This window comes from Lissotriton vulgaris, chromosome 6, assembly GCF_964263255.1.
Source record: "Lissotriton vulgaris chromosome 6, aLisVul1.2, whole genome shotgun sequence".
NCBI lineage: Eukaryota > Metazoa > Chordata > Amphibia > Caudata > Salamandridae > Lissotriton > Lissotriton vulgaris.
The window spans coordinates 1,863,142,710-1,863,203,657 of record NC_141694.1 but is presented as its reverse complement, the minus strand read 5'-3'; the positions used below and the strand labels follow the sequence as shown (position 1 = coordinate 1,863,203,657).

General features: G+C 42.9%; 1 protein-coding gene across 1 annotated transcript; it reads left to right on the top strand.

The window, feature by feature from the left end:
* Positions 1-4,548: 4,548 nt before the first annotated feature.
* Positions 4,549-53,472, top strand: LOC147709681 (uncharacterized). Its single transcript, XM_086926068.1, has 5 exons — positions 4,549-4,674; positions 24,141-24,278; positions 35,371-35,529; positions 42,590-42,746; positions 53,370-53,472. Exons 1-5 carry the CDS (start codon positions 4,584-4,586, stop codon positions 53,470-53,472), a joined length of 648 nt encoding a protein of 215 aa, XP_086782194.1. The 5' UTR covers positions 4,549-4,583.
* The last annotated feature ends 7,476 nt before the right edge of the window (positions 53,473-60,948 follow it).

Genomic DNA, 60,948 nt, shown 5'->3' with positions numbered 1-60,948 from the left:
GTTAATACTAGTGTGAAGAAGAAGCCAACGACCATCATCATCTTTCTCCTCTTTTTCTATTGTAAGGGATAAGGATTTATTAAATAATATGACTACTCCATTTTTCCTATCTTTAGATGGAGAACTATAAATATGGCCCACACATTGTCTTTTCAGGGAGTTAACATCACTGGCATTAAGGTGAGTTTCTTGCAGCATTTCTATTTTACATAGGAGTTTAGAAAGATCTGTAAGAACCCGTTGTTTTTTTAACTGAGTTACGTAGTCCCTTTACATTCCAATAGACAATCCGAACACTTTCATTCATTGCAAGGCAAAGAAAAACATAAGTGCGGACAAATACATCATGTGATTCAACAAAAGTATAGAGTCACTGTAAAGGCATTCAAAAACAGTATAATTGATGCATGTAAAAGGAAAAAGATACAAAAGAGTGATTTTAAAGGGAGGACACAAAGTAAAAAGCAGTGAAGATACTTGCAAATGATCAGATATCGATAACACATGCAAGAAATATAGAGGGTAAGAAGAGGAGAATAAATTAAAAGAATGAAAAAAGAAAAAAAACACAGAAGAGAGAGGAAAGAATGAAAGGGTATGAGAAATAGAAGATAGTAAAGAACAGTTGACTAGAAGCCAAGAGACTTCGGTCAAGAAGAACTGAATAAATATCCAGAGTAAAGAAAATGGCATCTTGGGCGGGAAGCTGCAAGAGAAAACAGAAGGCAAAACCACTCTGGAAACCGAGATCAAATAAAACCATTAGATAGACAAAATAGTTAGAGAAGAAGAAATCTAATATGTAATAATAAATCGAGGGAGACCAACTACATAAAATTAAATTTAAATGGAACAAGCGAACAACAACGACCAAGCTAGCATTTATAGACTGAAGACTTATTAGACACATGAAGTAACAGTGGGTCGAGGGAACAGGATAAAAAGGCAGGAAGAAGGGATACATCTGGGGAATGGATCAGCGCGGGATAAATAACAGCTACAAGGAAAGAGAAAGGAAAAATCACAATATGTAATGGCCATGGAAAAAATTAATAGGCCCTTATACTCCAGAGAAAAGAATAACAACGAAACATAAATGACAACATCATAAAAGATAAATAATATCAGAATATTAGAAGAAAAACATTGAAATTGAAAAACAGATCACAAGAGACAATCGACAAGGCGACTCAAGACCCTCCTAAATGCAGCACGTCCCCTTTATGGCGAGAGATAAACTTTCTCAAGTCCTCAGGACGATCAAAGGAGTAGGACCTCTCTTTAGGTAACCTTGAAGAAGCAAGGATGAACTATACCATATCTGGCATTCGAGGATCGAAGACCCGGGCGAAGTGAAAGGAATTCCTTGCGACGAGCTGCAGTGGCACGGGCCAAAGCTTGAGAAAAGAAAACTTTTTGACCAGACAGCAACATTTGCTTTCTGGATTTTGCTACTGTAAGGACCATTAACAGTTCAGTGTTTTCCAAAAACAGGACAATTATCCCCCTCGGACAGCTTGTTGATGAAGAAGAAGATATAGGGCCGATGTGATGGGCACGCTGTAAATTAAGAGTTGTACCATCTTTAAGACAAACCGTTTTGGGAAGGAAGATTTACAGGAAGTCCAACATCTCGGACCCCTCCTCTTCCTCCCGAACACCATAAATATGATGGTTGTTGCGCCTGTTGTGTTTTTTTAAGTCTTCTGTTTGCGTCTTGAGGAGAGCGATTTCTTTAGACATAGCCGCAACTTGGGGTATCACATCTTGAGTATCACTGATACGTTGTTGCACGGCAGACATTCTTGAATCCAAGTTAGACCACTTCTCGTCAAGTCTGAAGCGTGGCATTAGTGTCCATGACGGAGGGCTTGAGTATCTTTATCTCCTCCATAAGGTCTTACAACGATAAGTGTAATGGTGACTTGGTAGGAGTATTAGGCTCCTTCGTATGGCGTTTAGGAGGAGCGGCCAGATTAGGATCTTTACGAGAGGAAGACATATTTGCGGAGATATTTTTCTGACCCAGAGAAGAAGAAGGCTCCATGTAGGTATATATGTTTTTTTTAAAAATGAAGGACCACTAAAACCGGCTATTTAGAGATCAGAGTATGTATCCTTCAGGAACCGTCAAAATTATGTTCCCTATTTCGAGACAATAAGAGTAGAATTATTGTCACCAGAATTTATCCCCCAGTCAATCAACTTGAAAAGCCTGACTGAGTCCATCTGCCTAGAAATAAGATACCAAGTGGAGGAAGGTGCGTGAGCCGCCCAATGAGGCTGATTAAGCGGATGTGGCCTGTTTTATATAATCGCCCAAGGTGCGTCACAATAAGGTGTCTCTCATAAAAAAGTAGATGAAAAACATAACTCAGAGGATTTAGCAATTCAGTTGAAGAAGCAAATGAAGACTGTGGTACGGCAGATAAATGGAGCAGTTTCAAGGTACATTCAAGAAAGAAAAGCACATCCTCATATACTTAGAGTTCAAATAAAAATGTATTTCAAGATATGGATATAACTGGCATAAGTGCACTGAGTCATAAAATTTCAGATGTGTTCATAACTTAGATGCAGTTTGGAAATAAGTATTGCAGGATGTTGCACAGCCATTTCATTTAGAAAGCAGACTTGTCCATAAGGAATTATGACATAGAGCAGCCGTAGTAGATGCCATTAACCAAAGAGCTCAGTACATCCAGGAAATAGTTTGCATAAAAGAGAAACCATATAAAATAAAGTTGCTTTGGTTTTATATTGTAAAAATGCTGAGCCTTTTTGGTCAGAGTAAATATTTTCAGACAAAATAGCAGAGAAGTAAGCCGTCACACAAGTTTGGGAGTTGCAGAGGACCCAAAATGGCGGTCGCGTTCTGTAAACGAAGCACGCTGCAAAACAAAGGGGAATTCCAAGTAAATAAGAGTGTATACTCTTAACAGTTAATTGGCCCCTGAAGTCCTCACAAAGACTGTTAGTGTTACAAGTGTTGTATGCAAAGAGGCATACCTTTGGAGTTTGAAAGCGCCGCGTCGAGTCAGAGTCTCGATAAGGACAAAATGGCGGCCGCAGTCCACTCAGGAAGCAGGCTCACTGTTGATTGAAAGAGGTGTCTTCCAAGTTCGCAGGCATTCTGCTGGTGAAGAATGTAGGGGAGAGCCGCCGCAAAGCGCTCTGTCAACCGCTGCTCATAGGCTGTCTCGGTCTCAGTCTGAAGCGAGATCAACCTGCAGCCATTCCCGCTGGTGCCCAAGCCACGCCCCAACGTATTCAAATACTTCTCAGGAGCCCCTCAGAACCGTCTGTAAAATCTACTGTTTCTTTCCCGGTTGGTAAAGCAAATGGTGATGTACCATTCCCAAGGAGTGACTCTCCTGACCTCTTTGGGTAAGGTCAGCTCCAGTGTGTGACTCTGGATGGTCAGACTATTCCCAGAGAGTCCACACTCAGCTCCCAGGGACCCCTGGAGCCTTGGATCATCTTCAGAAGAGGGGCTGAGAAATGCACCAAATGGAATAATTCTTTTAACAATATCCCCGGGGGGTGGGGGGTGGGGAGGGGGTCTACGACAGAGAGGCGACCCACCAGACTGTACTCGGAAATGCTGGGCTGTCTTTCCCTGCTCAGTGCCAGGCAGAATATGGTTCAAAGGGTAATGCACTGATGCATATTAATCCATACGTCTCTATAAAGGTCATTACAACGAGACAGTGTCCATATTCCATGGTAAAGATGTTTCTTCCTCATTTCCTGGGCTCTGTGCACCGCCACCTGCGAGCAGGTTCTTCATTCAAGACTTCCTGCCACAGCTGCAAGGAGTTCTCTCTAGGCGCTGCACGTGGTCCCTGTTCCCTTCCTTTGTGGCTTCCAGTGACTGTGTGTTGTATTGCCTTGCTGTCACTGGCCATGTTTTTGTGAACATTGCTTTGGGTTCACAAAATATAAGAGCTGGAGTCTCCCCAAGATTCCGTAAGGGTAGCCCATTAATCACGCCTTCAATTCCCACTTCCAAATAACACAAAAAATCTGGGGTTTTGTAAACTTTTGAGGTTTTCTTGCAGGCACTGGAGAGAGGACATTCGAGCCCTGGTAAGCTGCTAATCAGAAGGTGTGTGGGCACCCAAGGGGGCATTGCCCGGGCCCTAAAGAATGGGCTGGGTGCAGGTGCCCTCCTCGCCCGTGCCTGTGAACACCTCTGGTTGCAAGGTATACCTTTCTTCTTTGGGGACACCAGCCTGTTTTCGCAGACCTGCACCCAACTTTTGATTCATTAGTAAACATGCGTGAATGCTTTGATGATTGCGCAAGCACTGTCTTTGTTGTGTCATCCAAATCTCTTGAGGAATTTTAAAACAGGGATATCCGGTATTGCAAAACACCTGTTCCTGCTGCAGGAAAGTACAATAACCAACAGAAGAGATGCGTCGCCAGGAACATGCCTGGGGCTGTGACATGGACAGTTAGTACATCATGATTGGATGGCGCCTGTGCTCAGTAGCGTCACTTCCCCCTCCTCCCCCCTGTAATAGCGCATAAATCCCAGAAACCGGGTGCAGCAGGGATTCAGATATCACTGTCCAGCCATGATGAAGACTGCAGCCGCCATCTTGCTCTTTGTCCACGTTCTTTTGCTCTGCATGGCGCCCCTAGTGGAGGGACAGGAATCTCTCGCATGTGAGTGCACATTGTTGGGTCTTTATGCCTCCCATATTTCTTTGGAGATTCTCTTTCTTTGTTTAGATTCCCGGAAATAATTGTCTTTTGTTCAGGCTTGTATCTAAGGCGGGGTGTGGGGCCATTTGGAGCAGCCACTCACAAGGTACTCCGACACTCTCCCAAGGTCAGGTTACTATTGGAAAAACATCTTTTGTTTTTCTTTGTAATGAAAAGCATCAATATTTTTGGCTTTTTCCAGGGTCTTGGATAGGTGCGAAGTCAGTGGGGTTGGGGGCTGTTATAACGCACCTGCAGGGCTGCCTGTGACACTCATTTATAGCAAAAGAGACTGCAGGCTTCCGTCACACTCCATACAGTACACATATGTGTCTGATATATGTGTGTGTGTGTGCATTGTGTGTGTGTGGGCATATTCCATGAACAAAATAAAAGTGAAAAAAAAACATAGTTAGGAAACCTATATTTATTGTTTCAATAAAAACTCAATTTAAACAACACAAATATTAGAATGTACGAAGTTATAGTTATAACTAAAATGAATAACTAACGCAGCATATTCAAGGAACTATAAGTCGCAGGCCTCTGTGCACACGTTTAGTTATAACTTACATTTTACTTTACGCACTTCTTTCACATTACTATCAATTGTCAACTCACTCGCCATGCTAAATTAGCTAAAACTCGCGACTCCACCGCGCATTCTATTTTGATCAATCATTTCCTTCGAGATGCCATAAGTGTTGTTAAGAAAGCTATGATTTCATATGCTCTAAGTGATGTAATATGTGTCCGGAGAAGGCGCGAGTTATAGTTAATGTTCACGAGGTCGTACTGGCAGTACAAGTTATCCTCCCCGGTGTGTGTCAGTGAATATTACAACCCTTGTCCACATGTAGCTTCACCTAAGACCATGTTGAGGTAGCGCCAATGAACTCTTCTATTGACGTATCTTACAGTAAAACGCACTGTGTTACTGGGTGAAATTGAAGATGTAATTCATCAGTCAATAAACGTTTACACAGGAAGGACAGTCTAGCCGAAGATATGATTCACGGCTGAGCTAAACACACATCTCCACAATGCAATTCTCCATGTGACATTTTCCACGGGAGTGTATCCTTTTAAGATAAAGTTATCGCTGCCCAGCTTATCAGTGCAGAGAGGAAGTAGGGTCATTACCGGTGACCATCCCCAATACATAGTGTATGAATAAAGATGACCAAATAGTAGATTCGGAAGCACCATACCTGAAATATGTTTGCAAATGAAGGATGAATTTTAGAGATTGTTCTGAAAAGTTCGCATGGCATATTTCATGACTCAACATGAGAAGGGTTGCCATCTTTTCAGGGCTCTAGGGACTTTCCACAAGGTCACAGGGTCACCCTCGCAGAACTGTCAGACGCAGCCCTTCATCATGCACTGTCGCTGTTCTCAGGGCTCCCTGTCTTAATCTTTGAAGGGTGGCTTCTGGAAAAAAGAAGAAAGCGCATTCAAACTTGCAGATAAAGAGGGAGGAAGAAGAACAGGGACTGACAGATAAAGAAAAAGAAGAAAGAAGCAAACTCACAGAATAGATGGGAACATAGAAGGAAGGAAATGAAAACTGTGACAGAGTAAAGAGAGGCAAGAAAAGAGAGGCACAAAGAAGGGAGACAGGGAGTGGTTAAGACTAAAAGTGTGACATTGAAAGGTAGATGGGGATTAGCAGAGAAGCTGCTGTAAAAGATAGGTGAGAGGAAAGGAGACGAGAGTCAAATAGAAGGAAGAGAGTATAGAGAAAGGGAGCAACAAAGAAAACTAAGGACTTGAGACACAACACAAAGAGTAGAATAAAAGAAGAGTAAAAAAGAAGAGAGGCACAAAGAAAGGAACTAAAGAATGGAAAATAAAAGTAGACAAAACCAAAGGAAAGAAAAATAAGACGGATAAGGGCAGACATGAAAAGAAGATACCAGACAGGGAGGAGAGGGCAGGAGGCCTCAATGTGAAGAACAGGAGTAACTCTTGTGCCAAGACTTCATAGCACTATAAATGCATAAGTCCCCATTCCACTCTGCGCCAACTAGGATTAAATTCTGCGTCTTTCTGGTGTCACTCTCTCACTCACTCACACACACACATACACACACACACTATAACACGCACCCCCGCAATGCACTGCTGATTACATCATACATGACATGGCCAGTGACATCACTGATGACATCTCAAATTTATCACTGATGAAATCACAGATGACATCATCTATGTGATATTCTGATGCACCTTCTCATATCCTAATATAACATTTGATACACACACTCTACAATACATACTACCATTTTCAAATCCATAGACATACCAATACCAGTTACTACATACCCACTCATTGATTCCTAGGTCTACACAAACATCCACACATTCACCCATACAGTCACTCATATATGCAGTAACTCATAAATACAGCACTATCATATGCACGCATACACCTATACAGACACTCACACACCGCCACTTATCCATAGAGTTACTCACACACTTAGTCAGTCATGCAAAGAATCAGTCACACTCCTATTTACTCACCTATATAGTTATATACATACCACCACACTTATTTATACAGATACTAACACATACTTACTCTCTTATACAATCACTGATACAAGCACACACTCATCCATATAGCAACTCTCTCAATCACTCACTCCCACATATAGTCATTAATATACTCCAAAACTCACATATTCTGTCTTTCACATATGTAGTTACTCACACATGTACCACTGAGACATCTATTCACTCACCAATACACCTATACACACACTCACCCACCCATACAGCTCTTCACAGATGCACTCTTGAACCCATGCACCCAGTGAATTACCCACTCACACATCTATGCTCAGAGCCACACACCCCCACCCACACAGACACTCAGGCACCCATACAGATATGCAGACAATCAAGCAATAACACATAAAGACATGCATGTAGCTACTCATCAACCCATGCAGCCACTTACACACCGACTGACAGACTGATACAGACACTCACATAGTTTAGTCACTAAACTATGCATTCAGTAAGACTCATTTAATCACTCACTTATACAGTCAGTCACACACCTACTAAATCATCTATTCAGAAACTGATACACACTCATTATTCAATACACCTTGGCATACATATATATATATATATATACATTCACTGAAAAAAACATAGGTTTCACACATGTTATAGTTAGGAATTAGTATTTAAAAAACCTTACAAATTCACTGAAAAAACCATAGGTTTCACCCATTTTATAGTTAGCTGGACATTTCACTCATACAAAACCTTTGAAATTCCCCCGTTATAGTTAGTTCAGCTAACTATAACTCGCGCGACCGCAATGCACTGCTGATGATGTCACATATTACATGACGCATGACATGGTCAGTGACATCACTCACGTTCTTTACTAAAGTTTTTGAGTGACTTCTGCCTCGAGGGTGAGTGCACCATGAGCGCACCTCGCTATTCTTTTGAAGAAAAAAAAGTTGTTTTTGTCCTTCGGGGTCCTTCAGGGACCCCCTGAGAAGGCCTAGGGGGTCAGGGAGTCTCTAACAGGCACCATTTTCACGTTCTTCACTATGGTTTTTGAGCGACTTCTGCCTCGAGGGTGCGTAGCACCCTCAGGCACCCATACAGATACGCAGACAACCAAGCAATAACACATAAAGACACTCATGTAGCTACTCATCAACCCATGCAGCCACTTACACACCGACTGACAGACTGATACAGACACTCACATAGTTTAGTCACTAACCCATGCATTCTGTAAGACACATTTAATCACTCACTTATACAGTCAGTCGCCCACCTACTAAATCATCTATCCAGAAACTGATACACACACTCATTATTCAATACACCTTGGCATACATATATATATATATATATATTCACTGAAAAAAACATAGGTTTCACACACATTATAGTTAGTATTTAGCATTTAAAAAACCTTACAAATTCACTGAAAAAACCATAGCTTTCACCCATGGTATAGTTAGCTGGACATTTCACTCATACAAAACCTTTGAAATTCCCCCGTTATAGTTAGTTCAGCTAACTATAACTCGCGCGACCGCAATGCACTGCTGATGACGTCACATATTACATGACTCATGACATGGTCAGTGACATCACTCACGTTCTTTACTAATGTTTTTGAGTGACTTCTGCCTCGAGGGTGCGTGCACCATGCGCGCACCTTGCTATTTTTTTGAAAAAAATAATGTTTTTTTTCTCCTTCGGGGTCCTTCAGGGACCCCCTGAGAAGACCTAGGGGGTCAGGGAGTCTCTAACCTGCCCCATTTTCACGTTCTCCACTATTGTTTTTGAGTGACTTCTGCCTCGAGGGTGTGTGCACCGTGCGCGCACCTCGTGATTTAAAAAAAAAAAAGTTTTTTCGGCCTTCGGGGTCCTTTAGGGACCCCATGAGAAGGCCTAGGGGGTCAGAGAGTCTCTTCTCTTCCCCCTTTTCACGTTTTTAAGCCATTTTCAAAAATCTGGTAAAATGTAATTTCCGACACGTGCGAGCACCGCGCGTGCATGCGTGCGCGCACGTTTAACGCACGTCAAGACATGTGACTTGAAAACAAAGTCATGTGGCTTGAAATAACACTTTTTATTGGTTTTTAGTAGTTTCTGTTCTACAATCTTCAAAAATCCACCCACTTCCCTCACTATTTCTTTCTGTTTGCAGAGAGAAGGTTCTTTCCAGCTTTATCCCTATTTTCCAACTGACTCCTGAGAATATGGCAGAGCAGCAGCCACAAGATTCTTCATCTTCATCGGACACAGATGTGGGGGTGATACCAGAGCAGCCACGGGCCAAGAAGATTAAAGAATCATTTGTGTGGAAGTTCTTCACCTACCCACAAGGCCTAAAGAAAGTGAATGCTCCTAAAGTTACTTGTAAAATTTGTGGGGGTGTTCTCTCCAGGGGAAACCCCAATAAGAAGTAGTCTTTTAGCATTCATACAATGCTGCGCCACATGAAAAATGTGCACCCTCAATTATGCTCGAGCTTCAGCCAGAGCACTTGCTGCTGAAGGTCCAGCTGCTGCCCCCAGCACCTCGTCAGCACCACCAACAGCATCGCCGTGTACAGCTGACTTAGATCTCCGGCCACTTTTGGGCACTGTACACAATAGGTGTAATTCTTGCTATGAGATTCTTTGCTACGGGGAACAAAATCTCAATCTCATTGAGAACAAAATAAGGCAGCACCAATGTCCCCGAAATACATTTTTTTTGTATTTGTTTTTTGTTCCTGTTGAACAGTTTTCCTTTTTCTTATTCTCTTTTTTGTTTTAAAAAAAGTATATAAAACTGTTCAAAAAAGAAAAAATATATATAAAACACAAAGACAAAAAAATTATTTTTTAGAACTAACCTCACTTCTCAAAGAAGAGCTATATCTTTTATATACTGTATCATACTTTTTTTGAATGAATGTGTAGTGTATGAATGAATGACTGAAATGACTGAGTGAGAAGGAAGAAAGGACTGATGGAATGAGTGAGGAAAGGGTAGTATGGTGAGTGAGGAAAAGAGAGTCAAAGAGTGACTGAAACAAGGGAACTAAGGGTAGAGGAGTGAGGTAAGTGGAGAGCAAGAGTAAGGGAAGGACAGTAAGGAAAGAAAAGTGAGAGACGAGGAGTGAGAAAAGGGGAGCAAGGAACAGAGACAGAGAAGGGGAGTAAGAGATGGAAAGGGAGAAGTAGAGCAGAGTGAAGGGAGTGAAGGTAAGAGAAGTGGAGTGACGGTGAGAGAAGGGGTATGAGGCTGAGGGAAGGGAGTATTGGAAAGTGAGAGATGGGGAGTGAGACAAAGAAAAGTGGAGTAAGGGGATAGAGGAACTTAGAAAAGGGGAGTGAGAAAAGGGGAGTAAAGAATGGAGTGACAGAAGGAGAACGAGGTGGAGTGAGGAAAAGGGAACGGGAAAGTGAAAGGGTGAAAAATACAGATAGGAGGACGTACAGTGGGGAAGGGTAGTGACGGTGAGTGAACGACAGTCACACTTAGGGAAGGTGTATGAAGGTGAGGGGAGGGGAGGGGAATGAGAGCGAAGGAAGGAGATTAAGAGAGAAGAAAGGTGACTGAGGGATAAAGTAGGAGTGAAGGAAAAAGAAAGAGAGAGACAGAAAGGGTGAGTGAGAGCGAGTGACTGAGAGGGAGTAATGCGGTAACACTGAGTGAGTCAGAAGAGAGATGGAGAGAGAAATGGAGTGAAAGAGTGGGGGAGTAAAGGAACTTCATCATCTGAATCAGATGTAAAGTTTGTTGAAGAGCAGCCACGTGGTAAGAAGACAAAGGAGATAGATTGAAGTGCAGAGGGAGAAAGCAAGTGATGGTGAGTGAACAACAGTGACAGTTAGGGAAGTAGTATGAGGAAAAGGAAAGATGAGTGAGGGAGAAAAAAGAAAATTAAGACACGGAAAGTGAGTGAGGAATAGAAGAGGAGTGATAGAAATAGAGAGGATAGGAGTTTAAAGATGAGGGAGAGAGAAGGACAGAGTGAGAGAGAAGGAGAGGGAGAGCAAAGAACTGAGAAGGAGTGAGGCGGTTAGACTGAGTGACACAGAGGGAAACAGGGAGAGAAAAATGGATGAAAAAAAAGTGAGGGAAGGAATAGGTGAAGGGTAGCAAGTGAGATGGAGTGAGGCAGTGAGAAAAGGGAAGTAAGGGAAGGTGATTGAAGGAAAATTACTAAGGGTAAGTGAAAGGCAGTAACAGTGAGAAAAATGGTATGCGAGTAACGAAAGGGAATGAGAGAGAAGGAAGGAAATTAAGAGAGAGGAAAGGGGACTGAGCGATAAAGTAGAAGTGAAGGAAACAGAAAGAGAAAGACAGGAAGGGTGAGGTAGAGAAAGAGAGAGAGAGTGAGAGAGAAAGAGAGGGAGAGCAAGTGACTAAGAGGGAGTAAGGCAGTTAGACTGACTGAGATAGAGGGAGAGAGGGAGAGAGAAATGGAGTGAAGGGGAGTGTGGGACTAAAGGAATGGGAGTTAGCAAAAGTGAATGAGGAAAGAGGAGTAAGGGAAAGGGACTGACGTAAGGAGTGAGGGAAAGAGAGTGAGGGGGAGTGAGAGAAGTGGAGTGAGTGAAAGAATGAGTGATGATATAAAGGAAAAAGAGTAAGGGGGCAGTGAGAAGAGACTGACCGATACAGCAAAACAAAGGTAGTGATGAAGGAAGATAAGAAATACAAGTGAGGGATAGATAGGGGAAAGACGGAGTTGGACAAGATGAGTGAGGGTGAAGGAAGAGTACTGATGGTGAGAGAAGGAGTGTAAAGGTGAATGAAGGGGAGTAAGTAGAATGAGGGGGTGCAGGCAGAGGGAGAGGGTTGGTACAGACAGAAAATGAAATATTGCAGGCAGAGAGTAAACTGGTACAATCTGAGGATAGATGGTGCAGGGCTGCAGGCAGAGCGACAGATGGTGCAGTCAATGAATAGATGGTGCAGAGAGAGGGTGAAATGGTTGAGGCTGAGACACAGGTAGTGCAAGCAGACACAGACATGGTGCGAGACTACAGGCAGAGAAGGGAAAGATTTAACATGGTAGTGCTGTGTAATACACAACAGCAGAAATATCTTAATAAGCCTCTGCAGATGTACATGATAGGGTGCAGGCAGAAGATGCATCCAGAAAGAGAGGAATAGTGCAGACAAAAAAACATTTCCAATTTACAGCAGTATCTCTTTACCAGCATTTAATCAAAACATGAGACTAAGCATGGGCGGAAAATCAGTTACGCTCGCGGATTTTGCGGATTTTCGGTAAATTCGCAATCCGCGAAACGCACAAATTTACCGAAAATCCGCAAATTCGCACGCAGCGGATTTTTTTTTCTTGGTGATACAATTTTGCGGCTTGCGGTGTAAGTTCGCAATTGCGAACATGTAGGTGCGGCGGGCAGCAACAATCTTGCACTCGCGAAATTACAAAAATTGCAATTCTGCACAAGAAATCCACTAGCAAGCAGCATAGACCTTCTGAAAATGATGATTTTTATCAGAATAACTCCTCAGGTTGACATTTGCCTGCACTTTTTTGGATTTGAGGCCTTTTGATTTTCTTTGGATCACTTTTGGATTAGAAATCAACTTTCACAAGTAAGCTTGTTTGGGGCATTACAGTTGCTGTAATGCTGTTCTGCAGAAAAACGAGTTTTGCAAAAGTGAAAGCATTCAGCAGGTGCAAAAGTTCAAACTCATCATTATTAACCATTCCCTGTAGTGCTTCCTGACTGGGGCCCCTCCAGAGTTCAGTTGCTAGTTGCAACAATTGTATGACCCTGCTCTGACCCTCACAGCAGGCTCATAGAATAGCTACAAGTAGGCCACAAAGGTCCTGGAAAAAAAAATTGCACTGCAACAGAAAGCAAATTACAGATAAGGAAGCAGGTGCCAGACTGGAATTTTAAAACAGTGACACATTAATAAATCAACCCCAAATTAATTCATGTCAGTTGAAGCAGGGCAGGTGTGCTTGCTTTTTCCCCCCATAATCTACAGTGATGATGAACCAGAGGGTGGCATTGATGTACCAGAGTGTGGCATGGGTGAAACAGAGGGTTGCAGGGGTGAAACAGAGGATGCTGGGAACCTGTGATGATGAACCAGACGTAGAAACAACATAATCGCGACCGTTGCGAGCCGACTTGTAAGTTCACAATTGCGAACTGGTACAAAACCCTCGCGAACTGGCAAAAATCCTTGCGAACACAAAAAAAAATCCGCAAATTCGCGAGAATTCACGGATTTTGCGGATTGCGAGTTCGCAAATTCGCAAAACTCGCGAACGCCAGATTCGCAAAATTCGCCCATGCTTACATGAGACACAATATCAAAACTGACAGGGGAGCTTATAGAAAAAGGTGCAAATATAATTCTTTAATTTACACAGGCACTCAGTGTGATCCTAGACAAAAAGTTTAAAACCAAACATTTTACCAAAACACATTTACTACACGAAAAAGTTTAAAAGACAGAACACAGCCTATCTACTTCAACACTACAATACAGTGCAGAAACCTGAGTCATTTTCAAAATACATTTCCAATTTGCAGCATTACTTTTTTGCTAGCATTACATCCAAACATGAGACACAATATCAGAGGAAAGAAGACAGTATAAGCAGAGAGAGGTAGACTGTGAGGAAAGACAGGGGAGAATATAGAAAAAGGTGCAAATATAATCCTTTAATTTACACAGGCACTCAGTGTGATCCTGGACAAAAAGTTTAAAACCAAACATTTTACCAAAACACATTTACCACACGAAAAAGCTTAAAAGACAGAACACAGCCTATCTACTCCAGCACTACAATACAGTGCAGAAACCTGAGTCATTTTCAAAATACATTTCCAATTTGCAGCATTACTTTTTTGCCAGCATTACATCCAAACATGAGGCACAATATCAGAAGACAGAAGACAGTATAATCAGAGAGAGGTACACTATGAGGAGAGACAGAGGAGATTATAGAAAAAGGTGCAAATATAATTCTTTAATTTACACAGGCACTCAGTGTTTTTTTGTAATTTTTTTAATTTTATTTATTTAATTTATTGTTTAGTTAGTTAAAACCATAACTAATTTTCTTTACAGCGTTTGACCAATAAATTTAAAACAACCAGAAAATAAAAACAGTGCAAGCAATAAACATAAATTTCAATAAAATTCCATACAATAGATATCTTTCTTAAAACCTTGATTTAAAAGACTTCCTTCAGGCGTAGTCCACAGTGCAAATGAAGCATAATAAAGTGATTTTTTTATAGACGTGCTTGCTTTCAAGCATTTTTCAAAAGCCATCAAAAACTTTATCATCTTGCAGTTGATTTGGGGATCATTTGGTTGGATCCAGGCCAACAATGATCGCTGTCCTGCATGTACGAATTTTCTTGACCAAAAAGGCATTCTTCAAGAAAAACACTCGCTCCCTGTGCAGCTTGTTACAATGGCATATTATATGAATTAAGTCTTCCTTAGTATTTCTGCAAAGACGGTGATCAGTTAATTCAATGTGCTTCCAGGATGGTTCATCGGCAAGAGTTGGAAATTTGCAGAAGCGCTGTGCCATCAATCGTTTTTTAATGTAAATTGAATATGTTGTATCCAAGTAGGCCGCCGGTATTAGCGATTTATAGCTATTGATCACAGTCCAAGAATGGGAGCAATGAGAGAAAATGTCTTTATCTGTAAATAACAAATGAAATTTGGCGGCTCTATTTAATGCCTGCTTGAATGAAGTGAATGGCAAATTTTTATCCCATAGGTTGGAAGAGCATGTTAACTCCAGAGCACTAGTCAGGAATTTTTTTGGCCTCCGATTCTCTTTGCATTTCAAGTTCCTGCCATAGGAATTTATTAAGATTTTTTTCAATGGCATTTTGCTTAATTCGATACCACACCTTTATGCATGTGTAAAGCCTACCCAGTAATTTGTTCACGAGACCGAATTTCAACCGCATTTGCACTGGTGAGGCTGAACTGGGAAGTTGAAAGACCTTTTTATAAATTTTTGTTATTAAGTTGTTAAGAATTTCGGAATCCTTGCCATGCATTGCAACGCTTGCATATGCTAAGGTGGGTAGCGCTTTGCTAGCAATTACAGTTAATAGCGGCCTAAAAGATGGACCTTCCAATTTTTTTGCCAATGAGCTGAACGCAAATATTAAGGCCCCTGCTCATTGTGTCATATCATTTTTCTGCTCTTTTAAGGCAAGCTTATCGTCAATATAATATCCCAGATATGTATAGTACGATACCTGTTCCAATAGATTTTCTTCAAGCCGGATGTTATGATGAGGAGATCATCTGTTAGTAATTAACATACTTTTCGTTTTTGATGAATTAAGGGCCAGCATGTTTGTGAACAGGAAATCTGAAAGAACTATTAGCAGCCTCGACAGTCCGACTTTTGTTGAGCTCAGAAGGACAATATCATCTGAATATGCTAAATGTGAAAGTTGTAGTTTGCCTAGTTTCGGGGAATGAGCATTGATATTATCTAGTTTGCCAGAAAGATCTGATATGAACAGATTAAATAAGTGTGGAGCCAGAACACAACCCTGTTTTAAACTTATTGTAATATACACCTTTCTAGATAAGCGTGAACCATCCCCAAGTTTTACTTGTGTCCATGAGTTGGATAGAACAGTAACAAACCCCTCAGAATGCTCTCAGGTATTGCCCATGCTTTTACCTTTGCCCACAGCAGGTTCCGGTCCACGCTGTCTAAGGCAGTTTGCAGATCTATAAAACACAGGTGCAGATCCTGTTTAACGCTCTGGCATTTTTCGGCTACCATTATGACAGATAGAATGTTCGAAATTGTTCCAATCCCTACTCTAAATCCGGTTTGGTTGATAGGAATCAGTTCTCTTTCTCCGGACCAGTTTACCAGGTCTTTCAGAACTAATGCTGCGAAGTATTTGGCTTCAACGTCCTGCAATACAATCAATCGGTAGTTTAGTGGATTCGTTCTTTCTCCTCCTTTGTATATGGGCATAATTATGGAGCCTTGCCAGCTGTTGGGAACTAAGTTAATGGTCTGCACATCTGTAAAGAGTTTCTCAAGGTGTAAGCTCCAATACTCTGGTGCATGTTTGTAGGTCGCTTGCGGGATGCCATTCGGCCCCGGGGCCCCGTTATTTTTACCCTTTTTAATTATTCTTGCTATCTCCTCAGCAGAGTAGGTGCCATAAGTAACTACAGGCATTGATGTTTTGCATTGGTATTTTGTTAAGGACTGACAGTGACTTTCTTCATCATTGATCATCTTAATCGAATTTTTTAGAATGGGTTGTTTCACTAAGACATTTGTTGGGTTTTCTCTAAATTTTGACGAGAGAAAGGTAACCAATCCTTTTCATGCACATTCGATGTAAGACTGGACAGAATATTCTGTTACTCATCCATTACACCTCAATTATCCAAAACTACATATGTGAGCAAAACTCTATCCGATCACAATCCTTTTAAAATTCTTCTAGAATGGGAGAAAGTGTCCACCCTGGTCCCAACTTGGGGATTATGGCCCCAGATGTTGGAAGATGCGGTCTTCTGAGATAAATTAGACATGACTATTAATAATTATTTTAATGAAAATGCAAACTCAGCCTCTTCCCACCTAATAAAATGTGATGCATTTAAGTCAGTGATACGTGGTGCATCTATAGGATCAAACCAAGTGGCCTAGTTCCAACTGACAACTAGGGCTCCCAACCGCCGTACTGAGTGAAACAATATCAGCATTCAACAAATGTCATCAAAATTTCCCAAATGCAATTTAATACAATATGCATTGCTGTGACAAAAATGTACTTGATTCTTTTGTACTAAGAAACACATTACATTATAACAAAATCATGAACCATCAAGCTGATCTATGTAACATATTTCAGAACCCAATGCATTTTGGTACTAATGATGCATTATATGATCAATCTCATTTTTAATGCAAACAACCATATTAGTGGTTCACCCATATGACAAGTTGCCATAATTCAGGGTGTGTGTAAAAATCAGAACTCATTGTCTTCAAACAGATCGATGTTTCTGTTGCATGAAAAGCTACGTCAGAGAAACGATAAAAGCAAAGCAAAAAAACACTGCATACCTGCTCAGTGTTGTGCGAGGCATTCTATGAGATGGGTGAAACTATGAGGCGGGTAAAAAACGGCTGAAAGAAAATATCAACAACTCGACAATGGAAAAGGTCAATATTCTAAATATTATGACCATGTGTTTTAAAGAGTCTTAGCTCACCTCTTTACTCAGCCTGAAAATAGCGTAGAGACCAACAGACAGGAGTTACAAATGCTCACCCTGATTCTGTCAAAAAATAATCTGCTGTCAATAGATTATTGCCCAAATAATAAATGTTTAGAGTAACCAACTCTAAACGCCGATACGCCGTCATCTTTGGTGTAATAATCAACAACTAGGGGAATGCTCAACTCACCCAAGAATTGTCACTAGTTAATATTAGAGGAAGTCATAACTCACCTCTTTTATAAACTCAGCAATCACGTGAATAGACCAACATGGAGGTATTACAGATTCTCATGCTGGCTCTGCAATGGATAACATGCTGTCAGTAAAACGTTCCCCAAATGATGAACAATAGGAAACATCAGGTTTTAACAAAAAATACCTTTAACGCTGAAAAGTGCTTTCACAGTGATGCCGTGTGTGACTGATATCCTCACTCAAGTGCATCGACCTATAGAATCAACATGGGAAAACATCATCGCTTTGTTCAAAAAGTTGCGGAGCCAAAATGGCACACTATCTATAATGGCTGCTTATCGTAAAATTCTCTCGGTTTCTTGACGATATGTAAACCAGAATGCGCTAAGTCCCAGAAAGACCACTGTCGCCGAACGCTGGCGTTTACCCCTTATACACATAAAAACACTGTGACAGCACGTAGGAAGTGACGTCCTAACTCAGACCTTGACATAAACATAAAGAACAGGCTACCGGACCTCCAAGAGAGCGTCCAGACAAAAAGATGTGAACCCACACTCAATATAGTAAACCAAATGGTGTCCTGTAAATCCGTGAAGAATGAGGAGATTGCAAAAGAAAAGAAAGAGAAAATAATCGTGTTTAATTATAGTATTAAGTGGAGTTATTGGTGAACATATTGTTCTAAAAATGTGTTATGTTGACAATTTAGCAAAAAATGTAGTGGCATTTAAATCATGACAAGAATGATAATAAATGTTGTCCATAGCATGATAACCTCACTCTGTTAATACAGACGTTTCCAAATTACGTGTGAAAACATAACACCCTCTCCATATTATGTAGTCTGGAATAGTGGGGTGTGTGTAGACAAGTGTTTGGGTAGACTTGAAGTGCATGAAAGCATGTTTTACTGTTGTGTCCTACAAATAAAGATATTCCCTAAACCTGAATGGAATCCAGTGTTATCAGTTGCAATGCCCTACACTATAAAGATCTATAAAAGAAACTCTGTTTAACTCTTTCGATGCTCATGACAAGCTCAGCTCGTCATGATGCACAGTTGAGCTGTGCTGATGACGAGCTGAGCTCGTCATGAATGATGTACTAAAGCATTTTCCAGCACAGGGGGGGAAAACGCCTAGCAGCCAAGGTGTTAAAGAAATTTCTAGAGGAAACAGGCCATTTCTAATTTATCGTTGAGGCCATGTGGCATCATAGTCTGGAGGCGCTTGATCCAGAAGATTTCTCTCCATAAGAGCATTTTAGAGTTGTCTATCCTTACTCTCTTAGGTACTTGCTCTATAATTTGAAATTTTAATTGTGCAATGGTTTGGCATAGTTCTTCCCAATGTACTGCCAAACTTGAGGTGGAGCTTTTAGTGTGGATTTTAATTTTATGCTCTGTTAATCTTATTTTCATTTTTCGTCTCTGTTTTTCCCATGTTTAACAGTCCACATGGGCACTTAACCTCATAAGTGCTGCGTCGGGGCGTTGGCCGACGGCAGCACTACCTCCCCAGTGCTGCGCACGACCATTGGACGTCCATTCAGCACTAGTTCCAATGGACAGCGCAGCACTGGGGAGGGATATTTGCGCGCATCTAAGGTGTTAATGGTATAACCTAACTTTTCAGTAGTGCGGTTGGGAGCCCTAGTTACCAGTTGGAACTAGGCCACTTGATTTGTTGTATTCCCTATGCTCCGCAGGCATATTTCCCAACACAGCACACATACCAATTTAAGGTGTTTAAATTGAATAGGAGAGTGCGCTTCTCACCCACATTTGCATCTATAGGAGCGAAAGTAGGGCCCGTCAGGAAATCAATAAAAGTCTTCCGGCATTCGAAGACTCCCTGCAAGATTTGGAACGAGAAGCGAGTATCGATCGCTCCAATAAAAAATAATTACAAAAGGCGAGAAATCCTTGAGGACCTACACCTCATTGATTACTGAGCATACACTCAACATGCACACGCTGAAGCAGACAAATCAGGCACTTTATTGGCCCATCTTCTACGGGATGCACCCCCCTATATCAATACCAGAAGTGACATTACAGGATGGCACTATAGTGTAAAACCAGATAGAAATCAACACAGCATTTAGTAAATACTATGAGATTTTGTACAGCACCCCAATGAATGCACTTCTAGAACATATAGAAGAATTCTTGGCAGGCTTGACCTACCTAGAATTATCAAAAAACGCTCAGGAAGAGTTGGATGACCCTATCACAAGGGCCAAAATTAAATAGGCCATCAGGGAGCTCCTGCATAATGAGACCCCTGGACTAGATGGCTTACCAGCGGAATTTTACTCTACTTTTGCAGACAATTTAACTCTTCAACTTGCATGCCTATACAATTTGGCACAAGAGGCCCACTCTCTCCCATTAACTACCATGCAGGCACTAGTCATATCCCTTCCCAAGCTAAACAAATATCTGCAAGACATGGCAGGCTTTTGCCCTCTTTCCCTGTTTTCTACAGAGTATAAGAAACTTAGCAAAATTCTGGCCCGCCGGTTCCTACCCTATCTTCCTAAACTCATACATGTGAATCTGTGTGGCTTTGTTCAAGGTCTCAATACCTCCCTAAATATAAGGCGCCAGCGCTATTTTACAGATGCTGCCACCAAGATCTCCAGTAAGACTGGCTGTATCTCTCTTGACCTCCAGCAGGAGTTTGATACATTAAACTGGGACTACATGTTTGGAATTATGGAACGATTTGGAATACCTCCTGGCTATATCCATGGGTCAAACGTCTATACACTGCACCTACTGGCCCTGGGTCAGTACTGGAACCTACATATCTCGCCCCTACCTCGTGGCAAGAAGAACAAGACAAGTCTGTCCTCTGTCGACAACATTATTTGTACTGGCATTAGAACCTTTACTCATTAAACTTCGGCAGGATGCTGCAAAAATAGGGATCCCACTATGCATATGCTGATGACCTAATATTATATATTAAAGACCTAACTGCAGATTTCGAACCCATTCCTACTATATTCCATCAATTTGAATGCATCTCTGGATTGGCAATCAATGCTACAAAGTCACACGCCTTCTTTATGCAATATAGGGAAAACCCAGAACCTGTCTATGTTTGTCAAGTTGACCTGATAGTTGCACCACAAACCTTCACATATTTGGGCATACAAATATACAGATCACAGCAGGACCTTCTAGAAGGGAACCTAATGAAAGCAATTAGATCACAACAGGCCCAGGTCTCCTTCTGGACATCATTACCTCTCTCGTCATGGGTAGAATAGCCATCTCCAAGATGGTGCTACTCCCAAGATTATTATATTACTTTACTTACATACGGATTCTGATCTGTGCCCGTGTCTTCCGAACCCTAAACACCCTTCTCATTGAGCTGATATGGGGTAAAGGACGTAGGAGGATGAGCCTGGCACAATTACAACTGAAACCAGAAGAATGGGGACTAGGAGCTCCTGACTTCTGTTCGTACTGCATGGCTAGCCAACTACAATGGTTGTTGTATTGGCTGGCAGAACGCAACCTAAGCGAAAATGGATACACAACACAAAAATTAGATCAAGGAACACTACACACACTACTAATGCCTGACTCCAAAATACCAACTTAAACTCCCTCTTTCCTCCAAACACCCCTCCTGTATTGGAGACAGACAATGCAATGTACCAAACAAACTGCCCCATGTGCACAAGAGGGAGTAACAACGGTAAGAACATTATTTATAGATGGCATATTAGCTGACCACGACAATTTCATCCACACTCTATTCATGTTACACGCTACCATAGTACATTATGTTAAGAAACACTAGTCCCGAAACAGGAATGAAACCCCTGCACATGGACTGGTGTATGCAGTTTACTTGATGAGAGCGGGACGTCGTCTAATCAGCTGTTGGGGCCTCTCTGGCGCCATTACGGAAAACATGGGTGAGGGATCTCCATAGAGACATAACAGGCAAAGAATGGCCGTATGCTCTAGAGTTCCCCCAAAAAGTGTCCCGGAATGCTACATTTAAGCATATTCGAAACATGATCCTACATAGGGCATACCTTACCTCACACCGTCTCAACTGTATATACCCAGATGCACCAGTCTGCTGCCCTGGATGTAAGATGATGGATGCTGATACACTACACATGCTATGGGAATCCCCATGTTTGAGGGGATTCTGGTCAATGATTGGAGGCGTAATTCAGGAAACGACAGGCACCTCCATCTGGGACACAGCAGATAGCTGCCTACTAAGGCTACGCCCTTGCCCTTTGAAGCTCATGGCCATGATGCGCCACGTCACTAGCCATCCTTTCAGCTAGGCCTTTGTTTCTGACTCCTGGGAGTGTTCACACCTCCGTATCGGGGCGTCGGATTCCAGTCTTGGCGGCAGCGGATGTAGGCTGTTAGGTAGGGCAAAGGAAAGGCTGGGGCAACCATGTGGTCAACCTCTAAGGTAGCCTCTTGGCTACATGTCACATTAAATCCGACTTGTGGTACTAGTCAGCTTTGATAAGACAAGATGTTTGATACCAAACATGACATATTTCAATGGAGCCTTAATGGAGTTGGCAACGTCCATATGCCAAGGGGCCAGATCATCGTATTCTATGGCCCCTTGATCACTTATAGTAGCCTTTAATGGAAGGGTACTACTATAAGGACATATACGCTTGTACTTATATATCCAAACCTTTAAAATAATGCAAATTGCCTCCTGGGTTCACGGGGCCTACCTCAGGGGTGTCTGATGTATATTAAATAGATTTTTGGCTTTAGCACCCATGGTGAGGACAAAGTTGAGTTTGAACAGTTTGCACTGTTCCTGCTGTCTGCAATTGCTCTGTGCGCTTGCAGCCTAGTTCTCCTTGCTATTGCTGAACTATACTTCCATGTTGAAAGGTGGAATTCCAAGCTGCTGTCCATTATATGTGCTATTGCTATTGCAAAAATGATTGTATTATCTAAGTGTTTATTAGCCATACTTTACATGAATATTTCATTTTTGATTGCTCAATGTGTGTTTTCCTTGAGCTAATGAAAGCTGACAATCTTCTGTAAAGCAGGATAGGTTGACACTGTCATACAAGAAAGACAGTTTAGCAGTCCTTGTTCATGGATTATGGGCTTGATGCACAAGTGTGGGTGCACTTGAAAGGCCTCCTATTCACATGCTCAGGTATTTTGTGACTTATGTAGGAAAGGTATTTCTAACTTGGAATGTAACCTTGCGACTCACTCCCATTCCTCTTGCACTAACCTACGACAGAAAGGAAGTTCAGGCAACAACTTAAAACCTGGATCTTCAGTTTCTGCCCTGACATTTTTCTGTGCCTTCCAGCATGCCTTGGCTGTCAGCTGTGTGCATCATACATCTTATCTGATTGATTGATTGATTGATTCCAAAATTGCAAATAGGAAGGCTTTTCTACCTTAGACAATTAGGATTGATTTAGAGTGGTGGGAATCAGTATTTAGTGACCTCAATTCTGATTGCAAACCACTGATCAGTTATTGCTCCCTGACTTGGGGTTCTAGGAGACGATCTCATCTTCGAAAACTGCAGTATACGGTATCAACTGGAGCAGACAGTTCGCCTAGTGGTGCCCACTCATCTCTAACTTTTTGACAGAAATGTTCAACAAGTTATCATATGTCACAGTCAAGAGGAAAATGGCTAGCACTTGGTTGGACCTACTGGACGAAGTTATTGACACCCTCAATGCATACAGGAACTTTATAGCAATGGCCATGTTACTTGCAAAGATGTGAGTGTCAATGGGCTAGATACATGGCCCCCCTTCAGATAAGGATGGGTGGCTGCAGGGTATGGTCTATTACAATGGCAATTTAGGAGGATCTGTGTTTCAGCAATATCACTGTATGCCTGTACATATCTGGAACCTACTGCCAGTTAGTTGCTAGTGTTAGGTGTTCATGCCTATACAGCATGTCTACTACCTTGCAGACTGGTAAATATCACTCTTCCATATGTTTGGCTTGCCTTGCTACATGTTTGATTACAAAGTTTGTCATCTGGCTGACTTTGGCGTGTTGCATACCTTTTTCCATATGCTCATTGCAAACCACCCCATATGCTATGTAAGGTTGCTTGCTCTACATTACACTGAACTACCTAACCTCAAGGAATCATCTGTGTGTGTTGTCTCATTCATTACAAACACATACAATTTTTTATTTCTCACCTTGTCTGATGTGTGTCCTTTTCATTTTTAATGAAAGAAAAATTAGTTGTAACTAAATGAAAAATGAGCAAGGGATAGAGAGAAGAGAGCCAGAGAGGCAATACAGGTGGACAGAGTCAGAGAATCTAGTGACTTTTGTATGTATAAATTGGTTTGAGAAATGCTACATTTTATAATTAAGGTATAAGGTACTTTTGATATAAAGTAAATCTCTTTTCTTCTTGTTACAGCTCATACTGGTCTCTGCACAATGCCAACTCTTGCTGAATTGAAGTGCGCTGAGGTTGAAACGACCTGCCAGGGTGACTCACAGTGTCTCACTGATCAGAAGTGCTGCAAAAGCATGTGCAAAAGAAAATGTGTAACAGGTCTAATATGATCATTACATAATGTATCCAATCAAATGCTTAATTCTGCACACGCATGTGGAATTAGTCCATGAACAGCTTTATAGGGGCTAAGGAAGCAGTTCAGCCAATACAGCAGTAACTAGATGAACCTAGATGTACAACACATATCAGATTACAAGCCTATACAAGTGGAAAGCATGGCATGGCATTAGTGTTCCATGGGGTGAGGCAAAGATGGCTGTGGAGTGGGATGGACTAAAGCTTAGACGGGATCAGAATGGGATGAAGAGAGGCTGGCATGGAATCACGATGAGATGGGGTGAAGCTAGGTTTTATTGGAGTGGGATGAGTGCGGTTGACATGGGATCAGAATGTGATTAGGTGGAATTAGAGAGGGATAGAGTGAGGCTGATGCGGGATTGGAATATGATGGGGTAAAGTTAAGTGGGATGGGAGTAGGATGAAGTGAGGCTGAAATGGGATCAGATGATATTGGATACAACTAGATGTGATTAGAGTTGCTGCAGAAAGGGCATCACATATAGAGGCAACAACTTGAGGTGAGTGACTGAAGCCTGATGAGGACTATGAGCTGCATAAAGCCAGTTATGTTCTGCTTCTGATGCTTGTTTAGTCCTGCCGGGCACTGATATGGCCTTCTAGCACTTGCGGGCTGTCTGGCCATATGTTGTCCATTTACAGGAAAGCTTAGTAGGTGTGATGGTCAAGAAAGCTGGTGCACACAAGGTGGTGATTGAAGTAAAGAATTGTAAAGTGCTAGGGCTAGAGAGATGTGGGTTAGTAGCTTAAAGGGTGAGTATGATTAAAGGTAATTAAAACATATGCATGTGTCGATTACAGAGTTGGCGACTTGGGAGGGCCAAGGGGTAGAAAACACAGAGTCAAACACTGACTATCTCCCTTGCCATCCATTAGTTTTTCATAGGTGTAAAACCAGTAAGGCTATTCATCTGCCTCCAAACTAACTGCAGTCGTGAAAGCCTTTACCAGCACTGCTGCCTCAACAAGAGCACCACTAGGAGGAAGGCTAGGGAGTGGAATGATTACCCCTTAATAACTGGGTCATTGCTTCTTCACCCCAGTCCTAACTGACAGGAAGATGTACCCAACCTCATATATGAGGCAGACACTCAAACATAACAAAAAGTTTGTAATACCCAGTCTAAGGTTTCACCAAGGAATACCAAAATATAGGTTTCACAATTCAAAAGAGGCTAACACCTGAGCTCGAAAATAATCACCTATTTGCAACATGAGTGCCTTAAATATATGAGGAGAAGACCAACTTGTTGCCCAAAAATATCCTTGACTACAATCTCTAAATGTTTCCAAGAGGTACCTACACCCCAGGGAATCCTAACTTGATCAAGACCCAATGAGGCCCCCCAATTCGGAAGACTAGGCTAGGGACATTGTAAACCACAGCCAACCACTAAGCATCATTGAGGATTGTTTAAGACTCCATTTCTATGGGCCACATGTTAAAAATATGGTGCCAATTTTCGTGAAAGAGGCTATATGCTCTAAATAGAGTGACAGGACTCTGTGAACGTCCATTATATGAAGGGGGTTTGTCTTTCTCAGGTGGAAGGGCTAGGGGAAAACGTGATGATACTGATCCAAATCACTGTGAGAAACGGATAGAACTCAGATTAAAATGACAGACCTAGCCTGAGAACAAGTTTGTCCCCCCCAAAAAAAAGAACATGCAAAAAAGGAGAATTAGAGAGAAGAGTCTGAATTCTCGAATAAGTCTTTCTGAACAAATGGCTACTAGGAAAAATACCTTAGCATAATGGTATTTCAGATCAACAGATTTTTGACAGGAAAAACCCTTCCAATCAGTTTTGAATCCAACTCTGAAATTGATTTGACATCTGCACCGCGAAAGGCTTGAATTGCTTCCTATTGGCATTTTAGCGACAACACTTAGGAACTGATTTAAATCTCAGCAGATTAGATACTCCGTCATAATGGTGACGTACATTCCAACCGCTATAGGATATAATGGGATTTATATTTCGGTAGGGGGATATCACGGAGTAACTCATCCACCAAGATCTAAATCAGGACATTGTTATGACTCCATCATGAAATAAATTACAAAGTTTGAAAAGTTTGCCAGATTTGAACAATTTTCAATGAACATCGCCTTTAAATTTTCTCTAATGCTGTGATTACACCATAACGGAGTGAAGCGCCATGATAACTGTTTATTTGATACTACTTTTTACAGCCTCCTTGAGCCTTTATTCTTAGCCTAAAAAACTCCACACACCCAACTGAGAGCCTCTGCAGGGCTGTGGATAGAGAGATATGCGAAATACCCAATGAGGCTAGGATGACAGTTGAATGAGCAATAAGTAACAAGGATAGTGTGGCCAACAAGGGCCCAGCATTAGCAGCACCTTCGCATGATCGTCCTCCATTTTTGAAGTACTCTGTCTTTCAGGGGAATCGCCTAGAACAGTCACTGCAGCATTGCAGTAATAATTTTAGCTATACCCCATGCTGTTGTGGATTGGTTTAGGTAACAGAAATTGGGGTGGGTCAACTTCTCTGTTGCAGAAATTTTGGACACAGTCGCATGATGACTGTAGAGGGAAATGTTTTGCTTAAAAGATGTGCAAACACATTCTCCCTCCCATGCATTGTAATGGCTGTAAGAGACAAGAGATGTGTATTTGCCTAAACACCAATCTCCTGTGTTAGGACTGCTAATTGTGGGGATTGGGCACCCGCTAGGCGATTGATGTAAGCGATCATCAATTTGTTGTGAGTTAGACGACAAATTGGATCTTTATCTGTAAGAGGGACATAATCTCACAGGGTTTGAAGCAATGCTGGTCTAGCCTTCCAGTTGCAACATTTGGCTTTTTCTACATGAATCCACAAAACCTGACCGAAAAATCTCATAGCGTTGTTGCCTACCTTAATCGACTGAAACTTCCCACAGCATTGTTGCCTACCATAATACAACTTGCATCTCTTAGGATCAATGGAGGCTGACGGAGCATCTAGGAGAAAATAGATTGTGTTTGTTCGACCACCACTGAAGCTCTTGTTTATCTGTGGTGTTACTGGAATCATGCCTTTATAACCATCCTTGCTGGATGACTAGATGTTGAACCAATGGATGAATGTACAGACCGGCCCAAGGAACTCGTATCAAACTGACTGAAACATCTCAATGCATCCTTAACTAATCTTGAGTTGAAGCCTCAATTTTTTCAAGCGGGTAGTTTTTGTCGTCTTGACAGAGAAAGAAACACCTGACCATGGTCTGTTCAGAATGTTGCTCTAATATACTGTAACTGCTGAGTCAGATCCAGGTTGGTCTTCAGCGGGTTGGGAAGAAAAAGGCTTTACTGAAAAGTGGTGCATACTTCTTGAGCATTGTTGCATCAACTTGAAAAAGAAGAGAAGCAAATTAGCCACTGAGGTAGGCATAGATTTTAGTATGGATATACTTGGTTATGATTTTAAGAGTAGAATACTCGCCAATGGTACTAGACCATTGGTGAACATCCTTGGTGCAGACGTCATGCTAAGTGGAAGAACTTGAAACTAAATATATTCCCTCAGGACTTAAAAACATAGGCACAGCTTAGAGTTTGGGTAAATTACCACATGTGGCTATACATCCAATAGGTCCAGTGGTGTTAGAAAATGTATTATAGATTGGAGAGTATAAGAATTATAGACTAGAGTGCCTTGAAAGGAAGTGATTCTTTTTATACCTAGCACAAGTCAATAATCCGAAGGAAGTTACTGCACATGTAGTGGTTCTTGGAACTAAATTTGTGAAAAAAATAACTAAGGAACTGCAGCGCCCAGTTGTCTAGAACTATGGATACTGTACACTTCAAACAACAACAAAAAAAACTCAAGAGCCTAAGTTGCTTCCGTGTTTGCTTTCATAGCAAAATTTGTAGTGGAGTACAGCCACCTGTAACTTCCAATCCACAGAATCGGATTGCAATGAATCCTCTATAATATTAGTAGAAAGAAAGTTAGCTCACACAACTTCTTTCCAATCTCGAGCCAGAACATTATGTGCAGTGGGAGTAATTCTAGATCTTTTCTTCTGTAACACTGAATACACATCTTTTTCATCCTGGATTTGGAAAGGACAAATGCTAGTGCAAATTGTATAGTTCCTCTATTAAATTGGTTCTCTGGGAATAAAGTGTCCTATATATTAATCTTCCTCATGCTCCATGCTCCCCTCATGAAAGATTACCTTTTCTTCAATAGGGGCTGTGCACATTTCAGGGCTGTTGTTATCTTCAATACTACAGATAAGGAAGGAGCCTCCTTGCCTCATTGTTTTCAGTCAGATCCAAAACTTGATCTTAAGGGAAAGCTCATGATGGCACATGATGCCTGTTTCTGAAATATTTGTGAGGCTCCATATTCTTAAAACACTGAACACATCAAATCACTGGTCTGTGCACAGAAATAGAAATTTGCTTCTGAGCACTGCTTGGTTTTCAGTGAAATAGAGACATAAAAATTGATAGAATAACTTGAAGAGTAGAGAGAGGGAAACAGGTACTTGCCACCGCAGTGATCCAGACAACTGGATAAGCTAACTTCAGAAGTATATGTGATGGTCTTGGTGGAATATTTCATGGAGGTGTTTGACCTAATGGGCATCGAAGAAATTGGAGGAGGAGTGCACTTCACAGGTCATTAGGATGCATGCTACTGCAGTCCTTTTTATTAACAAACCTAAAAATAAGATTGACTTCAAGGCCTGAGGGAAAGATAAATGTGTCTGGGAATTTGATGTCAGTGGAGGGGAGGTGAATAATGGTGAAGTTAAGTGGATAAGCCTACAAAGGTTCAGAATGCACACATGCATGGGCTTACATGATTATAATACAGGATAATACATAAGAGTTTTATAAAGATAAATGGACATGACACAGAGAGAGGTCAATCATCTTTGTTTTTTGTGATTTTCTCTAATTGTTATTTCAAAACGTGCTGCCAACATGTTTCAGCTCCTGTTGGCCGGGGGCCAATGGCTTTTTGAAGGCTGAACATCATACATAATGATACGTATGTTAGAATTCTTTACACATCCGTATAAAATCAGCTTTTTGGGAAAATATTTGAACTAACTTGAATGTGAATACACACTGTAATTTGCACTCAGTGAAGCATGCCAAACACGGAGTATTCATATAGGAGGTGGAGGAAAGACAAGGCGATTGTACCTGGGTGAATAATAAAAACATGCAATTGCTTTCAATTCAGGTTTTTATGACTTAGAGAAAAGTCTTTCACACAAAGAGAGGAAAGGGGCAAAATAGAAGTCACCATAAGAAGCAATGGTCCAGCAGTTAGAGGTGTTTGTGATTATGAGTAGTGTGATTGGTTTTAAATATATCAATACATGAGGACATCATAAGCAGGAAGATTCAAAATTATGAATTAGAAACCTGCAAGTGCTGGCAAGATATATAGTTAATACAGATGATATATGATTCTAAGTTTTTGGTGGCATTTGTACTGGGTACGGAGTCATGGTGTTTCTTAAGGAGTAGATCACTGTATGTTGCTTTATAGGTAATGTGGTGTACTTACATTTCCTGCTGCTCAGCCAGTGTGCATGTGTGTATGTATGGAACCTTGGAATGCCAGATGACTGTGTGGAATGTTGGTGTGCCTGGTGGACTGGAGGAATGACAGTCAAAGCAAGTGGGCTGAGCAGCAAAGATGCAGCTCCTGGTGGGGCCATAAACTAACCTTCATCTTGTTATTACTATCTTATCTACCTGCAACTACCTTTCTATAACTTACCAATCAACCTTTACTTTGGTTTACCTCGTGACTACAATTGTTCCTTTCAACATAATAATTTCTAGACATCCAGTGTGGGATGTGCAATGGTAAGATGAGTGAGTTACCACATGTGAATGCCCTGTCCCTTAGAGGTTTAGGAGTTAGGACTAAGGATCCAACCGGAAACACAATGTTCCATTTCTAATATGCATGTCAGCCAATCAGGGGACCTAAACCATACATCATGGTCATCCCACAGGTCTCCTCTTTCTTTGCCGCTGCAGCTAACAGATAAGTGTCTCTTTTTTACCATTGTTATGCATGTTAATGCACTTTTGGAAGCGTTATTTTATTGATGTGGTGCTGCCGCAGGTGGCATTCTCCTCGTCCTGGTTTTTCCCAGTGTGCTACCTTTCTTGTGCCTGACCCCCATCAGAGGGCCAATTCTGGTACCTCCTTATGCATGTGCTAGGCTTGTCTTCTCCCCTCTGCGGCATCACTTCAGTTTAGGGGCCCACACAGGGAGATCTGAGCTGCTTTCCTCATGCTGTCAGCTTTGTGCTTTAACCGATCCTGGGCCCGCAGCAATGTGACCTCTCACAGAGTAATCGCTTGGTATCAGTGGTGCAAGCACCTCATGGGTGATTGGCTTGTAAGATTGACAGGTGTAACATTTTGATGGGCCTGCCTCTCCTCTACCATTCTCCCTCCCCTTTCACATTGTTTGATCCTGAATCGATTTTCCTGATTTCTGCTTGTCTGGTCATACTTTACATTCCTGATATTGAGCTGAGGGCACTGCCCTAATTTTTGGACCTACAGTTGGTGTGATGAGGTGCTGACCTCTAGACAAATCACAATATTGGGGTACTTGCTACCCCCCTTTTTTTACTTGGTACACCCTTTCCCCTCCCCTCATAATTTTGCCACTCATTGTTATACTCAACTATGGATACGTCAGGTTCCAGAACGTAGGTTTTGCTCATATGGCGGAGAATTTCAGATTGGGAGAAGAACTGGTTAAAGCTTTGGATTAATAAGCTCAGCATTCTGGGAAGAAGGCTCTGGCTGTTGCCCTGTAACCATTCACTTGTCAACTGTGCTGCAGAGCAAGTCCATATCATGCTCCTGCCTACCCTTTGCATCTCCTTTAGCTCTCTCTGGTAGGACTGGGCGGTAAATTCCGTTCCGTTCGCATCATTTCCGAAATTTGGGTAATTTTGCGTTCCGCGGAGAACATGAAATTGCCCAAAATACTGCGTTCAGCAACTTCGCGAAATATTTTGCTTGTTCGCATTCTCAAAATGCGTGTTCGTGAGATATTTCCCCCTGAGCACCCAAACAGAGATTGAGAACAGTAAAAAAGCATCGGGAACAAGTAATTCCGCATATTCGCGGAATTTCTGCCTGTTCGCAGAGATTTTTTACCATTTAGTGGAGCTTTGCGTAACGCGATTTTGCAAAATCTGCCGACCCGTACTCTCTGGGACCCTTCCGGAAGCCCATGCCCCAGACCAGGGCACTGCGCTTCTTCACACTGACACTCTTGCCCATCTCTCGCAATCCTCTTTGATGGACCACATTTACAGGCCCACCTACAGGCCCAGACCTCTCCTCTACTCCCTCTTTTAGTCCTCTTCCACAAGATGGCAACACTCAGCCTGATGTTTCCACTACCCAGGATGACAGTCCAGTCACAGCCAAGAACAGCTGCCCTGATCCCTTGCAGGACTGACCTTAATTTTACCCCGGAGAACATTGTTCGCCCCAGATTTAGTGAATTGGCTTCGCAACATGAAGTTGAGGCATACCTACATACACACCTATGCAAGGGGTTTCACAAGGACTTTCGTTATAGGCTCAGGTCAGAATGACACCCGACTGAGCTTAGATGACAAAGTCTCTGATACCCCTGAGGTGGATAACAATAGGAATACCTTCCTGCAAAATAAATCTCTAAATACAGGCTTTATTAGGGCTAAAGAAAGGCATTAATAGGGCCTGGTGGTATCATCAGGATCACTTGCCAGATTTTACTGGCCCGATAGCATGGATCCTTGAGATGGCGGTGGACGCTGTGGAATCAGGGAGTCTTGTTGATCCAGAGGTCATGGTGGGGTGGGCCCAACATGCCGTCTGCCAATTGAAGAATGTTTACTGAGCATATCTTTGGAGTGCAGGAAGTCAATTCTGCTGTGTATGGATCCAAAGCTTTCTGAATTGGCTTCTGCATAGGCATGCCCTTTGGCGAACTGTCTCCTTTTCGGGGATCCCTCTATCAAGGATCTGGGCAAATTTGTTAATACGTTTACAGCCTTGTACAAGGCCCAATCCACCCTCAAGGAGATCTTCCACTCAAACCTTTTTGTCAGGGTTGTGCGTTTCCAAAACCTCTCACCTGGCTGTGGTGTCTGCATAGACCTCCAACATGGGTGTGATGATGGTTGGAACTCCTCCTGGCAGGATTATGTCAGGGGCAATATCTTCTATTCTTCAGCAGAAGTAGGCACTACAAAGGCAACTCCTGTGATGAAGCGCAAAAAGGAGCGCAACGTTCAGCTACCTGGTATATTTCCAATGTCCCTTTGGTGGATCGGACTTGTAATTTGTTTCACAACTGGACTCAGATTACGCAGGACTATGGGGTCCTTCAGATGGTTCTTTGTTATCACAAGGAGTTTTTCGGGATCCCCTCTCAGCTAGTCCCTCTTAGACCTGTGTTTTTTGCTTCCAGACCATGCACTTATCAATGAGATTGGGAATCTTTTTTCCAAAGGTGCCATTACCCCAACATTACACATTCAAGGGGGTTTTGCAATACTGTCTCTTTGGTTCCCGAGTGGGGAGGTAGTCACAGGTTAGTCATCAACCTTAGAGACTCAAACGAATGGATTTGTTTCTGCCACTACAAGATGGAGAGCATCAATTTACAAAGCGATCTTCTCAGGCTGTATTGCCTGCCGTTAATGAAAGGATGCCTTTCTCTTAGTTCCAACCTTCCCTCCCCACCATTGGTATCTCCAGCTCCAATGACGAAAGTCCTCGTTCAAGTACTGAGCTCCTCCTTTCAGTCTGACGATCTTCTTTTCATGGCTCAGGAGCCAGATGTTCTCCTGTCTCATTTGAACATGACTGTTTCACTTCTTCAGCCGTTGGGAATCCTTTCGCATATGGAGAAGTCTAGGTTGACTCCTGCACAGACTATAGTGTTACTGGGGTTCCAGATAGATTCAGTGATGGACCAGTTATTGTTGCCTCCTCACAAGATCAGGGAGTTCAAGAAGAAGCTGAGGCACTTTTTGTCCAAGGAGTTAGTATCTCTGAGGTAGGGGCTTGGATTATGGAGTTACCTGCCTCCTATAATCAGACCATTTTTCTGGGTCCCCTTCATTATCAGTCTCTCCAATGACTCGAATTTAATTCCGCTGGAATGGCCTGTTCTATTCAGACTTGGGGCCTGATTTAGATTGTGGTAGGTGGGTTACTCCATCACAACGATGATGCATATCCCATTAGGCGAAATATATAATTTCCTGCAAGATTTATATTTCAGCAGATTGAATATCCATCAGCGTTGTGATAGAGTAACCCATCCACTGGAATCTAAATTTGTTCATCTGTCCCAGGACAAAGAAAATCGAAAATGGAATGGTTGTTGATTGAAATAGAGGCCTGGAATGGCTGGGCGATTTTCAGGTCTTAACCAGACATAGTCATCGAGTCCAATGGGAGAAGTTGGGATCTTGTTTCGAGTACATTATGAGTGGCTAATTGGTCCTTTGACTGTACTTTCACACATTTCTATAATAAACCAATTGTAAATGTTGCATCTCTGAAGGTGGATCAGCTTTAAGCAGGCATAATTGGAGCCTCTGATCCAGACATAGAATAAAGAATTTTCAAGCATTCGCTCCAAGAATTTTATATTCTATTAGGGAAAAGGAGGCGAGGATTATCCCACCCATTGATTGATTGTTTTATCATGCTATACGTATATTGTGCTGTTCCCACCCTATGTAAGTAGTTGTTTGCTTTTGTGAAGATGACTCCTTTCTTTTTCTTGACAGGTTTAGACCGAATGTAGAGTTAAGCATTTTTGGAGCAGAAGATTTTAGGTCTGGTTCCTGTTGGCAATGTTCTTGTTGATGGTCAAGGTTTTCTGCAATGGCAGCTTTGTGTCTATCGTTGGTTTGTTATGAATAACTGTTGGAGCTTTTTCTGATGGCAATCATTGGGCCCGTTCGGAGTACTTTGAGCTGTTTAGACTAGTTCTGCAAAGAAAGAGGAAGAGTCCTTGTAGGTAGTCCATGGTATAGGGTTTGGTGGATCCTGTTAGGCTCATGGACTTATGGGAGATGTAGTTTTTGTGACTACTGTGTTTAGATTGGCTGCTGCAAGTTTGGAAGTAAAACTACAGAAGCAGAACGCTTACCTCCATGACCTTAATTGAACTGAAAATTATTGACACAACTGCTTACAACATTTTCTTACTCACTTAACCTGAACCTTAATAATTGAGAAGAACAATTGTTCTCATTACAGTGGTCAGTTGGTCATGTCAAGTACAGTATTTGATTCATGGTGCTACGTTTTGAGTGTGTCAGTAAGAGGAATTCCTGTGTAAGGATCTCAGCAGGAAAAAAGTGTTACGTTTATTTTGTATGCGATGAACTGACAATAGGATGTAGAGCAAGAGTTTGGTAGAATAAGGACAGGGATATTGGGTGAAATAGCTTACTATTTGATGACATGCAAATCTGGACCATTATTCTCTTGTCAGCAAGAAAACTATGCAGGGATCGACAGTGATCCCTCAAGAAGACTGAAGAAAGGGTTAATCCCCTATGGAGCAAAATATGCCAGATTATTGCTACTTTAATGAGGGATCAGGGATTATGAGCCTGAGAGATTAAATAGGTGCATGTACGAGAGAGAGTAAAAAAACCACAGGAAAGTACAGAGAAAAGCAGGACATAGAGGAAAGAGGCAGAGCGAAAGCGAGGTAGTCGAAACAGTAGAACAGAGAAGCATAGAAATGAGAAACTCTGAGAGGCAAGGAACAACACACAAAGCAGAATGCAAAGAGTAGAGTAAAAGGCAAGAAGGAAAATGGAGGGAGAATGTAAGGGAATAGAAGCGATGCAAGAGAACCAGGGCAAAAAAGGCAGAGGGAATAGAGGAAGAGGGAAGAGAGACAGAGAAGATAGTAAGTTCTGGGTATAGTATTTGTTTTATCAGTATTTGTTCAGGACACACAGTAATCTACATTTTCCCTCCATTTTTTATCTCCTTACAGTTCATGATGGTTTTTGCCCCTATCCTGGAAAGGATTTTCTTCAATGCTTTCTACAGACCCAAAAAGTACAAGTCACATGCAACGACGACTCCACTTGTGCTGCTGACGAGAAATGTTGCTTTGAAATGTGTGAAAGGAAATGTGTGAAGTCTCTGCCAGGTGCGTGACTGGATCCTTCTCCATTTATTTATTTATTTATTTGCGTGTTTCTAACTTTTTGTTGGCCTCGTCCTAAAGCTTAAATCAAAAGTTCAGCAAATACAGCTGCAGTATGTGAACCTACATGTGAACCAACATATGAACATACGTGTGAGCCCACATATTAGCCTACATATAGCAAAGAGCAGATTGTCTTAGAGCAGGAAATTCTAAAACAATATGCGAGGATGATGTAACACAGAGTGGGTTGGGGTGAGGGTGACATGGTTTGGAGTGGGTAAGGACATTTGTGGGATTAGTGGGGGTCAAGGTGACGTTGGTTAAAGTCGGTTAGTAGGAAGTAGAGTGAATGAGGGTGATGTGGGATTAACGATAGGGTGATGTGGGATTAGAGTGGGTGAGAACAAGGAGGGATCAGATTAGGATCAGGTTAGGCTGATGTATAATTTGGATGGAAAAGATTAAAGTAGTGTGAGGTTGACATGGGGGATGGGGGAGGGTAAGTGGGGTAAGGCTGACATGGGTTGGAGTAGCCTGGCATTAGTGTGGACTGGAATCTAGTGAGGCTGAATGTGGATGGGCTAAGAGTAGGTGGAGTAGATGCGCTTGAACTGTCAGTGGGATGCAGAAGAATGGTCTGACAATGGTGGCAGCAGTGGGAGCCCTACTGAGTCACTCTAGCACGTATTTGAGCTTGTTCAGGTCCCATAGTAGCTGCTGTCTCTCAAGTCCTTAATGATATCAATTACTTAAAGTAAGGGCAGTGGTGAGTGCCAGATATGCATCAAGGGAATAACCAGAAAAATAACATCCCAAACGGCACTGAGCAACTTGGGTCAGCAGTCACTTCGGCAGATTATTCTTTCTGATAGAATTCTGAGACCCCTTCCTTCTCTCCATCCTCCTTCCAATACTTTGTCACTTTCCTTCTGCTCGCCTGATGTCTTTTGTCAACTTTCTTTACTTTTTTCAAGCTTTACACCCTTCTTTCGGTTCTTTCTATATTCCTTCACGTTTCCATGTCTCCATCATTTTCCATCTATCATCCTCCATCCTCTTCATCCATTTAGCTTCCCTTTTTCTTTCCGTCCTTTCACCTATTTTTTCATTCCTTCATCCACCCTTCCTTCAGTCATCTTGCGATATATACTTTATCCACCCTTCTCCAAAAAGCCTGCCTTTTATCAATCCATCCATTTCTGCTCTAATTTATCCATCTCCTATCCATCATCCCTCTATCCCTCTCTAAATCCTCCAACCTTTACTCTATCCATCTCTGCATCAATACATTCATCTCCCCATTATTCTCCATCAATCTTTTTCTCAATCCATCCATCTATTCATCTCTTCATCCATCTCCCATCCCATTGTCGCTGGTTCCTTTTCAAAATCCATTCATTATTTCCATCTATTCATATTTCCACCCACTCATCCATCTACCTAGGTAACCTCCCTCCATCCTTCTCTAAATCCTCCATCCTGCCATCTATCCATCTCTGCATCCATACACTCATCTCCACATCCAACTCCTTAATTACTAGGGAACCACTGCACCAGAAGTAGATCCCTTGTGAGGGCTAACTTTAGTAGAGACCCTAAACTTGCATTTTATCAATCCATCCATTTCTGCTCTAATTTATCCGTATCCTATCCATCATCCCTCTATCCCTCTCTAAATCCTCCAACATTTACTCTATCCATCTCTGCAGCAAAACATTCATCTCCCCATTATTCTCCATTAATCTTTTTCTCAATCCATCCATCTATTCATCTCTGCATCCATCTCCCATCCCATTGTCGCTGGTTCCTTTTCAAAATCCATTCATTATTTCCATCTATTCATATTTCCACCCACTCATCCATCTACCTAGGTAACCTCCCTCCATCCTTCTCTAAATCCTCCATCCTGCCATCTATCCATCTCTGCATCCATACACTCATCTCCATGTCCAACTCCTCAATTACTAGGGAACCACTGCCACCAGAAGTAGATCCCTTGTGAGGGCTAAGTTTAGTAGAGACCCTAAACTTGCAGGTGGCTCTCCAGAAAGCTAAAGTTGACCAGGAGGAGAAGGCAAGGGAGTTAGAGAGATAGAAGGTGAATGTAGACACACAGGAAGATGCCAGCAGAGAAGAAGTACAGAAACCACTATGTTGGCTAGGAGATGGCCCATTCCTAGCCCACCTTTATGAACATTCCTGATTAGCTGTTATTCACTGAGTACACATCACAGTGTGTATTCACTTAGAAGTGAGTAATAAACTATTTCCATGAAAATAAGCACATTTTTTACTGATGTGTAAAACATTCTAGCCTTGCAAAAGTCCATGTCCTGCCTGACAACTGCTGGTGGAATACCTGTTGGTTTTATTGTTTTAAAGCAATGATTGGAGAAAATCACAAAAAAGGAAGTTCACTCTTTCTGTTTCCTGTGGTTTATCTTTATGGAACTCGTGTATATTGTACTATGAATCCTAAATCATATTCTAGCAACAGGCTGGTGATTCTATTGGTGCACTGGAATTTCCTGTCATCATTGGTCCATGAAGGTCCCTTGGCACAACACTTAGACATTTGAAAAACCCATGACAGGTTGGACCATCTGACCTACTTGCAAAGGATGCAGATAGACACAGGAAGGTTCCTTCGGATATGTTCCAGTTGCCAAGTTAATGGCAAGTCAGCATAGAGGACTGAAAGATTCTACTAGTGTCTCTACCATTTCTGAGTATTCCATTTGAGTGGATGGGAACTGAAATTGTAGGCCGATTTGACTCCTCCTCACCATCAGGAAATAAGTATATTTTGGTAGTGACGGACCATGTCAGCAGATATCCTGACTCAGTTTGTCTGAGAAGCATCACTGCAAAGGTGGTCCCAATAGCTCTCACAGGGATATTTTCTAAGGTCAGATTTCCAAGAACAATGATTTCTGGACAGGGATCATATTTGTCTCCCATACATGAGAGAGATTTGAGAGCAAGCTGGTGTGACCTACCACATCTCCATTGCATGGCACCCACAAACCAATTGACTTGTGGGAACGGTTAAAAAATTCACTGAAGAACATGATGGGAACCCTGCCACAGAAACCAAGTAGGATGTTATATCACCTCCTGCAAAGTCTTTTTATCCTATACTAAAGGTTTTCTCTGAAGGCATTCGGGTTCAGCCGCTTTGAACTTCTATGTGGACACCTGTTGAGCTTTCCAGTCAGTTTAATCAGAGATGGAGCAACCTTGAAGTCTCTCACAGAAGGAGGGGGTGAACTGTATGGCTGAATTAATAAACTTGATGGTGCAATACATGAGCGAGGTAAAGGAACACCTTCCTGAAAGCCATAAGCCAGAAAGCTAATGTAGGAAAATTGAGTATTATGTTGGATTCTAGTTAAAGTTCACCATGTAATACTCTCACAATACCTCTCAGAAGGTCCTTGGATCACAATAATAAATCCTTAAGTCAGTCCCAGTAGATTGGCGGATAGCAGTCAGGCTTTACTAGAGAAAGCATTTCAGAGTGCCAACATGGATACTAAGTGATTGACGCGACTCAAAAGAAATCCGACACAAATGTATAAAAATAGAGATGATTTTTATATTAACTGAGACACCAGGACAAAGTAAATCAGATACATATAACCAGAGTATTAGAACTTCAAAGGAAACATAAATCAGTGTATCACAACCTCCACATTTCTATCATTGCAGTTAATTGAGAAAATCACTAGTGGTGCCCGGTGACTTGCAGATTGAGCTCAGGGTAAGCCACCTAGGGATAAGGTCATGTGGGTCCCAGGAACAAACCTCAACAGTCAGATCAATTTTACCTTTCTTGTGGGGGCAGGGTGCAGCGGTGTCCTGACAGTCCTTGGTGCTGAACGCAGGAACAGTGGTTACTTAAAAAGGACACTTGTGACACTCGGTCTTTTGCAGATAGCGTTTTGGGTATCCCACTGGGGGTTGAGCTTGTGTATGGTCTTGGACCAGGAGTGACCAGGCAGAACAACTCTACCTAGCCTAGGCGTCTCGGGTGCAGAGCTGTGCTTGGCTATCCGTGGTGCTGAATGGCAGCTGCGGTTGCTGATTTTACTACTGCAATGTTGCATGTGAGAAAATAGATGCAAAACACAACAATGGAGCCACAGGTGAAGTTGGATAAAGGTGTTTCAGTGTGCTCTCCGGTTGCACCATTGAGTGACTGTTGTAGTGTCCGGACTGGCCACCAACGCGCCTCGGCAGTGGTAAAGATGAGAGAAAATCTATCTCCCCTTTCAGGAGCAGTTAGCCCGCCCCTGATGCATCCTGCATGGTATAATCAAGTATGATAAGAAGAAAAAATGAATAATTAAATGACAAACTAAGAGCTTGTTTTGAATTGTACATCACTTGGATATTGGACTGATACCTAAACTAATTTGTTTTAGAAGTGTGTTCATCTTGTTGAATTGTGTACAAACCCTTAATATGAGTTGGAAAGTGATTTTGATTAGTAAAAGGACTTCTGTCAAGTTTAGCAAAGCGCAAATTGGAGGGTTCATAAAAGGCATTTCTTTCCTCCACTTTCCAATTCTAAAAGGAATTTATTGCTAATTTTTACTGCAATTGCTGGTAGAAACCATTGATGAGCTAACAACTCCTGAGTTGGGGTGGTAACTAATTTGAAATTGTGGAAGGGGTTCCCTTAGCACTCCTTTCACTTGGGAATTATGCTGGAGAGAAGGTTTCTGACACCACACATATTTTTAACTAGCTTGGGTTCCTTTAAGGAACATGGGCTGCTTTGAAAAACAATATTTTCCAAATTGGGATGCAGTTCTAGAGATGATGGTGTGCTGTCCCTTGTAGGCCACCATCCAAGTGATTTCAGACAAACAGGAAGGGTTGTAAATTGGTACCTATCTAATGACTATTAAGGCAGGTTGTTCTACAATCTGCTGCGATACGGTAATTTGTAAACCAACTGAATACTACATATGCCGGTTTGCAAAGTACTATTCCATTTGAAAAATGTATGGGTGAAATGTGCAACCACTTTATACAAAATAAAGAATACAGCAGGACCCTAACTTTTGTAAGAAGATGGATGTCAATTGTGTTCACTCCTTATTTGCAGTTCTATCTGGTTTAAGTACCAGTTGAAATCTGGATAGGGAATAGGAAGACAACATTTAATCTGTTGAGAAATTAGCCTGGCAATTACGGAATTTCCCCTGCTACTTGCATGGCTACTGGCCAACTTGTGGACACGGCCTCTATTTAACCTGCCACCTATTAAATAATTAAGTTTCTTTTCAAGCTATTTTCAAGGCCACCGGCAATACAATATATAATGTCTGCTGTATAGCCAGCTATTGGGTAAATGTTAAAAGTACTTTGCTATTTGCCAGGCTACCGGTCAAAACATTTAAAATGTATTCTATTTCTTCAGCAGCCACATAAATATTTAAGTTTATTTGCAATTACATGACTGCTGGGTAAATATGATGTTTTCTTATATTTAATATATTTTGTATGAAAATATATATATTGATAGAAATACTCTGTACATGTGCAGAAAAATTCGACTGGTTGAGGAGTAAGCGAGAATACAATTAAGAGTGAACTAGAATTACAGGTGCCTTTGAATTGCTCAGGATAATAGATTTATGGAAAAAATAAAAATCATTACAGTCATAGGTTTGCATCAAAAAACAGCTGCACATTCATGTCCTGCTGCATCTATATATCCTGGTACATCTCCTCCCTATGGTGGGAGTAACAAGTGGTATATGGAAGCAATATGTAGCCCCAGACAATTTAGGAATCCCTAAAATGACATAGAAGTACAATTTGCCATTATTGTATTTCCTTTCTGGGTGGAGTGTGATCTAGTGATTGTCTGTATCCGGCGGGGGGATGTGACTTGGTGGATTGTTTAAACACAGTAGCTGAGCCAGCCTGTACCCCAGACTACTGTCTGCAGGCTGGAGTTAATTGCCAAAGAATGCAGCACTGACAGTAAATTGATTATTGGGGGAACGACAGTCTCTGTCCCAGTGTGTGTCTCCAGGTCATCTGCAGGAACAGACAGAAGGTGCTCTATGCTGTCCATGTCCAGGAGATGTGACTGTGCCACAGTAGGTGGGTGTATTCTTGTCCTTGCATCTGTTCCTTAGACTTCATTGTCCGGGTTGCTCCTGCCCTTCTGTGGTGCTGCTCCTGAAGAAGGACTCACTGGCATCTGGGGCAGCTGTGTGAAAGGACTGGTCAGCACTCATCCATGGGTAGTGCTTGCAAGTGTCTCTGAGTGTTTGGAGGGCAGCATTAATCAGCCTTGGTGGTTCATTGGATTTCATTTTTTTTATTGCATTGTTATTGTTTGTATGCTCCTTTATGTTTTCCTTTGTTACTAGCTTTTCCTGGTAATTTGCTTCTTTTTTTGCAGGGGGTGTTTTTACCTGACAATTGTAGGTTTTCTCTCAAGTCATGACACTTTCTCACTGATGTGCTTGTAGTTGGGAATGCTCACATGGGGTTACCTGCTACCTCATTTGTAGATGTGTTGCCCAGATCCATGGGGTATTAGCATGTAAAGGCAGAGAGAGGAAATGGTTGCAGAGAGGCGAGATAAAGAGATGATGGACAGAGGGAACGGATATAGATAGAAAACCAAGAACGGATGTTGAGAGTAAAGCATGACCGAACAGAGGAAGAGTGAAGGAGGAACAAATGCTGCAGAAAAATAGGTAGCGTGAGTAGAGGAATAGAGAAGCATGGAAAAAAGAGACAGAGAGAGGGGCGGCAGAAAGACAGCGACAAGAGGAGAGGGAAACAAGGAAACAAAAGGGAGAGGGTAGGTAAAGAGCAGAGATGGGGAGAACTGGCAAAGAGGAGTAAGACAGTGAGGAAAGAGGCCGAGAAGCAGGGCGGAAGAGTCAGAAAGAAAAGAGCCGGAGGGAAATGAAGGGGAGGGAAAAGGGACAGTGAAGCTAGTGAGCTCTGAGTCTGGTATTGGTTTTACTTGGCATTGCATGAGGCACACAGTGCTCACGTTTTATCCTCTTCCTCTTTCCTCTAGATACAGTCCATGCCGGAGTCTGCCCGGACACTATTATTCCCTTTGTATGCTTTCCAGAGCACCAACAAGACTGGTGTGGCAGTGACTCAAGCTGTGCTGCTGACGAGAAGTGTTGCTCCTTCATGTGTCAAAGGATATGTATGGGAGGCTCTGCCAGGCAAGTTACCTTCTCCATTCATTCATTTCATTCTGTTTGTGCTTGAAGTTTTGTAAACCACTTCCTACACCTTAAATCAACAACAAAAACAGCAGAAACCTATGAATTCACATTTGAGCCGGTGTGCAAGCCTACATGTGGCAAAGAACATATTGTCTAGGAACAGGAAATGAAAAGATAAGTAAGGCTGAAGGAGGTTGGAGGGGATGGTGATGTGGATTAGGGAGAGTGGTGTGGGATTAGAGTACAGTGGCGTGGGACTAGAGTGGGCGAGGGTGAGGAGGGTTTAGAGTGGGATGAAGTGGGCTAAACAGATGTGGGATTAAAGAGGGTGACACCAGATTAAAGTAGGGTGGCATTGGAATTAAGCAGGGTGACATGAGGTTAGAGTGGGTGAGGACTAGCAGGGGTTAGAGGAGGTTGAGGTTAGGTTGGCGTGGGATGAGTTTGGTGTTGGGCAGCATGAAATGCATGAGCATACCATGGGGTGGACTGAATGTGGGTGGTGTGTTGAGGCTGACATTGAGTTGGGTAGCCTGACATGACTCTGAAGTGGAAGCAATGGCATATGGAGAGGTGAGGCTATCACAACATAGGGTGAGGATAGGTGGCTGAAGTACCCTGGGATGAGACTGACGTGGGGTGGCAAAGGATGTAGTGAGCCTGACATTGGATGGGATGAGCTGCCAGAGTAGGGTGCAGAAGGATACTGTGTTTATGGATGCAGCAGTGGAAGTGGACTTGAATGATTGCATCAAGTATTTGATCTTCACATACTGGCTGCAGGCCATTAAGACATCAACAACACTGTTGACTCAGGAGAAGCTCAGAGAGGAGGTACAGGTGGCCACAAGGGAATAACCAGAAAATGTCCACAGACCCCACTTTCAGCCACATCGCAAATGGCTCTGAGCAAGTGAGCCAGGCAGTCATTCAGCAGACTGCTCTCCCTGATGGAAGTCTAAGATGCCTTCCTTCTCCTCTTCCTTTCCTACATGCCAACATAACCTATTCAGGTGGGTGACTCACAATGTTTTAAAGCAAAATTGTTTTTTTGCTGTCTCCCGTGTAAAAATGACTCTGCTTCAATATAAGTGAATTTTGAGAATAACCAATTTGTATTTCCAAAATACTCCACCTTCCTATTCTACAGAGATTGTATGGTCTTTTGTTATTATTTCTTTCCTTCTGTTCATCCTACTGTCCTTTTTCCATCTTTCTATCTTTTTTCCCTTCATTCCATCCTCCTTGATGGCTTTTCTATCCATCATCCCTGTTGGAAATGGACCTCTCTGGAGGGTTACCCCAAACATTTGGCCTCCTCACCCCCCCACTCTTTTCCTGAATTCATTTTTGTTGCCCTTTGGACTCTCTACACTTTACCACTTCTAACCAGTGCAAAAGTGCTTGTGCTCTCTCCCAAAAACATGCCTGTCATTGGTATATGCCTAATTGTACTGATTAGTTTTTAGGATGTAAGGATGGGGTTTCACACCATTTTAATAATTAGTGTTTAGGGAGAAGAGTACTGAAAATTGATATTGTAGGGCTCAGGGTTGTGTAGAGAGTAGTTTTAGTATAGAAGTTTTAGATTTCAGGCATTGGTAGAGAATAGGGCTAGTAAGGAGTTTTAAGGGCTCAGTTGTTAGATCAGTGTCAAAATTGTGGTATCGTTATTTGTATGGTTTGTGGACTCACTCAGTAGAGGGCACAGGCTTTAGAGACAAGTGTTGGGATGATGTGTGTAGGGTTTACAGATTTGTACGAGTCTGTTTGGCGACAGGGGCTAACATATAACATCTGTGGCTGGCACCCTGCCTTGAGTATAAAGTGACCATTTAAATAAACAATGTTTACAGTTCCTGTATCTAGGTCAGAGACTCTGTTCTCCGAATAAAAGCTCAGAAATTCTTCTGTGCCAGAATATAATATGCAGCTGTGGAGTAGTGGAAGAATTACAGGGATGTATGGATTTAGGGAAGGACGAAGAGAAGATTGATTGGGAGATACATGTATGAATGCAGAAATGGATGGAGGATTTCGAACAGGATTGAGGTAGGATGGATGGGAAAATTGATGAATGGATGCAGAGATGCATTTCTCAATGAAGAATGACTAGATGTAGAGAGGGATGGAGAGAGGATGGGTGAATTCTACAATGAATGAATGACTAAAAAGAAGGATACATAGATAACACGAGAGAGAGAAAGAAGTGGAGTTAGATGAAGGAAATGATGAAGAGAATGAAGGAAGATGGATTGAAAAGAGAATGGAAACACAGACAAAGGGATTGTTAGAAATTGGGTTTCTGGTAAGTATGGGCTTAAAATCCGTTCCGCTCGTGGAATTTGCGAATTTTTGGCAATTAGCGGTCCGCGAATCGCGCACAATTGTCAAAGAATTTGCAATTCGCAAGTTGGGGGATTTTTTGCTTGGTCGCGCTTCAAAAATGCAATCTCGCGCGCGGAGCGTTGACTTACCAAGATTCTGAGTTCGTCGAGTTGTTTTCCTCCCGGTTTGCGTGCGCTGCGCCATTTTCGATCTTGCTGCGTGATTGCGCTGGAATTTTAGACCGCGAGTACGTGATGGCATGATCGCGTGAGACGTTTCGACCGCGAGTACATCATAGCGTCCCGTCATCTTGCACTGGGAGACTTTCAGAACGCGAATACGTCATAAGGTCATCGCGAGAGTAAACAATTGCGAACACGTAGATTCGCCATGCAGCTAACATCCAGCGGGAGATATGAACAGCTCGCTTTCCCGAAATAGCAAAAATTGCAATTCTGCACAAGAAATCTATCGCTGGCAGCATAAACCTTCTGAAATTGATGATTTGTATCTGAATAACTCCTCAGATTGACATTTGGCTGCACTTTTTTGAGCAAGGAGTGCATTTTTGGGGGGTGGGGAGCAAAGAAGTGCCCCAGAGTCTCCAACTTCCAGTTCCTGTCCAGCAGGCTCCTCCCAATGCTTTGTCCATGTCCTGGTCACTTTTCATTTGGATCAGGAGCTGGAAGGATTACTCTTTGGCTGCTTCTGGATATTTGTATTTGAGGACTTTTTGTTTGGATCACTTTTGGATTTGAGATTTTACAAGTAAGTTGGTGTTGTTTGTTTGGGGATGCGGCAACTACAATTTATAAACTTTTTCACAACTTTCATAAAATATATTGTGTGTAGCCACTAGCCACAGTATCAAGTAGGCCCAGGGTTAGTCATGGGTGCACGATACAACTGTTTCTATGAGTTTTTTTAACTTAAATATCATTTATGGCATGGAATTGAATAGCTCACTGTTATTATATCTATGTGGATGTATTTTGTAATTTCGGGGTGCGTGTTAAAGCCACACTAGCCAGTAGGCCCAGGGGTAGTCAGTGGTGCATAGGCCATGTCTTTCTGTGGGGTCTCTTGAATTTAAACATCATTTAGGGCATGGATGGCATTGGATTGGGGTGATTTTTGTGTGTATTTTGATTGTATGGGTGTTGTTGGGGCCTGGTCCAGGGCCTGACCATGTGGGTGGAGGCCATTTTGAGTCCTGGTCCAGGGCCTGACCATGTGGGTGGGGGTCTCTAGGGGCCATTTTGAAGCCAGGCAGTGTGCTTTGTGCAATAGGCCTGCACCCAGTCTGCCTTGCTTTCATCCGTTATGCCCAGGAGCAGTCAGTGGTGCATGTGCCAAGTCTTTCTGTGTGTTCTCTTGATTTTAAACATCATTTAGGGAATGGATGGCATTGGATTGGGGTGATTTTTGTGTGTATTTTGATTTTTTGGGTGTTGTTGGGGCCTGGTCCAGGGCCTCGCCATGTGGGTGGGGGCTATTTTGAGGCCTGGTCTAGGGCCTGGCCATGTGGGCGGGGGTCTAGGGGACATTTTGAAGCCAGGCAGTGTGCTTTGTGTCATAGGCCTGCACCAAGACTGCTTTGCTTTCATCCATTATGCCCAGGGGCAGTCAGTGGTGCATGTGCCAAGCCTTTCTGTGTGTTCTCTTGATTTTAAACATCATTTAGGACATGGATGCCATTGGATTGGGGTGATTTTTGTGTGTATTTCTATATTTTGGATGTTGTTGGGGCCTGGTTCAGGGCATGGCCATGTGGGTGGGGCCATTTTGAAGCCTGGTCCAGGGCCTGGCCATCTGGGTTGGGGTCTAGGGGCCATTTTGAAGCCAGGCAGTGTGCTTTGTGCCAAAGGCCTGCACCCAGTCTGCCTTGCTTTCCTCCATTATGCCCTGGGGCAGTCAGTGGTGCATGTGCCAAGTCTTTCTGTGTGTTCTCTTGATTTTAAACATAATTTAGGGCATGGATGCCATTGGATTGGGGTGATTTTTGTGTGTATTTTGATTTTTTGGGTGTTGTTGGGGCCTGGTCCAGGGCCTCGCCATGTGGGTTGGGGCTATTTTGAGGCCTGGTCTAGGGCCTGGCCATGTGGGCGGGGGACTAGGGGCCATTTTGAAGCCAGGCAGTGTGCTTTGTGTCATAGGCCTGCACCAAGACTGCTTTGCTTTCATCCATTATGCCCAGGGGCAGTCAGTGGTGCATGTGCCAAGCCTTTCTGTGTGTTCTCTTGATTTTAAACATCATTTAGGACATGGATGCCATTGGATTGGGGTGATTTTTGTGTGTATTTCTATATTTTGGATGTTGTTGGGGCCTGGTTCAGGGCCTGGCCATGTGGGTGGGGCCATTTTGAAGCCTGGTCCAGGGCCTGGCCATCTGGGTTGGGGTCTAGGGGCCATTTTGAAGCCAGGCAGTGTGCTTTGTGCCAAAGGCCTGCACCCAGTCTGCCTTGCTTTCCTCCATTATGCCCTGGGGCAGTCAGTGGTGCATGTGCCAAGTCTTTCTGTGTGTTCTCTTGATTTTAAACATAATTTAGGGCATGGATGCCATTGGATTGGGGTGATTTTTGTGTTTATTTCGATTTTTTGGGTGTTGTTGGGGCCTGGTCCAGGGCCTGGCCATGTGGGTGGGGCCATTTTGAAGCCTGGTCCAGGGCCTGGCCATCTGGGTTGGGGTCTAGGGGCCATTTTGAAGCCAGGCAGTGTGCTTTGTGCCATAGGACTGCACCCATTCTGCCTTGCTTTTATCCATTATGCCCAGGGGCAGTCAGTGGTGCATGTGCCAAGTCTTTCGGTGTGTTCTCTTGATTTTAAACATCATTTAGGGCATGGATGCCATTGGAGTGGGGTGATTTTTGTGTGTATTTCGATTTTTTGGGTGTTGTTGGGGCCTGGTTCAGGGCCTGGCCATGTGGGTGGGGGCAACTTTGAGGCCTGGTCCAGGGCCTGGCCATGTGGGTGGGGGTCTAGGGGCCATTTTGAAGCCAGGCAGTGTGCTTTGTTGTGCCATAGACCTGCACCCGGTCTGCCTTGCTTTCATCCAGTATGCCCAGGGGTACTCAGTGGTGCATGAAACAACTCTCTCTGTGTGGTCTCTCTTCTATTAATTTAAACAACCATTTTGGATTAGAATTGACATTTTTATTTAGTGTCTTTCCGTTTTTGGATGTGTTGTATAATAAATGCCTAGTTGCAAATATTACTTGAAGCACGACATATGCAACATTTATTTAACTGATGTTCCTCTGCCTTCCTTTGCTTTAGGTGCACAAAGATCGACAACCAGGAATCATCCTCATCATCACCACTTGTTGTAGTGCCAGGAAGAAGTCCTGCTGCGGTGTGTGCACAACGTCACGTGATGTCACGTGTGGTGGCCACAGACAACTCTGCAACTTGTGCAACTGAGTTCTGCTGTTCTGACATCTGAAGAAGATGGGCCCAAAGAAAGGAGGCCGTAGCTCCTCTACCGAGAAAGTTGCCAGTGCCACTGCCAGTAAGAAGGAGCAGAAGAAGCACGTGGCGCCACTTACCAAGGAGACTGGTGTGCCGACAGACACTTTTTTTGGGAGAAAAAAAACTACGCCTGCAGCAGCGATGTCCGTCGGGGACCAAGCGGGGAGCAGCACCTCCGCTTCATTGGTCTCAGTTCCACCACGCCAATTTAGGCCCAAGTCCATGAGTGCCGTAGAGGCAGCCTCCTTAATTGCTCTTTTACCATCGACCGGTGATGTTGGCGTTGACTCATCGCAAAGTAGCAATCCAGGGTGTAACTCATCTGACGAGTGTTCAACCACAGCCGCAAACAACAGCCACAGGTGGCGCAAGGAGAGCCGCAAGGGGAGGCGCAAGGGGAAGCGCAAGGAGTTGTACTAGGAGAGGCGTAAGGAGTGGCACTAGGAGAGGCGCAAGGAGTGGCACAAGAAGTAGCGCAAGGAGAGGCGCAAGGAGTGGTGCAAGGAGTGGCGCAAGGAGTGGCGCAAGGAGTGGCGCAAGGAGTGGTGCAAGTAGAGGTGCAAGTAGAGGCGCAAGTAGAGGTGCAAGTAGAGGCGCATGGGGAGGCACAACTGCCCACAATGATTGTTCCTCCAGAAGTAGGGGCACATCAGGAAATCGAGATTCAAGCGGAGGTATCATCCGAGCAAGCCACTCCTCCTTATGATCCATTGTCTTCCAGATCCCCAGCAAGAAAAAGGTCAAGGAGGGCTAGTACAAGTTCCTCTTCAAGCCCCCTTTCTTCTGATGATCTAGATCTTGATTGGCACCCACCAATGCAGTCTGAGAGGGAGGCACACCATTTGCCAACAAAGCTAGCTAAAAGGAAGGTTCCCGCAAGACTTTCACTTATGGGTGATGACGAAGAAGAAGCAGAAGTGGTGTAGTCTGCTGCTGATGAACAGTCTGACGATGACAACCCAGTCATCAAAGTAGTCACTCCAGCCCCAGCGGGCATGCAGCAGACAGATATTTTTACCCTATCCAAAATTGCTGCTGTACAGGATGTGTGTGACGTAGCACCACGGTGGTACCACCACCAACACAGGTAACTACTACACCAACATGACCTACAGCTTCCATATTTTCTCGTCAGAAGGGCCGGCAGGGACCTCCATCCAGCTCGACCTCCATTACCTCAAGTAGTGGTGCTGTAAGTGCACAATAGAGTCAAATTCAGCCACGCCCATCCTCCACTTCATCTGGCATTGAAAGTAGCACCTCCACCACCACCAGAAATCTCCATTCCCCAGTTTGGGACTTCTTTAGTATTAGCAAAAAAGCAGAAAACCTAATCATTTGTTTGATTTGTAAACAAGTAGTTAGTCGGGGTAAGCTTGGTACCAACTATGGTACCGGAGGCCAGAGAGGTCATCTAAAAAAACATCACATTATCCAGTGGGAGGCGCACCTTAGTAACATCTAGAAAGCCAAAAGTACAAATCCAAATGTAGACATTGATATTGCATCTGATGACGAGGAGGAGCTCATCGTGCAGGGGGGAGGTGAACAACAAAGAGATTTTTTTTCTGGTACACACAGTACCTCTGGCAGCAGCACTGCAGTGGTAGCGCCCACACCCTCCTCTACCCCAGCAACATCTAGGTGGCACAGTAGTCTGGTAGAGAAACCAATGCGAAAAAGTACATCAATGAGCCTAACTGAGTTGAAGAGGTCTGCATCCATATCACATATGAAAATAGTCCAGACCACCATTAAAAGCATGTTTTGGTCGGAGGCGCCATTGGAACGCAACTACCCAACGGCAGCTTTTTATAATGCAATGCTGGCTAAAATGTTAGCACTGGACCTTCTCCCTTTTTCTTTCGTGGAAGGTGTGGGTTTTCTAGAATTTGTGGTAACAGTCTGCCCTAAATGGAAGGTTCCTAGCCGGTCCTATTTTGCCAGAGTTGCGGTTCCAGCACTACATCAAGATGTGCTGGAGGTGATTAGGGCAACTTTGCAGAAGAGTGCTGTTCACACTATCCACCTGACAACAGACATGTGGACCAGTGGCCAAGCCGTTGATTACATGTGCATCACTGCACACTGGGTCTCTTTTGCGGGGGTTAGAGACAAGATAGCTGCAGGTGGTCACAGTGCCACAATTTTGCAAGCTACTCAGAAACATGCAACAGTAGCCATGTTCGCCAAGGAGAAATTTCCTACTGCAGTAAACATTTTGGAGGAGTTTAACAGTAAGGTCTTTGAATAGCGGCATCCAAGAAAACACATGATTGGTTATCTTTCCACAGATAATGGCAGTAATGTAGTTAGTGCCATGTCTGATGGTGGCTATTTCAGAGTGCTGTGTTTGGCGCACAGTATTAACATTGTTGTTCAAGATTTCTTGAAAAAAGAAAACACAGTCAGCAAGTTACTGACCACCTGCCGAAGAATCAGTACACATTTCAGCCATTCTTTTAAGGCCTGGAAGCAGCTGAGAATCATTCACGATGTCCATAGAGTGCCAGTCAGAGGACTCATCCAGGAGGTGGCAACACGTTGGAACTTAACCTTCTACATGCTTGAGCATCTGTTTGAGCAGTGTTCGGTAATCAATGAGTATGTCTTTAACGCACTGGGTGCTTCTATGAAAGACATGAGGCTAGAGGTGGAGGAATGGGACCTAGTTAAAATCCTGACAGACATGCTTCGTCCTTTTGAGGTCTTCACGCGTGAAGTCAGCAGGTAGGACTGTACTTTGGGCAAAGCTATCCCATTGTTGCGCATGGTAGAGCACCAACTGAAGGTGATGTCTTCAACGTTCCAAGATGATGCTGATAAGCAAGATGCATATCAGTTGGCGGAGAGCTTATTAACCCGCCTACTTAACAATGCAAAGCTTAAAGGAATACATTGTGAACAGCATTACAATTGTGCCACTATTCTGGATCCACTGTACAAAAAGGCACTGTCCAGCAATACATTCATTCCCTTTAATGAAGCAGACATTTCAAAGTACAAACATTGGCTAGCTCTATCAGCCACTCGGTTCGAAAAAGAGCAGCAGGAATTTGATGGAACCACCACAAGTACTACTGAATCAGCAGGCCATCCGGCATCAAGGTCCACTTCTGTGGCCGAAGGCAGTCACTTTCCCTCAGAGCCGTTACTGACACCAGCAACTGTATCATCATCATCAGCCATAATATTGTTGGAAGCGGATTGGATAACTCATCAAGGGTTTGCTTGTTCCAGTGTTGATGCAAACACCACAGATGGTACGCAAAGTGGAGCACCCTTGCATGACCTTGAGTGGATGGTGCAGGACTATCTGGATGACCCAACAGAGGTCTTCATTGATCATAACCTATTGCTGTATTAGTATGGGAAAAGGGGTCAATGGCCACTGATCACCAAGCTGGCTCTAAATTATTTGCCTTGCCCACTTGCAAGTGTGTCTTCTGAACGTGTTTTCAGTGCTGCTGGTGCCATTGTAACTTCAAAAAGGACCGCCTCTCGCCCAAAAATGTGGAGAGGTTAACAGTGATCAAGATGAATCAGCACTTCATACCACCAGATTAGAAAATACATGAATCCACACAGGAAGAAGAGGACACCGACTTAGGTGATGGAAGTTCTTCTCTGTTAGCTGACCTACTCCCGTTTCAATTCACAGAGTTTGAGGACAAGCTCTACTTCCCTGACACCTAGGCCTGAAATGCAGACTTTCTTTTTTTTCGTCTTTTATTCACTTTTATTCCTGTGTGTCTTTCTTTGTTTTGCAACTTTTACCACAACAAAACACTAATCACAACAAATCCATCAGATACACTTTCTTCGTCTTAGTTCCTTATTGAAAGAGCCGCTGTCTGCATTCCTGAAGTTCACAAGTTCACACAACTCAGTCATGCTCCTCTATCGTCCTCCTCCAGACACCCCCTATTCATTTCCCTTAAGGCAGATGGCTGGATTACGCAGAATAAAGAAACTGTTGCTTTGTAGACGAGTCCCCTCAAAAGAAGTGGGACGGGAATTACTGACTATGCTGACTGTTACTTCTGAAATTGACACACGAGAGGCTGCATTGTGGCCCTTCAGATACTGACAAAAAGAGGAACAGGTAATGTATGAATGAATGGTAAGATGGCATGCACTGGACAACACTGGCTGTCTGGCTCTGTTTAAAGCAATTGCTGTGTGTTTAATGTGCATGAAATGAATCCTATGTTTTCTGTTAATATTTAATCTTTTACACACTAAATGTACCTCAAGTCTACTCTGTTTTTAGCTTGTTTAATGCAAATTGTACTTCTACTTCAGGGGCAACTACGTTGTATTTTTTCATATGGAAAATGTCCTTGGACTCACAATGTGTAGACTGTGACTGCATGAACAACATTGAGTTTGCCAATACCATGATGATGAGTCTTGATGATCACATTTACATAATATCTTTACAGTCACTCACTGGGATGGAAGGATCATCATTGTCGGTTTACGGAAGAACTATGTCCCTTTCATGAGAGGCAAATAGGTAAACAAGTCAACAACAACCACAGCAGAACTACATGTCTGTCTAGTCTGTGTCTAGAGGTATGCTACATGGAGGTTGGTTCACTCATTGGTGCCTGCCTTGACAGTCTGCATGGCCCTGGCCTGCTGTGTGCTAAATCATATCCTAGAAACAGAGACTCAGTTTAGGCTCTTTAGAAATGATGCATGTATGTAATACTGTTGCCTCTGAAAGTGTTATTTTTGAACTACACACTGTACCTTATATTTTTCCTCCGGGGTGTCTTAATATGCCTTTGCTTTCTGTTTTTCCATTGACAATTACAGGCCGGCACTTAACCTGTGCGATGGGAAACACATTACTCACCATAGCAATCCTCAATTCCGCATTCGCCAGGCAGGCATTGGACAGTGTGGTCACCAAGATTGATCGACGGAGCACCCGATGGAATGGAGGAGTACCGCGAATAAGAGGAATATCTGGATGCATGCAACTTCCCAATTTGACCAGAACAACTACAACATACAGTTACAGTATCCACTTCACTTGTCCTTATCTTTTAAATAATGTTATTGTTGCTTGTGAACTTCTATGAGTATGCGACTCGGTGGGCTTGCTCTCTGCTTCAAATTCATCCCTACAGCTATTTGATAAGTTTCTTTGCTATTTGTAAAACTAGTGTAATGTACTACTAAGTGTTTATTCTCTCCGAGGACAGATATGCAAGTGAAATTGCGTAATTCTTGCAGCCCTGTACTGTCTAATTGTGTAGTACTTGTTAGTAAGTTGCAGTATAAGTAGTACTACTTTTCATTAACCTAACCATCCACTTAGCAAAAACTTCATGCATGCACTTCCTTTAAGTCCCTTAAAAGATTTATGGATATGGTCGTATTGTAGATTTGTTTTTCTTCTTATGTTGTGTCTCCATGCTGTGTTTTCTTTTTCTCTCTCCAAAGAACTTTCCCAAAAACCTCCATTCCATCCATTTTTCAAACCCTAACCCTCTTCCCCCGGGCTGTGTGGTTTTCATTGAGATGTTTGCGTAAATGACAGCAATAATTCCACATGCTTGCTGGGGAGGATAAGGTCAAAGCAACAGAAAATCGATTTAAAGGCAGGTGAAGGAATCCTAGGATATATTCCTATTATGCTTGACACACACCCATGAGTATTTGCAAATCATTTCAGAATTTCATGTCCGCCATCGAGTGGATTCATCAACAACAACGTCCTCCTACATGTGACTAAAGTTTACACTGTTGTGTCCTTCAGTACTAGTTCTTGTAGTAGCCATAATCCAAGCAACTACTAGTTAACTAAACTTTTGATTGAATACTTTAGCATAGCTTAGCCTACAATTTAATTAATGGCACTGTTCTTGTGTACTGTACCATCGTCCTGTTCTAACGATCCTCTTAGGCCACTCAATGTCTCATTTCCTTTTTTTCATATGCTGCTACTGGCAGTGTGTACCACTACTACTACCACCACAACAAGGCCATTTCATCCGTCCAGGATTCCATTGCCAACCTTAATCGCCATTTGCCATGCAGCCAGTCCTGTGCCTAGCCCAATTCTCAAACACTAATGACAGGTAAGATAAGCATTTTGTGGGAGAATGAATAATGGAGTAGGAGGAGAGGAGAGACTGGCAGTAGTACTAGTAAAGTAGTAGGACAATTGAATTCACTAACTTTGTCAGTGGCACTTTTGTAGAAATGTGGACGATTACTTAGACAATTACAATCAAGCAGCCAGTTAAGTTTCAGGAAAACAAACGTACAGTTGAGTTAACCCCACCCTGCCTCCCCCACAAAACATAAAACGCATATGCTATGTTTAAGTAGAAAATAAATAATTATTTTGTCCCTAACAAAAATAAACTATCCCGCAAGATCCAAACCCCAACCAATGTCCATGAAATCAAAAGTCCAAAAACCCAAACGCCCAATTCCCACCCCCCAAAAGTCTTTAAAAAAAGGGCAAGGGACAATCTCTCTCCATGATCTACTTCCGCCGGCGGTGTCCTGTGGCCAGGTGGTCGCGGAGCTCTTGATGGAGGGCCTTGAGCGGGGTTTTCTGACTCGACAGTTGGGCCACCTGCTTCTCAAGGTAGGCCACTCGCAAGGACAAACAGTGCATCCTTGCCTTGCAGGCACTGTGGGGGGCAGCTGTTGTTGTCGCTGCTCGGTGGCGGTGGGTGGCTGCCAGACCATGGCGCCGTACCGCTGGAGGATTGCGCTGACCGTATGACCCAGGGGCAGCGGAGGAGGATGCAGCTGTTGTCGATGTCGACTGTTGCGATTCCTCCTCCTCCTGGGCCACCAGCCGCCGATATTCGGTGACAATTGCCTCCAGCTTCTGGCACCTGGCCCGGATAGCCAACTCTTTCCGAGATAGTTTAGAAGGAGTATCTAGGTAAATAAAAATAAAAATACAGTAACCAAGTCCAATTTAAGATAAACACAAAATAAATCAACAGATAATTGTGTCTCATAGTAGCACTAGCAACTTGCAAGCACGGTACATAACATTTGTGTGGCATGTATCTTTCGAACCTCCAACTTCGTCGGCCTTTGCTCTAACATTAGTGGGAGTTTCAGGAATTCTACTAGCACTATTATGGACTCACTACATTAGATTCAGACAGTACACCAGTCTTCTTCTCTCTTGTTTAGCGAAATTAGTACATAAACTTGTGGAAGTCGGCATAATGCCAGCGCAGTCAGCTTGCACCCAAGAAAAACAGACGCAAGCCATGATGAGGCAGACTTGCGTTACTGTTACCAGTCCAGTACATGCAGCTGGTCAAGCTCTTACTTTTCTATTACGGGTGGCACTGGCCATACTCTGTTACAAGGGCTACTGCTCAATTAACCCTTTGCATGCTGATGACGAACCCCAGCCGTCATGCACTACGGTGCTCGTGTGCTGATGACGGCTGGGGTTCGTCATGGCCCGCCCCTGTTCATTTGTTTACCGCACAGCGGCGGAAACGGGCCAGCAGCCAAGGGGTTAATTTAACTTTCACCCTGCGCTGCCCCTGACTACTACAGATGGCAAATGAAGAAGATAATATGATCATCTATCCCTTCACAGGATATTTGCTTATATAAGGGATGACTTTACATGCTTTGTTTTTATTGATTGAGTGAACACCGATAGGCCACACATGAATGACAGAGTTGAAAAAAAATTATTAACAGAGGTAGTGAGTGGTCCCGTAATCGCCGGAGGAAGGCACTGCGTTGTGACTTGACTTGATAATGTGAACTATACAATAGATACACAGTATATGCTGTCCTTGAAAACTACTGTTAGTCAAGGGAGTATTCTGAAGAATTACAACTTCTACTTTCCTCAGCTTTGCTACTCTGTGTTACATGCTCTTCAAAGTAACACTCTTAGTCTTCATCCAGTGACCGTCTACTCTGTCTACTCTACATACATCTATGCTATCTATGAGGAAGATACCATCCAGGCATCCATCCATTCAAAGTAAATGTCAATCATTCTTTTTAATGGACAACCCTTACTTTTTCTCACCAAAAAACACCCTTTTTATTTGTTTTTTGAAATCCGCCAGCCATGCATCTGTGCTTGACTTGAATTTAAATTTGCACCAAAGGATATATTGCTCACATATACATTTTCTGTTTCACCCGCCCAGGCAGTCCTGTTTTCTTTCTCCTTCCACCCATCCTTGCGTCAGCCTTCAACGGGCCATGCATCAGATTCCCAGCCAACTGTGCCTGCATTCAAAAATCATTCTTTGCTAGTCATTAATTTAACTCGCTCGTCCTTCCTTACACCCTTCTTTCCCTTTTCGTTCATCCCATCCATCAAGTTCATCTCTGATCTGACTTGGGTTCTCGATAAAACTTCCACAGCTGAGTTGAAGTCAAATTTAGAGGAGGCCATTGGTTACTCGTCAACTCCTGTTGCTAATGATATTTCTAATGCGAAGTCAAGGGTGACTGTCTTCAGTTCTAAGTTCTACCTGGTTGACAAAAACTTAGTTCTAAATTTGTAAGTCTTTTTACCAGTAAAGTGTACTTACTGTTACTGTACAACATATACTACACGCCTGCAGCGAGCCTACTCTGCTATCCTAATAAAGAAGGAATAATATAATAGCTTACCACTGTCCCCCACCACCGTGACATCTCCCACAGCAGTTCCTGCTGGCACCGCATCTGCCCCTGGAGTGACCGCCACCGCTTTGGCTCCGGCACTGGTGGTAGCTGTGCCGATGGTGTTACGCATAGAAAATACATGTGACATTTTTAAATGCCATACACCACTCCCTATTTTGGCTTGGAATGAAAAAATATGTTACTTACTACATGAACAAACTTAATTATTTGTGACTCTCTAGTCTAGACTAAAAATTCCCCTTTCGGAAGGGGAGGGTGTTTTTTTTTTAATGCTTAACCATAATAAGAAGCTATGGCTCAACGGTTAGAGGTGGCAGACCCGGAGGCAGAGGTTAGCCTGGGACCAGGGTTCAATTCCCGACGTGGCCGGGTGCAGGACCAATGTCAGCGGGCCCGATAAAATCTCGCCTCGTGCCACTCTAACCATGGGGTCCCACGCTGCAACTCTGGGCAATAGCTTGCTTAATCTCCACTCCGGTCCCATCACCGCCGGGGATGCCTGGCTGCACCTTCGGGCTGCCCAGTAAAAGGGACCATCTCACAGGGAAAGCCAGGACAGGTTCCCCAGTGTTACAGCGCTGGAACGCCCCAGGGTAACCACACGCTCTATAAATCCAACATTCATTCATTCATTCACCTTTTGGCACAACTGATGAATGCTTGCTTTTCAACACGCACAATTTTTCTCCTTACAGACATAAGCTTCCCTTCTACGAACAAGAGCTATATGTTATGTTAATCATCTTCATCACAACCAGTACTTTAAGTTCCAACCAGGTGAGGGGTCTCCCACAATTATTGTGTAAAATCAGCCAGTGTTCAGTTTGAAAGACTTCACAGTTTACCTTATATGAATTAACTTGATTGTAATACATGTTTTTATATAATGCACAATTGAAATGTAATGTACTGACTACTGAGTACACACAGAGCTAGATGTTTTACTTTTAATAAAGCTTTAAAACTTCCTTAGACTCTGTGGTTTTTTGGTCATGAGTGAGTGAGTGAAAGGGTTTGCAATTTGCAAGCATGATTCCGTGACTCTGAGAGTTCGGGAGTGGACTCTGACTCCGTAGTCTTATGTTCTAGGTTGTAAAATCATTGGGGATCCTCGCTGCATTCGGGAGCTGAATAATGACTCGACACACTAGATAGTCTCAGTACAAGGAAATTGGGGGTTCAACTTCTGTTATGACTGAGGTATGTGGAAACTGGAAAGTCTAACTGCGCCTATTATCACCAATGCCCTATTTCTTGTCCATAGTTCTGTATGTTCAGAATAGTCCCTGCAACAGTAGTAGTATGTCCTCATATCAAATCAAAAAGTAAACTAGTATCTTATTCTTGGTGGCCACTGACATTTTATTGTCGGGAATTTTCAAATCATAAACATTAAGAAGACTTCAATAGACATTAGGACAACCCAGAGGACTGCACTCAGAGCCTAGAGCTATTGCTGAATAGGAGTTTTGTTTAACACCTTTTGCCAACTATGCAAGCTTAGATAGCTACACAGACAGACTAATAATAAAAAGCTAGTAGTAGCACAGAAAGTCATAGTAGAGGCAGGATAAGAATTTAGAAACAGTATACGAGAAGATCAAAGCCGATTTAGGAAAAAATAGAATTATGAGGAATGTTTGGAATAAATAGGTGCTGTAAAAGATAGGGAAGCATAAATATTAATATTAACAGGAAAACTTACTGGGGCCAGCAGAGGAGCCCTCGGAGGACCGATCCTGGCCTTCCTGCTCCACCGGCGCCGCTACCTCCTCCTCTGACCTCTTGCCCCTGGGGGTAGCAGTACAACATGAAAGAAAGACACAAACATGGATGATTGTTGTCACCCAAATCAAACATTTTAAAAAAACAATAACAAGTTATTTCGGGGAAATAGACAACAATTGCACTAAATTTATTGACCTATCTGGTGTGGTCGACTAGGATATTAGTATTGCTGGATTAGCGGACGGTCTACTTGGAAAATTATGTAACTCACAAAACCAACTACAAAAAGGTTCTACTAGGACTGGCAGGCAGTACTCCGCAGCACGCAAACTGACAGACACAGTCCGTCATGATTGCAGACCAGTAAAAAGTTTCCTACTAAATAACCAGTCTTAAACAATATACTCAAACTATCAATCCACCACCACTATCTCTTGTTAGTGGCAGGAGTACAAAGGAAGGACTGGACTTGAGTCTTTGTATGACTTGGAAAAAGTCGAATAAAGATATTCTGACTGACTGAGTCTCTAGTGTCTAGCATTACGCAGGCAATCACCTGTAACTACAGAAGCTATTAAAACATAATTTACCTGCAATGTAATCGCTAGTGTCTAGCATTACGCAGTTCTGTAAAGTACACTCATACATAAACACTCCAGCCAAATGAACACAAAATTGAAAACAAGTAAGCATAGTAGCACTATCAGTGAGCAGGCGAGCACCTGCAATCACAGAAGCTTTTGAAACATAATTTACCTGCAATGTAATCAGCAGCATTCTTGCTCTTCGGAAAAAACAAATATTTGCAATATCATAACACAGAGCAGGAGAAAACAGTAGTAATTAAATAGCTACTAGTACTCGCCAAGCCCAAGGATCTCGACGCCAAGCAAGTCGAGCAGGTCATGTTCCCTGTCCAGGATGTCGGACCACCGGTGCGTCGCCTGGTTGTAGGTGCGCCGGACCCCAGACCCCGATACATGGCCTGGCACACCTTACCCCATAGCTGGCGACGCCCCCTGAGCCGGTACCCGGTACCGGGCCTGCCGCCTGCCGCAACGGTCTTGGGGAGGTGGCGTTGGACAAAGAAAACCAGTGGGACCACCTCCACCGTGCTAAAGATCTCCCGGGCAGTTACTGCCTCCCCCCCTTAAGCGCCCGCAAGGGAGCCGGGTCCAAGGTGCGGGATCCTTCCCCTTCAGGTTTTTGCCGGCTCCATTTGCCATGGTCCTGGGTCACAGAAAGGAAAAATAGGAAAGAATAGGGGGAAAAAAGTAAATAAAAGAAAAGAGAGAGCTAAACAATAAACTGAAAAAAGTAGTTATTAAAGTAACAAAAAGTTGAAAAAAACACAAAATATAGATATATAGAGAGATAGATAATGAGTAAAAAAGATTTTAAAAAAGTTCAAACAAACAAAGGATTACAAAGATTAAAGGTGGATTGAAAAAGCATGCCCAGAACCATAGCAATGAATGAAAAACAAGATGGCCGCGCCCATTGCGACCACATGGGTAAGTTATGCGATATTTTGCCACGAGCATGCAAAAACGGACGCGAACACACAATTGCGCCCGCACGTAGGAAATGCACAACGCGAGCATGCAACTAGCGCCCGGAAACGGAAATACGCAATGCGAACACTGAAAACAAGATGGCCACGCCCATGTACGACCGCATGGGTAACTTCGCGAACACGCAAAAATAAAAAAATCCACAAATTTTCACAATTTCGTGGATTTTGCAGACCGCGAATTCGCTTTCGCACGAATTTGCGTACCGCGAGTTCGCAAATTTTGCCCATACTTAGTTTCTGGTTGGCCGATATATGCACCCTGACAAAGCAGAAACCACAATTATAGACAGGGTAAGTTACAAATGCACCTTAGGTTAATCTGTGTTCACCCTCTGGTAGCTTGACACAGAGCAGTCAGCTTAACTTAAGAGGTAATGTTTAAAGTACTTGTGCAATTCTTCAAACAGTAAAGCATTACCAGGACATGTAAAACTTAAAAGT

Bases quoted from the DNA above. Each gene is read 5' to 3' on its own strand.
- LOC147709681 (XM_086926068.1), top strand. From the start codon at position 4,584: ATGATGAAGACTGCAGCCGCCATCTTGCTCTTTGTCCACGTTCTTTTG. The intron at 35,530-42,589 runs GTGCGTGACTGG...TCTTTCCTCTAG, and splicing joins ATGTGTGAAGTCTCTGCCAG to ATACAGTCCATGCCGGAGTC. The intron at 42,747-53,369 runs GCAAGTTACCTT...TGACAATTACAG, and splicing joins TGTATGGGAGGCTCTGCCAG to GCCGGCACTTAACCTGTGCG.